Source organism: Saccopteryx bilineata, chromosome 2 (genome assembly GCF_036850765.1).
Source record: "Saccopteryx bilineata isolate mSacBil1 chromosome 2, mSacBil1_pri_phased_curated, whole genome shotgun sequence".
NCBI lineage: Eukaryota > Metazoa > Chordata > Mammalia > Chiroptera > Emballonuridae > Saccopteryx > Saccopteryx bilineata.
In genome coordinates, this window is record NC_089491.1 from 88,651,912 (window position 1) to 88,724,000 (window position 72,089).

The following is a 72,089-nucleotide window of genomic DNA, read 5'->3' on the forward strand; positions in this document are numbered from 1 at the left end:
TTTATTTTACTTAGGACAATGAGATTTCTTTTCCCAGTAAAGAAATAAGATAAAGTGATTTGACCTTTTCAATCTTAAACCAACCCTGAGGTCTTGAGTTCAACCTTTCTCCAAAAAGAAAAATGTCAGGGCTGAAATGCACCCAATTTCACCTAATTTTCTGTACCTTACTCTTCAAGAAGATGGATTAAGATGACTCACCTCACAAAATGGGCACAACTTACTTGAGAAAATAAGAAATACAAGCTTATTGTTTAAGTCACTGCACTATTCTGGGGCAGCTTTTGGTCCCTCTGTGCAATTCTGATTTTATAGCTTACCAGGGCCAATTGTGTAATTATACAGAGCACTCTTTCCATTGGCAAGATCATTGATCCTTAAGTGTACACTTTCTGGCATCCAATAAACTAGGACGATGAGCGAGCAGTGTTTTCTCTCCCTGAACAGTGAAAGGCTAATTAGTTGCATTTGCAGATTAATGACTTTCAACTAGAAAGGGCAAATGCAAAGGGATAAGCCACAGCCGCAATGACAGAATGCAAATAAAAGTATTTATAAGGGCAGGAAGAGGGGTAGGGGCCAGGGAGGACCATCGATTGATTTTACCCTCTGCACTGTGACACATTCCAATGAGGCAGGGCAGTCTGCCAGCAGACAGCCTTCAGCAAAGCTACTGCGTAAACAGAATCTGTTGATAGACACAAGAAAGGCCAGAAGGAGAGACAGAAAGAAATTCTCTACAGAAAGAGCAATGGGGATCAAGAAGCCTCTCCCTCTGCCCACCCAGCCAGCTTTTGCCTTCTCTTTGCCGGAGCAGCTTTCAATTTCAGCTCGCCCTCCTTCTGCTCCATCTCTCACCTCTGTCTTTACAAAGGTTGATTTGATAGCTTGCTAGGGAAACTTCCTAGCAAGAACACAAAAATAACATGTTTAAATGCTCTGTTTACTCCCACTTCTTGAAATAACATTATGCTTCTGAGGTCGTCTCATTACTTTTAATCCTATTTCTCACGTAAGAACAATGGTGCGTACTCTCCTATTCCTGTGGCTTTATTAGGTTCACATCAAAGGTCTTTCCTCCACTTGTAAAATAAAACGAAAAGCTGAAGCTGGGGTTTGCAGCCGGTATAGATCATCGGTTCCCAGATTTGGGGATTTCACTCTAAAAACCTTTTAAATAAAATTGGGGAGATGATGTAGGATTTGAAATTTTTTATAACCCCAAATAATTCACTGGAAAAAAATATTTATTATAAAATAAGAGCTGTTTTACTTTATTTATTTTTTGTTTTAAAACCATAAATAAAATGAGAAAATAAGGCAGAACTTTATTTTAAATACAGTTAACTTGATTTAAAAAAAAAACATACTACCATTTCATTATATTTCTCATTTCTCCACATATGGCTAAGATAAGCTTTGTGGCCAGAGTATAGAGCTCACTGGTGTTGAACCCTAGTTAATATAGGAGCCAGGACACTAGTGTGGGAAAGTAAATGTCACTTCTTTGTGCCAGCTTTCCTGATCCAAACCCCACCCCAGGCAAGGTTAAGACCCTTTTATAAATTTTCATTGCAATCTGTACTTTTCTTACATTTACACCTACCAAAACTATCATAAACATAGCTATGTTTGCTGGTTGTTCCACTCTTTGTCCATATGCTGTCTGTAAGATCTAATACAATGGTTACCTACAGTAGACACAGTAGTTTGTTTTTTTATTAGATGAATTAAAAATCTGATTCTAGTTTCTGCTCTGTCACTTACCAGCCAGGTGACCTTTGGTAAATCATTAGATCAAGCTGCTTCTTGTCTCATCAAGCTTGCTTTGGGGATCAAATCCAATGATGTATATATGTGAAAGAGCTATGTCAACTGTAAAACTCCATGTGGCTGCAATTGACCAAAAGGAGCAATGAATGATCAAGACTTTTCTCTTTCTTCAAGTTCTATTTCTCCACTTAAACAATTCTGTTCATTGGACTTTGTATAAGTCTTGTCAGTTAAATTTTTCCATCCAATAAAAATATAACACCAGTGTAGACCTCAAATTTCTAGAAGAGAGTAAAAAGAACACAAGTTTGGACATGATGTAGCCTGGTTTCCAGTTCCTGCTCTTCCACCAAATAGCCAGAGTATTCTCTTTGGTTCCCAGTTTCTTCATCAATAAAATGGAGAACATCAATCAAACTTCTAGTTCCACTGGAATGGTTTCATCAGGACGATGATAAAAGAAACAAGCACCGGCAGAAAAAAACTTAACTCCTTGACACTTAAACATTCTTAAGCATCTGCAGATAATTTAGCTATATAAATTTTTATTAAAGTAGAATATTAGCCCATTTATCAAAATATGTTTGTCTTTCTCATATGGATACCTTGAGCCATCTATCAAATCACTTTGCTTTGTTTTGTAATATTTCCTCCAAAATTAGTATTCTTCATAAAGACTTTTGTTCTTTAAACTAATCTATACATGAGAATAAAAACTCAATTCTTCAAATTTAATTCAACAGATATTGACTGAGTGTGGTAAAAGAAAAACTGCACCAGACCAATTAAGTAGGCAAGGAAGATTTTATTTAAAACTTGCAATAAGAGAGATTGAATTCAACTCCTCTTAAAAGGTGGAAGAATTTTTTAGCTAAGGTGAGTTCACGGAAAAGTACAGGAGGACTTTACTATGAAGAAATGGTCAGTATGATGAGGCTATCTGTGTTTGCTGTTGATATCAATGTCAGGCTCCTACCCTTTCATATAGACTGGGAGATAGGAGCTCTATCTTTCTTTACTTTTTTTTTTTTTTTTTTTTTTTTTAGGTGAGAGAAGGGGAGATAATGAGGCAGTCAGTCTCCTGCATGCGCTCCAACCAGAATCCACTAGGCAACCCATCTGGGGCTGATACTCAAATACTGAGCTATTTTTAGCATAGCTAAAAATATTCTAATGCAATATTTTTATTGAGGCTGACGCAAGCCATCTTCCATGACTGGGGCTATGCTCAAATCAATTGAGTCACTGGCTGCAGGAGGGGAAGAGATGGAGAAGCCATAGAGGCAGAGAGAGATGGGGGAGAAGCAGATGGTAGCTTCTCCTGTGTGCCCTGACTGGCAATCAAACCAGGGATATGTTGTTGAAACTGATGTTTCAAGTATCCACCTGGCTCCAGGTGGATATATATATATAGTTATTACAATATTATTGACTATATTCCCTATGTTGTAATCCACATCTCTGTGACGATTCTGTAACTACTAATTTGTACTTCTTAATCACTTCACCTTTTTCACCCAGCCCCCCAGTAACCCTTTTATAGGATTAATGCTGAACATGGCCCTTGCACACCTCCTGACAGACAGCTCAGGGCCCAGGGCCATCCACTCCTGAATATGTATCACATCCTTTCAAGGAAAAAACAGACCTAGCAGAAGGCTTCCATTCCCTGACTCCCAACACATCGGCTCCCTGCTCTTGACTTTGCGCCATTGTGTAACTGCTTTATAAGCCAGATGCCTAGAAGCCAGTGAACACCTTGCTGGCCTGACTAGTCACCATCGGGCTTCCCCTGAAACATGAGTAATAAAAGCTATGTCTGCTCCATCTGTTCCTCCTTGTGTTTTGTTTGTTTGTTTGTTTGTTTTGTTTTGTTTTGTTTTTTTCATAGTATCTACAAGACATGTGGATGTACCTGGTCTCAAACTCATACATTACACTTCCCCTCTGACAACTGTCAGTCTGTTCTCTTCTATGAGTCTGTCTCTATTTTGTTTATTTTGTTCTTTAGATTCCACATATAAGTGAAATCATGTGATATTTGTCTTTCTCTCTCTTATTTCACTTAGCATAATACCCTTTAAGTCCATCCTTGATATCACAGAAGGTAAGATTTAATTCTTTTTTCTGTCCAAGAGGTATTCCATTGTGTATCTGTATCACAGCTTTTCTATATACTCATCTGTAGATGGGCACTTGGGTTGCTACCATATCTTGACTATTGTAAATAATGTTGCAATGAACATACACATGCTTATAGTCTTTCAAATTAGTGTTTTGTGTTTTGTCATGTATAATCCCAGAAGTAAAATTTCTGAGTCAAAACACAAATCTATTTTTCATTTTCTGAGGAATTTCCACTATGTTTTACATAGTGCTTGTACCAGTCTGCATTCCCATCAACAGTGCACAAGGGTTGTCTTTTCTCCACATCTTCATCAACACTTGTTTCTTGATGATAGCCATGCTGACAGGTGTGAGTTAGTATCTCATTGTGATTTTCAATTGCATTTCTCTGATAATTAGTGCAGCTGGGCAATTTTTCATATATCTATGGGTCGTCCGTATGTCTTCCTTAGAGAAGTATCTATTCAGATCTTCTGCCACTTTTTAATCAGTTATTTGTTTTCCCAGTGTTAAGTTGTCTGAGTTATTTATAAATTTTGAATATTAACCCTTTATCAGATGTTTCTTGCCGAGTACCTTCTTCCATTCAGTAGGGATATTTTTGTTGTTGATGCTTTCCATAGCTGTCTAAAAATTTTTAGTTTTATGTAGTCCCATTTATTTTTTTATTTTGATTCCCTTGCCCAAGAAGACATATCAGAAAAAAAAAACATTTATAAAGGAAATGTTTGGTCAGAGAAATGGCAGAGTGAGGGACAATCCCAATCTCTCCCCATGAAATGTCAACAAATTCAACAACTAAACACAAAGAAAAAAAAAAAAACCTTAGGAGCACCTGAAGTTTGCACACACCAGACAAAGGTATAATTGGGTGAGAAAGTGGCTGAATATATAGACAGAGGACAGGGCATTTGCTTTCTGATCTTAGATAGTGGCACTTTTGTTTGGAGCTGGGTGACTCAAGTAGTGGGGGAAGGAGCTGAGGTAGGGGAGGCACCCAAACAAAAGAAAGAACACATCAGCTCTGCCTGAGATCCCGGATGCAGGGCATGCACATGGGCGATGGGATCCACCTAAAATTATCAGCACAGTGTGCTCCCGTGGGCTGGAGCCAGCATCTTTGTGCATTCCCAGCCTCACGATCACCAGCCATATGCTAGCAGCTCCATCTAGCATCACTAGCACGGTGAGTGAGCAGGCACACGCCCAGAAAGAAGTGCTTAGCCCGGGATTAACAACGTTGGGCACCTGCATGAGCATCAGTGTCTTTGGCATTCCTGGCTTCAACATCTCCAGTGCCAGGCACGCGCACGCAGACCAAGACCCTTAGCCTGAGACTGCCCACGCCGGGCACACAAACGGCAGCTGCAACCATCTGTGTGCATTGCTGAAGTCAAGGGAGCTGGACACACATGGGGCCTGTCGCAGGCTACCAAGCAACGCAAGTGGGAAAAGGCCATGGAGTTTAAAACCGCTGTGTGCTGAGGCATAGAAGATACACCTGCCAGCCCATAAAATTTTGCCTGTAACTGAAAGGAACTTGATCCTTAGTTAGTGCCTTGCCTTGCCTGCTCACATTGGCAGATCTGGGTGCCACTGCCTTGCCCAGAACTGTGCTTTGAGCAATGCTGGAGTGGGGACCTGACTATGCATAGATTCCCTTGCTGTGACGACAGTAGCTGAGGCAGACTCAAGAGCTAAGTCTCCAGGCTACTAGCTCTAGTGGGAGGGACGTGCAGAGAGGTGCCTGGAAAACTGAGACTGACATTGATAGAGCCAGACAATTGCAAAACCTTAACAAGCCCTGCCTGCCAACAGGACCGAGGCCCAACCTATGTCATTGCCACATAGATACACCAGCAGACCTCTGTCCAAGAGCCCCACAGAGACAAAACTTGTAGTACAGCACCACCTGCTAAAAACAGGAATAATCTACCTCTCAAAACCAGAAAAAATTACATTTTTAACACTTTGTCATTTTTACTTCTTTCCTTTTCCCTTTTTTTTTTTTTTTTTTTTTTTTACTATTTACCTTTTGAACTACTTTACCTATAGTTGTTACACTTTTCATTCCTTTTTTTGTGAGGGTTAATTTTCAGAAAACTTTACTTCTGTTTTTATTTGTTTTCTTTTTCTTTCTCTTTGTTTTGTATTTTGTTTTTTGTCCTTTCTTTATATTTATTCTCCCATCTTGTTTCTTCTCCTTTATCTTTTTTTCATCTCCTTTTTTAAATTTATTTTTTGCTCTCATACAATTGTCACTTATCATCAAATTATTATATTTTGGACTCATATTTTTCTTTGTGGCATTTTGCTTGTTTTTCACTTCATTTTTTCTTTCTTTTTTAATCTTTCCTCAGTTCCTGCTCCTTGTTCTTTGTAATTTTTGTTCCACTTATTATTATAGAATGTTAATTTTTTCATTGTATTTTTTCAACTTTTATTTTATTTTTTTAACCATCTATTAGTGTTATTAACAATACCACTCTCAAATGCCATTAAGAAAAAAGAAATCAAATGTCATGGATACAAAAGACAGAGACACAGCTCAGATAGATGATGAAAATTCTCTAGAAAAAAGTTCAATTATGTGGAAACCTTGGAGTTAAATGACAGGTAATTCAAAATTGAAGTCCTAAAAATACCCAGTGAAATATAAGAAAGCTCTAAAAGGCAATTTAGTAAGCTCAAAAAACAATTTAATGAACAAAAAGAATACTGCATCAAGGAAATTAAAACTATAAAAAGGAACCAAACAGAGATGAAAACCTGAATACATGAAGTGAAAAATGAGGTGACAAGCTTAGCTAATAGAACAGGCCAGATAGAAGAGAGAATTAGTGACATAGAAGACAGGCGACTAGAGATACTATAGAGAGAAGTGGAGAGAGACTCACCAATTGAAAAAAATGAGAAATCCCTACAAGAATTGTCTGACTATCAGAAAGAGCAATATAAGAATAATGGATATATCAGAAGGAGAAGAAAGCGAAAAAGGAATGCAGAACATATCCAAACAAATAATCAATGAGAATTTCCCAAGCCTGTGGAAAGAATAAAGAGCCTAGAATCCAAGAGGCAAACAGAACACTGAGTTACCTTAAGCCAAACAGACCTACTCCAAGGCACATCATAATGAAATTGTCACAAATCAATGACAAAGAAAAAATCCTCAAGGCAGCCAGGGAAAAGAAGACTATAACATATAAAGGAAGGGCCATTAGGTTATTATCAGATTTCTCAGCAGAAACTCTGCAGGCCAGAAGAGAGTGGATCTCAATATTTAAAGTACTAAAAGAAAGGAACTTCCAGCCAAGAATAATATATCCACAAAGCCTTCCTTCAAATATGAAGGGGAAATAAAAACATTCACAGATATAGAGAAGATGAGGAAATTTATCACCAGAAAACACCCACTTCAGGAAATACTAAAGTGGGTTATCTGACCAGGTACAAAGAACAAAACAAAACAAAATGACAAGTAAAAGTTGCAACAAGATCACAATAGAAACAAGAATAATCTGTGACAACAAAAACAAAAAAAAAGGGGGAGAAGACAAAAATTAGCAATAATAAAGAAGGATGGAGTGCAGAAGCATTCATGAGATAATGGACTGCAATGAGTATGATAAATATTCTTTTTAATTTTCAAATGGTAACCACCCCTGAAAATACCACTACTGAGCCCTGGCCAGTTGGCTCAGCAGTAGAGCGTCGGCCTGGAGTGCAGGGGACCCAGGTTCGATTCTGGGCCAGGGCACATAGGAGAAGTGCCCATTTGCTTCTCCACCCCCCCTCTCCTTTCTCTCTGTCTCTCTCTTCCCTTCCCGCAGCCAAGGCTCCATTGGAGCAAAGATGGCCCGGGCACAGGGGATGGCTCCTTGGCCTCTGCCCCAGGCGCTAGAGTGGCTCTGGCCGCCGCAGAGCGACGCCCCGGAGGAGCAGAGCATCACCCCCTGGTGGGCAGAGCGTCACCCCTGGAGGGTGTGCCAGGTGGATCCCAGTCGGGCGCATGCGGGAGTCTGTCTGACTGTCTCTCCCCATTTCCAGCTTTAGAAAAATACAAAAGAGAGTAATGGCAGAGTAGGAAGCGATACCGATAAATCTCCCCCAAAACTCAACAAGATCTTCAACTAGAAACAGAAAAACCTATACTTGGAGCCTCCAGATGCTTCGCAATACACCTGAAGGTATGGTCGAGTGAAAAATTGGCTAAATATATAACCAAACCCTGAAGGAAATAGGGAGTAAGAAATGTTCTGCCTTCCTCACTAACCTAAACAGGGCGGCTTTCTCTGGTAACTGTGAATATAGAAACTGAGGCGGGCAAAGGGGGTGAATACATTCAGGCCGCGGCACAAACGGCCGAACCAGGCTGTGGCACGGAGATCCTAGCGGAGGAAAAACTGATCCTGTGGCAAGCCGGGCAATACAAGCTAACACTCGCGCCAAACCCAAACAAAGAAAGACAAGTGGGGCAGCCATTTTACCCGTTCTACTGGTTGGTGCGCAGTTAGTGGGCGAGAGATTTCTTCCTAAGCTCCGGAAGTGGGTGTCCGTGTTACCCCACAGAGAGGCAGGGTCAGAGGCCTTTCTGTGGGCCGAAAACAGAATCTCTGGGCAGCCCCAGCGCGCTGGGAAAGCCGCGCACGGGAGGGAGCGAGAAGTAATTCCAATGGTGGAAATTTTCCGTGCTGGTGAGGGTTTCACTCAGAAAGAAACGCGGCCGGCCTCATATCCTGGTCTGTGCGCACAGATAGGTAGTGAGCGATTCCTCCGAGTGCCTCGACAGTGCGCGCCCGTGTTATCGCACAGAGGGGCAGAGTCAGGGGCCTTTGTGAGGGCAAAAGCGGAATCTCGGGCCACCCCAGCGCCTTGCAAAAGCTGCGCACGGGGACGGAGCGAGAGCGAATTCCAACGCTGCAACTTTTCCATGCGGTTGGGGGTTTCACTCAGAGCATGAGACTGCTGGCCGGATATCCTGGTCTGAGCGTGCAGATAGTGAATGACAGTTTCCTCCAAGTGCCCCGGAAGTGGGCGCCCGCCTGTGTTACCAGACAGAGTGGCAGAGCCAGAGGTCTTTGAGTGGGCGGAAAGCCCACCTGATTATGCTAGCAGCTCTGACTGACTGAGCCTTACCCAGAGCCCTGTGCTGAGTGGGAATAGAGTGGGGAGTTGCCAGCTCTTTGAACCTCTTACTATCCAGGCAGAGGCAGCAGCAACCCCATAGCTGGATTATCAGGCTACTAATTCAGGAAGAAAAGACTAGGAGAAAGGCTCCAGGAACACGGACTCTCTCACTGTCAGAGCCTATAAATGCTAATGAGCCTTGACTCCCAATGAGAATAAAGCACAATACATGACATTGCCATAGAGACTTATCAACTGCAAACCTCTACCTGAGCGTCCCAAAGGGGCAGAACCTGGGGTAGAGAGTCACCGACCAGGAAGAGGGAGAGAAAAGAAAAAGCAAGAAGATAACCTCTCAAAATCAAGAATAATCTGCTGACTTTATAACCTATCCCATTTTATTATATTTGTTCATTTGTTTCTCTTATCTTCATTCTTGATACTTTTTTTCCTCCTCCAATTTGGCCAATTAACTCTCTGCCGGTCTTACTCTCTCCTCTCCTTGAACTACACTACCCATAAGTGTTACATCTCCCATTATCTTTTTTCTCCTCTTCCTTTCTCTCTATGAGGGTTGCACTCCAAAACCCTTAACTCTCTCTCTCTCCTTTCTTTTTTCTTCTTTTAGTGGTTCCCTCTTTTTTTATCTCTCTCTCTTTCTTTTCTCCCACTATATTAGTTTCTTCCTTTCTCCCTTACATCTCCTCTCATTCAAACCTCAATAACAAACAAATTATCTTATCTGCGACTCAAACTTATGTTTGTGACATTTTGGGGGGTTTTTACTTCACCTTTTTAACTCACTAGCAGTGCTCCCATCCCTGGATCTCCATTTTATCTAGTTCTTGTTCCACTAAATACAATAGTATTTTTTTAATTTGTCCCCCCATTTTTCTGTTTTCCTCTTATTCCTCTCATCATAACTCTTAGACATACAACACCTAAAAGCAAATCATTTTATTCTTGACCCAAATTTTTTCCTTATTTGCTTTTTGTGGGTCCATACCCCCCCCTTTTTTTTTCCTTTTTTTTTTTTTTTTTTTTTTTTTTTGCCCCTTTATTACTTTTTCCCAATTCAGGACCTCCATCACAGGCATTGTTTGTTATAATTCACAGTTCACCACAAGATTTTCTCAAGAAAAAGGGGAGAGGAGAGGAAAAAAAAGGGGGGGGAATAATTTCCTTTTTTTAAAAAATTATTTTATTTTTCTTTATTTCATTATTAATTTTTTAAAAAAAAAACAACTCTTTTTGATTTTATATTTTTTTAACTTTTTATTCTTTATTAAATCTCATTAACACTATCAAAAAAACCACCCTCAGATGCCATTAAGGAAGAGAAAATCGAATATCATGGATACAAAAGAAAGAGAGGTAACACAGCTAGATGAGGAAAAATCTATGGAGAAAAAATTTAATATATTGGAAACCTTGGAGCTAAATGACAGAGAATTCAAGATAGAAATCCTAAAAATCCTCTGAGATATACAAGAAAACACAGAAAGGCAATTTAGGGAGCTCAGAAAACAACTCAATGAACACAAAGAATATATGTCCAAGGAAATTGAAACTATAAAAACAAATCAAACAGAGATGAAAAACTCAATTCACAAGCTGAAAAATGAAGTAACAAGCTTAGCTAATAGAACCGGTCAGATAGAAGAGAGGATTAGTGAAATAGAAGACAAGCAACTTGAGGCACAACAGAGAGAAGAAGAAAGAGACTCAAAAATTTAAAAAAATAAGATAGCCCTACAAGAATTATCTGACTCCATCAAAAAGAATAACATAAGAATAATAGGTATATCAGAGGGAGAAGAGAGAGAAAATGGAATGGAGAACATACTCAAACAAATAATAGATGAGAACTTCCCAAGCCTGTGGAAAGAACTAAAGCCTCAAATTCAAGAAGCAAACAGAACACCGAGTTCTCTTAACCCCAACAAACCTACTCCAAGGCATATCATAATGAAATTGACACAAACCAACAGCAAAGAAAAAATTCTCAAGGCAGCCAGGGAAAAGAAGAATACAACATATAAAGGAAGGCCCATTAGATTATCATCAGATTTCTCAGCAGAAACTCTACAAGCTAGAAGAGAGTGGACCCCAATATTTAAAGCCCTGAAAGAGAGAAACTTTCAGCCATGAATACTATACCCATCAAAGCTATCCTTCAAATATGAAGGAGAAATAAAAACATTCACAGATACAGAAAAGATGAGGGAATTTATCATCAGAAAACCCCCACTCCAGTAATTACTAAAGGGGGTTCTCCAATCAGATACAAAGAACAAAAAAAAAAAAAGCCACAAGTAAAAGCTCCAAGAAGAACACAATAAAACCAAATTTAAACTGTGACAACAAAAAGAAAGAGGGGGAGAAGATGGAGATTAACAGTAGCAAAGGACGATGGAGTGCAAAAGTACTCACAAAATAGTTCACTACAATGAACAGGGTAGGGACCCTTTTCATTACTCAAAGGTAAACACCATTGAAAAAACCACCACAGAAGCACATGAGATAAAAAAGATAACAACAGAGGAAAGATGTATGGAATACAACCAAATAAAAACAAAAGATAGAAAAATGAAAGAGAAGGATCAAACAAGACACAAAACTAACAGAAAGCAAGATATAAAATGGCAATAGGGAACTCACAAGTATCAATAATTACACTAAATGTAAACGGATTAAACTCACCAATAAAAAGGCACAGAGTAGCAGAATGGATTAAAAAAGAAAATCCAACTGTATGCTGCCTACAGGAAACTCATCTAAGTAACAAGGATAAAAACAAATTCAAAGTGAAAGGCTGGAAAACAATACTCCAAGCAAATAACATCCAAAAAAAAGCAGGTGTAGCAATACTCATATGGGATAATGCTGACTACAAGACAGGAAAAGTACTCAGAGATAAAAATGGCCATTTCATAATGGCTAAGGGGACACTGAATCAAGAAGACATAACAATTCTTAATATATATGCACCAAACCAAGGAGCACCAAAATATATAAGACAGCTACTTATTGATCTTAAAACAAAAACTGACAAAAATACAATCATACTTGGAGACCTCAATACACCGCTGATGGCTCTAGATCGGTCATACAAACAGAGAATCAACAAAGACATAGTGGCCTTAAACAAAACACTAGAGCACCTGGATATGATAGACATCTACAGGACATTTCATCCCAAAGTGACTGAGTATACATTTTTCTCCAGTGTACATGGATCATTCTCAAGAATTGACCATATGTTGGGCCACAAAAACAACATCAGCAAATTCAGAAAAATTGAAGTTGTACCAAGCATATTTTCTGATCATAAAGCCTTGAAACTAGAATTCAACTGCAAAAAAAAGGAAAAAAAATCCCACAAAAATGTGGAAACTAAACAACATACTTTTAAAAAATGAATGGGTCAAAGAAGAAATAAGTGCAGAGATCAAAAGATATATACAGACTAATGAAAATGACAATACGACATATCAGAATCTATGGGATGCAGCAAAAGAAGTGATAAGAGGGAAGTTCATATCACTTCAGGCATATATGAACAAACAAGAGAGAGCCCAAGTGAACCACTTAACTTCACACCTTAAGGAACTAGAAAAAGAAGAACAAAGACAACCCAAAAGCAGCCTAAGAAAGGAGATAATAAAAATCAGAGCAGAAATAAATGAATTAGAGAACAGAAAGACTATAGAAAAAATTAATAGAATAAGGAGCTGGTTCTTTGAAAAGATCAATAAAATTGACAAACCCTTGGCAAGACTTACCAAGGAAAAAAGAGAAAGAACTCATATAAACAAAATCCAAAATGAAAGAGGAGAAATCACCACGGACACCGTAGATATTTAGAATTATTGTAGAATACTATGAAAAACTTTATGCCACTAAATTCAACAACCTAGAAGAAATGGATAAATTTCTAGAAAAATACAACCTTCCTAGACTGAGTCAAGAAGCAGAAAGCCTAAACAGACCTATCAGTAGAGAAGAAATAGAAAAAACCATTAAAAACCTCCCCAAAAATAAAAGTCCAGGCCCTGACGGCTATACCAGCGAATTTTATCAAACATTCAAAGAAGACTTGGTTCCTATTCTACTCAAAGTCTTCCAAAAAATTGAAGAAGCAATACTTCCAAACACATTTTATGAGGCCAACATAACCCTCATACCAAAACCAGGCAAGGATGGCACAAAAAAAAGAAAACTACAGACCAATATCTCTAATGAATACAGATGCTAAAATACTAAACAAAATATTAGCAAATCGAATACAACAACATATTAAAAAAATAATACATCACGATCAAGTGGGATTCATCCCAGAATCTCAAGGATGGTTCAACATACATAAAACGGTTAACGTAATACACCATATCAACAAAACAAAGAACAAAAACCACATGATCTTATCAATAGACGCAGAAAAGGCTTTCGATAAAATACAACACAATTTTATGTTTAAGACTCTCAACAAAATGGGTATAGAAGGAAAATATCTCAACATGATAAAGGCCATATATGATAAACCATCAGCTAACATCATATTAAATGGCACTAAACTGAAGGCTTTCCCCCTTAAATCAGGAACAAGACAGGGTTGTCTACTCTCTCCACTCTTATTTAATGTGGTACTAGAGGTTCTCACTCAGCAATCAGACAAGACAAAGAAATAAAAGGCATCCATATCGGAAAAGAAGAAGTAAAGGTATCACTTTTTGCAGATGATATGATCCTATACATCGAAAACCCCAAAGAATCCACAAAAAGACTACCAGAAACAATAAGCCAATACAGTAAGGTCGCAGGATACAAAATTAACATACAGAAGTCAATAGCCTTTCTATATGCCAACAATGAAAAAATTCAGAACGAACTCAAAAGAATAATCCCCTTCACGATTGCAACAAAAAAAATAAAATACTTAGGAATAAACATAACAAAGAATGTAAAGGACTTATATAATGAAAACTATAAACCATTGTTAAGGGAAATTGAAAAAGATATAATGAGATGGAAGAACATACCTTGTTCTTGGCTAGGAAGAATAAATATAATCAAGATGGCTATATTACCCAAAGCAATATACAAATTTAATGCAATTCCCTTCAAACTTCCAATGACGTTTTTTAAAGAAATAGAGCAAAAAATCATCAGATTTATATGGAACTATAAAAAACCCCGAATAGCCAAAGCAATCCTAAAGAAAAAGAATGAAGCCTGACCTGTGGTGGCGCAGTGGGATAAAGCGTCGACCTGGAACACTGAGGTTGCCAGTTCGAAACCTTGGGCTTCCCCGGTCAAGGCACATATGGGAGTTGATGCTTCCTGCTCCTCCCTCCCCTTCTCTCTCTCTCTCTCCTCTCTCTCTAAAAATTAATAAATAAAATAAAATAAAATAAAAATTAAAAAAAAAAATTAAAAAAAAAAAAAAAAAAAAAAGAATGAAGCTGGGGGCATTACAATACCTGACTTCAAACTATATTATAGGGCCACGGCAATCAAAACAGCATGGTATTGGCATAAAAATAGACACTCAGACCAATGGAACAGAATAGAAAGTCCAGAAATAAAACCACATATATATAGTCAAATAATTTTTGATAAAGGGGCCAACAACACACAATGGAGAAAAGAAAGCCTCTTCAATAAATGGTGCTGGGAAAACTGGAAAGCCACATGCAAAAGAATGAAACTGGACTACAGTCTCTCCCCCTGTACAAAAATTAACTCAAAATGGATCAAAGATCTAAACATAAGACCTGAAACAATAAAGTACATAGAAGAAGACATAGGTACTCAACTCATGGACCTGGGTTTTAAAGAGCATTTTATGAATTTGACTCCAATGGCAAGAGAAGTGAAGGCAAAAATTAATGAATGGGACTACATCAGACTAAGAAGTTTTTGCTCAGCAAGAGAAACTGATAACAAAATAAACAGAAAGCCAACTAAATGGGAAATGATATTTTCAAACAACAGCTTAGATAAGGGCGTAATATCCAAAATATACAAAGAACTCATAAAACTCAACAACAAACAAACAAACAAACAATCCCATAAAAAAATGGGAAGAGGATATGAATAGACATTTCTCCCAGGAAGAAATACAAATGGCCAACAGATATATGAAAAGATGCTCATCTTCTTTAGCTATTAGAGAAATGCAAATCAAAACGGCAATGAGATACCACCTCACACCTGTTCGATTAGCTATTATTAGCAAGACAGGTAATAGCAAATGTTTGAGAGGCTGTGGAGAAAAAGGAACCCTCATACACTGTTGGCGGGAATGTAAAGTAGTACAACCATTATGGAAGAAAGTATGGTGGTTCCTCAAAAAACTTAAAATAGAACTACCTTATGACCCAGCAATCCCTCTACTGGGTATATACCCCAAAAACTCAGAAACATTGATACGTAAAGACACATGCAGCCCCATGTTTATTGCAGCATTGTTCACAGTGGCCAGTACATGGAAACAACCAAGAAGCCCGTCAATAGATGACTGGATAAAGAAGATGTGGCACATATACACTATGGAATACTACTCAGCCATAAGAAATGATGACATCGGAACATTTACAGCAAAATGGTGGGATCTTGATAACATGATACGAAGCGAAATAAGTAAATCAGAAAAAACCAGGAACTGCATTATTCCATACGTAGGTGGGACATAAAAGTGAAACTAAGAGACTTTGATAAGAGTGTGGTGGTTACAGGAGGGAGGGGGGAATGGGAGAGGGAAAGGGGGAGGGGGAGGGGCACAAAGAAAGCAAGATAGAAGGTGACAGAGGACAATCTGACTTTGGGTGATGGGTATGCAACATAATTGAACGACAAGATACCCTGGACTTGTTATCTTTGAATATATGTATCCTGATTTATTGATGTCACCCCATTAAAAAAATAAAATTATTTAAAAAAATAAAAAAAATAAAAATAAAAATACAAAAAAAAATACCACTACTGAAACAAATGGCTTAAGAAAAGAAGAAACAGAGGAAAGAAGTATGGAATACAACCAAAGAAAAATAAACGACAGAAAAACAAGAGAAAAACCGAACCAGACACACAGCTATTAGAAAGCATTATATAAAATGGCAATAGAAAACCCTCAAGTGTCAATAATTACATTAAACGTAAATGGATTGAACTCCCCAATAAAAGGACACTGAGTAAGCAGAGTGGATCAAAAAGAAAAATCTAACTGTATACTGCCTTCAAGAAATACACCTAAGCTACAAGGATAAAAAACATACTCAAAATAAAAGGTTGAAAAATGATTCTCCAAGCAAATAATATCCAAAGAAAAGCAGGTATACCCATACTCATATCAAAAATGCTAACTACAAGACAGCAAAAGTAATCAGAGACAAAGATGATCATTGCATAATGATAAAGGAGACATTGAATGAAGGAGACATAACACTTCTTAATATATATGCACCAAACAAAGGAGCACCAAAGTCTATAAGATATCTACTACCTGATCTAAAAATAAAAACTGATAAAAATGCGATCATACTTGGAGACCTCAATATACCACTGATGGCTCTAGATTGTTCATCAAAAGATTTAAGTCTTTGATCCATTTTGAATTAATTTTAGTACAAGGGGACAAACTGTAGTCGAGTTTCATTCTTTTGCATGTGACTTTCCAGTTTTCCCAGCACCATTTGTTGAAGAGGCCTTCTTTTCTCCATTGTGTGTTGTTGGCCACTTTATCAAAAATTATTTGACCATATATATGTAGTTTTATTTCTGGACTTTCAATTCTTTTCCATTAGTCTGAATGTCTATTTTTCTGCCAATACCATGCTGTTTTATTGTTGTTTTGTTTTTGTTTTTTGTACTTTTCTGAAGCTGGAAACGGGGAGAGACAGTCAGACAGACTCCCGCATGCACCCGACCGGGATCCACCCGGCACGCCCACCAGGGGCGACGCTCTGCCTACCAGGGGGCAACGCCCTGCCGTGACCAGAGCCACTCCAGCGCCTGGGGCAGAGGCCAAGGAGCCATCCCCAGCGCCCGGGCCATCCCCGCTCCAATGGGGCCTCGGCTGCAGGAGGGGAAGAGAGAGACAGAGAGGAAGGAGGGGGTGGGGGCGGAGAAGCAAATGGGCGCTTCTCCTATGTGCCCTGGCCGGGAATCAAACCCGGGTCCCCCACATGCCGGGCCGACACTCCACCGCTGAGCCAACCAGCCAGGGCCAATACCATGCTGTTTTGATTGTAGTGGCTCTATAATATAGTTTGAAGTCAGGTATTGTAATGCCCCCAGCTTTGCTCTTTTTCTTTCTTTCTTTTTTTATTCTGAATTCCCATCACCTAAAGTCCAATTGTCTTTCGTCACCTTCAAACTTGTTTTCTTTGCGCTCCTCCCCTCCCCTATCCCCCTCCCTCTCCTCTCCCTCACCTCATAACCCCCACACTCTTCTCCATGTCTCTGAGTCTCATTTTTATGTCCCACCAATGCATGGAATCATATAGTTCTTAGTTTTTTCTGATTTACTTATTTCTCTCAGTATAATGTTATCAAGGTTCATCCATGTTGTTGTAAATGATCCGATGTCATCATTTCTTATGGCTGAGTAGTATTCCATACTATATATGTACCAAAGCTTTTTATCCACTCATCTTCTGATGGATATTGGGCTGTTTCCAGATCTTCACTATTGTGAACAATGCTGCCATAAACATGGGGGTGCATTTCTTCTTTTCAAACAGTGCTATGGTGTTCTTGGGGTATATTCCTAAGAGTGGAATAGCTGGGTCACAAGGCAGTTCGATTTGTAATTTCTTGAGGAATCTCCATACTGTTTTCTATAGTGGCTGCACCAGTCTGCATTCCCACCAGCAGTGCAGGAGGGTTCCCTTTTCTACACATCCTTGCCAGCACTTATTCTGTGTTGTTTTGTTGATGAGCGCCATTCTGGCTGGTGTGAGGTAATATCTCATTGTGGTTTTAATTTGCATTTCTCTAATGATTAGTGATGTTGGAGCATTTTTTCATATGTCTAGTGGCCATCTGCATGTCCTCTTTGGAGAAGTGTCTATTCATTGCTTTTGCCTATTTTTAGATTGGATTGTTTGTCTTCCTGATATTAAGTTTTACAAGTTCTTTATAAATTTTGGTTATTAACCCCTTATCAGACACATTGTCAAATATGTTCTCCCATTTTGTAGTTTGTCTTTTTATTCTGTTCTTATTGTCTTTAGCTGTGCAGAAACTTTTTAGTTTGACATAGTCCCATTTATTTATCCTGTCTTTTATTTCACTTGCGTGTGGAAACAAATCGGCAAATATATTGCTGCAAGAAATGTCAGAGAGCTTGCTGCCTATGTTTTCTTCTAAGATGCTTATGGTCTGACAATTTACATTTAAGTCTTTTATCTATTTTGAGTTGATTTTTGTGAATGGTGTAAGATGGTGGTCTAGTTTCATTTTTTTGCAGGTAGCTTTCCAATTTTCCCAAAACCATTTGTTGAAGAGGCTGTCTTTACTCCAATGTATACTCGTGCCTCCTTTGTCAAATATCAGTTGTCTATAGAGCTATGGGTTTATTTCTGGGTTTTCAGTTCTGTTCCATTGACCTAAATGCTTGTTCTTATGCCAGTACCAGGCTATTTTGAGTACAATGACCTTGTAGTATAGCTTAATATCTGGAAGTGTGATACCTCCCACTCTATTTTTCCTTTTCAAGATTGCTGAGGTTATTCGTGTTCTCTTTTGGTTCCATATAAATTTTTGGAATATGTGTTCTATATCTTTGAAGTAAGTCATTGGTATTTTAATCGGTATTGCATTGAATTTATAAATTGCTTTGGGTAATATAGACATTTAAATGATGTTTATTCTTCCTAACCATGAGCATGGTATATGCTTCCACTTGTTTGTATCTTCTCTGATTTCTTTTATCAATGTTTTATAATATTCCAAGTACAAGTCTTTAATCTCCCTGGTTAAATTTATTCCTAGGTACTTTATTTTTTTTTGGTTACAATGGTAAAGAGGATTGATTCCTTTATTTCTCTTTCTGACAGTTCATTGTTAGTGTATAAAAATGCCTCTGATTTCTGAGTATTGATTTTATATCCTGCCACGTTGCTGAATTCATTTATCAGTCTTGTAGTTTTTTAATGCAACTTTAGGGTTTTCTATATACAATATCATATCATCTGCAAATAATAATAGTTTTACTTCTTTTTCAATTTGGAAGTCTTTTATTTCTTTTTCTTGTCTGATTGCTGTGGCTAGGACTTCCAGAACTATGTTGAATAAGAGTGGAGAAAGGGGGCAACCCTGCCTTGTTCTTAATCTTAAGGGGATTGCTTTTAATTTTTGCCCATTGAGTATGATGTTGGCTGTGGGTTCGTCATAGATGGCCTTTATCATGTTGAGGTATGTTCCCTGTATTCCCACTTTGCTGAGAGTTTTGACCATGAATGGATGCTGAATTTTATCAAATGCTTCTGCATCTATTGAAATTATCATATGGTTTTTCTCCTTCTTTTGTTTAAGTGATGAATCACATTGATTGATTTGCAAATATTGTACAAGCCTTGCCTCCCAAGAATAAATCCCACTTGATCATGATGTATGATTTTTTTCATATATTGCTGGATCCGGTTTGCTAATATTTTGTTGAGGATTTTTGCATATAAATTCATCAGGGATATTGGCCTATAATTTTCTTTCTTTGTGTTGTCTTTGCCTGCTTTTGGAATAAGAATTATGCTCACCTCATAAAAGGAGCTTGGAAGTCTTCCTTCCTCCTGAATTTTTTGAAATAGTTTGAGAAGGACAGGAGTTAGTTCTTCTTTGAATATTTGGTAGAATTCACTTGTGAAGCCATCAGGCCCAGCACTTTCCTTTTTTGGGAGCTTTTTGATAACTGTTTCAATCTCATTTGTTGTAATTGGTCTGTTTAGGTTTTCTGATTCTTCCAGATTAATTTTTGGAAGATTATGTTTCAAGGAATTTGTCCATTTCATCTAGGTTGTCTAGTTTTTTGGCATACACTTCTTCATAGTATTTTCTTACAATATTTTGTATTTCTGTTGTATCAGTTGTTATTTCTCCACCTCATTTCTAATTTTATTTACTTGAGTCCTCTCTCTTTTTTTCTCCGTGAGTTTTGTTAAAGGTTCATTGATCTTGTTTACCTTTTCAAAGAACCAGCTCCTAGTTTCATTGATCCTCTGTATTGTTTCTTTAGCCTCTATGTCATTTATTTCTGCTCTGATATTTATTATTTCTTTCCTCCTACTAGCTCTGGGCTTTACTTGCTGTACTTTTTCTAGTTCTTTTAGACGTAGGGTCAAGTTGTTTGTTTGAGCTTTTTCTAGCTTCTTGAGATATGCCTGTAATGCTATTAACTTCCCTCTCAAGACTGCTTTTGCTGTGTCCCATAAATTTTGAGTTGATGTATGCTCATTATCGTTCATTTCTAGGAATTTTTTATTTCTTCTTTGATTTCATTGTTTACCCATTCATTATTTAATAATGTGCTATTTAGTTTCCAAGTGTTTGAGTATTTTTCAGTTTTTCTGTTGTGGTTGATTTCTAGTTTTATGCCATTGTGATCAGAGAAAGTGCTAGATATAATTTCAATCTTCTTAAATTTGTTGAGACCACTTTTGTGCCCTAACATATGGTCTATTCTAGAGAATGTACCATGAGCACTTGAAAAGAATGTATATTCTCCTGCTTTAGGGTGAAAGGTTATGAAGATAGCTATTAAATCGAGTTGATCTAGTATGTCCTTTAAGTCTGCTGTCTCTTTGTTAATTTTCTTTTTTGAGGATTTATCTAGTGATGTTAGTGGGGTATTGAAATCCCCTATTATTATAGTTTTGCTGTTGATTTCTTCCTTTAAATCCATCAAAGTCTGCTTTATATATTTAGGTGCTTCCATATTAGGTGCATAGATATTTATAATGGTTATATCTTCCTATTCCATTGCTCCCTTGATCATTATGTAGTGATCTTCTTTATCTCTTACTATAGTCTTTGTTTTAAAGTCCATTTTGTCTGATATAAGTATTGCTACTTCAGCTTTTTTATCATTTCCATCTGTGTGAAATATTTTTTCCATCCATTTATCTTCAGTCTATATGCATCTTTTTTTAAAAGGTGTGTCTCTTGTAGACAGCATATGAATGGGTCCTGTTTTCTTATCCATGTAGCTCCCCTATGTCTTTTGATCAGATCATTTAATCCATTTCCATTTAAGGTTATTATTGATATGTAATTTTTTTCCAATAATTTTATTTTTTTTAATGGGGCGACATCAATCTCTTTTTTTCAATAATTTTATTTGATATGTAATTGTTTATTGCCATTTTATTCTTTAAAATTGTATTCCTCTTTAGCTATATTATTTTTCTCCTTTGATCTATTTATAACAGGCCCCTTAGCATTTCTTGCAGCCTTGGTTTGGATGTAGTGAATTCCTTGAGGGGTTTTTTTGTCTGGAAAACTTTTTATTTCTCTTTCAATTTTAAATGATAGCCTTGCTGGATAAAGTAGTCTTGGTTGTAGGCTCTTGTTCTGCATTACTTTGAATATTTCTTGCCATTCTCTTCTGGCCTCAAGTGTTTCTGTTGAGAAGTCAGAAGTCATCCTTATGGGGGCTTCTTTGTAGGTGATAGTCTCTTTTTCTCTAGCAGCTTTTAGTATTTTCTCTTTATCACTTAGCTTTGGTATTTTAATTATGATGTGTCTTGGTGTTGATTTCTTTGGGTTTCTCTTTAATGGAGTTCATTGTGCTTCCTGAACATGTGAGATGTTTTCCTGCCTCAATTGAGGGAAGTTTTGAGCTATGATATGCTTGAAAAAAGTCTCTATCCTTTGTTCTTTCTCTTCTTCTTCAGGAACCCCTATGATGCATATGTTCTTTCTCTTCATATTGTCACAGAGCTCTATTATAGCTTCCTCAGACTTTTTAAATCTCTTCTTTGTTCTGCTCTGCTTCTGTGCCTTTATTTATCATGTCCCCTAACTTGCTGATTCACTTCTCAGCTTCATCCATCCTGCTTTTAATTCCTTCCATTGTGTTCTTCATTTCTGATATTGTATTTGTCATTTCTGACTGATTCTTTTATTATTTCAATGTCTGTTTTTATATCTGCTATCTCTTTATTTAGGTGTTCGTAATGACCATCTATTGTTGATCTAATATCTTTGAGCATCCTAATAATTGTTATTTTAAATTCTGCATCTGGTAATTTGGTTATGTCTGACTCATGCAGGTCCTTTTCTGGGGATTTCTCTTGACTCATTTGTATTGCATTTCTCTGCCTTCTCATCTTCTCTGTGTAAAAGAAGGTCTTGGCCACTGAAGTCCACTGGGTCTGGCCTCTGTTCCCTAGGTGTGGTCTGTCTCTTCATTCTATTTCTTTAGAATTGCTTTAGCTATTTGGGGTTTTTTATAGTTCCATATAAATCTGATGATTTTTTGTTCCATTTCTTTAAAAATTGTCATTGGAATTTTGATGGAAATTGCATTAAATTTGTATATTGCTTTGGGTAATATGGCCATCTTGATTATATTTACTCTTCCTATCCAAGAGCAAGGAATATTCTTCCATCTCATTGTATCTTTTTCAATTTCCCTTAACAATGGTTTGTAGTTTTCATTATATAATTCCTTTACATTCTTTGTTATGTTTATTCCTAAGTATTTTATTTTTTTTGTTGCAATCATGAAGGGGATTTTTTTATTAGTTCGTTCTCAAATGTTTCATTGTTTGCATATAGAAAGGCTAAGGAATTTTTTATGTTAATTTTGTATCCTGTGACCTTACTGTATTGGCTTATTGTTTCTAGTAGTCTTTTTGTAGATTCTTTGGGGTTTTCGAAATATAGGATCATATCATCTGCAAAAAGTGATACTTTTACTTCTTCTTTTCTGATATGGATGCCTTTTATTTCTTTGTCTTGTGTGATTGCTCTGGCTAGAACATCTAGCACCACATTAAATAAGAGTGGAGAGAGTGGACAACCCTGTCTTATTCCTGATTTAAGGGGAAAAGCCTTCAGTTTTGTGATATTTAATATAATGTTAGCTGACGGTTTATCATATATGGCCTTTATCATGTTGAGATATTTTCCTTCTATACCCATTTTGTTGAGAGTCTTAAACATAAAATTGTGTTGTATTTTATCAAATGCCTTTTCAGCATCTATTGATAAGATCATGTGGTTTTTATTCTTTGTTTTGTTGACATGGTGTATTATGTTAACGGTTTTATGTATGTTGAACCATTGAAATTCAGGGATGAATCCCACTTGATCATGATGTATTATTTTTTTAATATGTTGTTGTATTCGATTTGCTAGTATTTTGTTTAGTATTTTAGCATCTGTATTCATTAGAGATATTGGTCTGTAGTTTTCCTTTTTGTGCTGTACCTGCCCGGTTTCGGTTTGAGGGTTATGTTGGCCTCATAAAATGTGTTTGGAAGTATATTGCTTCTTCTTCAATTTTTTGGAAGACTTTGAGTAGAATAGGAACCAAGTCTTCTTTGAATGTTTGATAGAATTCACTAGTATAACCGTCTGGGCCTGGACTTATATTTTTGGGGAGGTTTTTAATAGTTTTTTTTCTATTTCTTCCCTACTAATTGGTCTGTTTAGGCTTTCTGCTTCTTCTTGACTCAGTCTAGGAAGGTTGTATTGTTCTAGGAATTTATCCATTTCTTCTAGATTGTTAAATTTAGTGGCATAAAGTTTTTCATAGTATTCTACAACAATTCTTTGTATATCTATGATGTCTGTGGTGATTTCTCCTCTTTCATTTTGGATTTTGTTTATATGAGTTCTTTCTCCTTTTTCTTTGGTAAGTCTTGCCAAGGGTTTGTCAATTTTGTTGATCTTTTTAAAGAACCAGCACCTTGTTCTATTAATTTTTTCTAGTTTTTCTGTCCTCTATTTCATTTATTTCTCCTCTGATTTTTATTATCTCCTTTCTTCGGCTGGTTTTGGGTTGTCTTTGTTCTTCTTTTTCCAGTTCCTTAAGGTGTGAAGTAGAGTGCTTCACTTGGGCTCTCTCTTGTTTGTTCATATAGGTCTGAAGTGATATGAACTTCCCTCTTATCACTGCCTTTGCTGCATCCCATAGATTCTGATATGTCATATTGTCATTTTCATTTGTCTGTATATATCTTTTGATCTCTGCACTTATTTCTTCTTTGACCCATTCATTTTTTAAAAGTATGTTGTTTAGTGTCCACATTCTTATGGGGGTTTTTTCCTCCTTTTTGCAGTTGAATTCTAGTCTCAAGGCTTTATGATCAGAAAATATGCTTGGTACAACTTCAATTTTTCTGAATTTGCTGATGTTGTTTTTGTGGCCCAACATATGGTCAATTCTTGAGAATGATCCATGTACATTGGAGAAAAATGAATACTTTGTCACTTTGGGATAAAATGTCCTATAGATGTCTATCATATCCAGGTGCTCTAGTGTTTTGTTTAAGGCCACTATATCTTTGTTGATTCTATGTTTGGATGACTGATCTAGAGCCGTCAGTGGTGTATTGAGGTCTCCAAGTATGATTGTATTTTTGTCAGTTTTTGTTTTAAGGTCAATAAGTAGCTGTCTTATATATTTTGGTGCTCCTTGGTTTGGTTCATATATATTAAGAATTGTTATGTCTTCTTGATTCAGAGTCCCCTTAAACATTATGAAATGACCATTTTTGTGTTTGAGTACTTTTGCTGTCTTGTAGTCAGCATTATCAGATATGAGTATTGCTATGCCTGCTTTTTTTTGGATGTTATTTGCTTGGAGTATTGTTTTCCAGCCTTACACCTTGAATTTGTTTTTATCCTTGTTGCTTAGATGAGTTTCTTGTAGGCAGCATACAGTTGGATTTTTTTTTTAATCCATTCTGCTACTCTGTGCCTTCTTATTGGTGAGTTTAATCCATTTACATTTAGTGTAATTATTGACACTTGTGAGTTCCCTATTGCCATTTTATACAATGCTTTCTGTTAGTTTTGTGTCTTGTTTGATTCTTTTCTTTCGTTTTTCTATCTTTTGTATTTCTTTGGTTATATTCCATACATCTTTCCTCTGTTGCTATCTTTTTTAAATTATGTGCTTCTGTGGTGGTTTTCTCAATGATGGTTACCCTTAAGTAATGCAAAGGGTTCCTACCCTGTTCAGTGTAGTGCACTATCTTGTGAGTACTTTTGCACTCCATCATTTTTTGCTACTGTTAATCTCTGTCCTCTCCCCTTTTCTTTGTTGTTGTTGCCACAGTATAAATTTGGTTTTATTGTGTTCTTGGTGGAGCTTTTACTTGTGGTTTTGTTTTCTTTTGTTCTGTGTATCTGGTTGGGAAACCCCCTTTAGTAATTCCTGGAGTGGGGGTTTTCTGATGATAAATTCCCTCATCTTTTCTGTATCTGTGAATGTTTTTATTTCTCCTTCATATTTGAAGGATAGATTTTTTTTATAAATTTTTATTAATGTTAATGGTGTGACATCAATAAATCAGGGTACATATATTCAAAGAAAACATGTCCAGATTATCTTGACATTCACTTATGTTGCATACCCATCACCCACAGTCAGATTGTCCTCCATCGCCTTTTATCTCATTTTCTTTGTGCCCCTCACCCTCACCCTCTCCTCCTTCCCTTCTGTGCCAGCCCTCCCCCCCACCCCTGGTAACCACCACACTCTTGTCCATGTCTTTTAGTCTCATTTTTATGTCCCACCAATGTATGGAATCATGTAATTCTTGGTTTTTTCTGATTTACTAATTTCACTACGTATAATGTTATTGAGATCCCACCATTTTGTTGTAAATGATGTGATGTCATCATTTCTTATGGCTGAGTAGTATTCCATAGTGTATATGTGCTATATCTTCTTTATGAAGGATAGCTTTGATGGGTATAGTATTCATGACTGAAAGTTCCTCTCTTTCAGGACTTTAAATATTGGGCTCCACTCTCTTCTAACTTGTAGAGTTTCTGTTGAGAAATCTGATGATAATCTAATGGGCCTTCCTTTATATGTTGTATTCTTCTTTTCCCTGGTTGCCTTGAGAATTTTTTCTTTGTCTTTGGTTTGTGCCAATTTCATTATGATGTGTCTTGGAGTAGGTATGTTGGGGTTAAGAAAACTTGGAGTTCTGTTTGCTTCTTGATATTGAGGCTTCAGTTCTTTCCACAGGCTTGGGAAATTCTCATCTATTATTTGTTTGAATATGCTCTTCATTCCATTTTCTCTCTCTTCTCCCTCTGATATACCTATTATTCTTATGTTATTCTTTTTGATAGCATCAGACAATTCCTGTAGGGCTTTCTCATTTTTTAAAATTTTTGAGTATCTTTCTTCTTCTCTCTGTTGTACCTCAAGTTGCTTGTCTTCTATTTCACTAATCCTACCTTCTATCTTGCTTGTTCTATTAGGTAAGTTTGTTACCTTGTTTTTCAGCTCGTGAATTGAGTTTTTCATCTCTGTTTGATTTATTTTTATAGTTTCAATTTCCTTGGTAATATATTATTTGTGTTCATTGAGTTGTTTTCTGAGCTCCTTATATTGCCTTTTTGTGTTTTCTTGTATATCTCTGAGTATTTTTAGAATTTCTATTTTAAATTCTCTGTCATTTAGCTCCAAGGTTTCTAATATATTAAATTCATAGATTTTTCCTCATCTATCTGCTGCTACCTCTCTGTCTTTTGTATCCATGATATTCAATTTCCTTTTCCTTAATGGAATCTGAGGGTGGTTTTGTTGATAGTATTAATGAGAATTAATAATGAATTAAAAATTTAAAAATAAAAATAAAAAAGAATAAAGAAAATTATTATACCCCCCCCTTTTTTTTCCTCTCCTCTTCTCTCCCCTCCTTCTTGAGAAAATCTTGTGGTGAACTGTGAATTATATTGTGCTAAATAGAACAAAAACTACCTCTAATGGAGGGCCTGAGTTGGGGAGAAGTAATAAAGAGGCAAAAAACAGGGTATGGACCCACAAAATGCAAAAAAGGAAAAAATTTGGGTCAAGAATAAAATGATTTGCTTTTAGGTGATGGTTGACTAAGAGATATGATGAGAAGAATAAGAGGAAAACAAGAAAAAGGGGAAAAAATTAAAAAATTACTATTGTATTTAGTGGAGCAAGAACTAGATAAAATGGAGAGCCAGGGTTGGGAGCACTGCTAGTGAGTTTAAAAAGCAAAGTAAAAAAACCCCAAGCACCACAAAGAAAAACTTGAGTCCCAGATAAAATAATTTGTTCGAGATTGAGGACTGAATGAGAGGAAAAGTAAAGGAGAAAAGAAAAAACTAATATAGAGGGAGAAAAAAAAATAAAGAGGAAAACACAAAAATAAGAAAAAAGAAGAAAAGGAGAGAGAGAGAGAGAGAGTTAAGGGTTTTGGAGTGCAACCCTCATAGAGAGAAAGGAAGAGAAAGAAAAGATAATGGGAAATGTAACACTTATGGGTAGTGTAGTTCAAGCAGAGGAAAGAGTAAGACTGGCAGAGGATTAAACGACCAAATTGGAAGAGAAAGAAAATAATCAAGACAGGAAGATAAGAGAAACAAATGAACAAATATAATAAAATGGGATAGGTTATAAAGTCTGTGGATTATACTTGATTTTGAGAGGTTATCTTCTTGCTTTTTGTTTTCTCTCCCTCTTCCTGGTCGTGACTCTGTACCTTGGGTTCTGCTCCTGTGGCACGCTTAGGTAGAGGTTTACAGTTGCTAAGTCTCTATGGCGATGTCATATATTAGGCTTCAGTCTCATTGGCAGTCGAGGCTCATTAGTATTTTCAGGCTCCACCAATTAAAGAGTCCATGTTCCCAGAGCCTCTCTCCTAGTTTTTCCTTCCTGAATTAGTAGCTTGATGATCCAGCTATGGGGTTGCTGCTGCCTCTGCCTGGAGAGTAAGAGGCTCAAAGATCTGGCAAATCCCCACACTATTCCCAATCAGTGCAGGGCTTTGGGTAAGGCTCAATCAGTCAGAGCCACTAGCATAATCAGGCGGGGCTTCAGCTGACACAAAGACCTCTGACTCTACCCCTCTGTCTGGGAACACAGGTGCCCACTCCTGGGGGAATCTCTCACCCACTATCTGTGCTCGCCAACCCAGATATCCGGCCAGCCGCCTCTCACTCTCGGTGAGACGCCCCACCCACACGGAAAAGTACAAGCGTAGGGAATTTCGCTCCCACTCACTCCCCATGTGCTGCTTTTTTGGGAGCAGGGGCGACCTCAAGACTCCGGTTTTGGCCCACAGAAAGGCCTCTGACTCTGCCCCTCTGTCCGGTAACACGGACACCCACTCCCGGGGGAACCTCTTGCCCACTCTCTGTGCTGGCAGACCAGGATATCAGACCAGCAGCCTCTCACTCCGAGTGAGGTGCCCTACCCACATGGAAAAGTTCCAGCATAAGAAGTTTTGCTCCCGCTCCCTCCCTGTGTGCTGCTTTTGGGGGTGCAATGGCTACCCTGAGATTCAGGTTTCAGCCCACACAAAGGCCTCTTACTCTGCCCTTCTGTCTGGTAACACAGGCGCCCACTCCCAGGGCTCTAGGAGAAATCTCTCACCCACTATCTGCGTGTGCCGACCAGGAAATCGGGGTGGATGGCTGTCCCAAGTGCCTTTCTTTGTCTGGGTTTGGCGCGAGCGTTATCTTGTGTTGACTGGGTTGCCACAAGCACAGTTTTTCCTTGGTTTGGATGTCCATGCCACAGCCTGGTTCAAGCATTTGTGCCGCAGTCTGGTTCTATTCACACCCTATGCCTGCCTTAGTTCCTATACTCTCAGTTCCCAGTGAAAGCAGCCCTTATTTAGGTTAGTGAGGAAGGCAGAGTGTTTCTTCCTCCTTATTTCCTTCGGGGATGATTATATATTTAGTCAATTTTTCACTCGATCATACCTTTGCGTTTAGTGTGGGACTTTTGGAGGCTCCAAGGATAGATTTTTCTGTCTCTGGTTGAAGATCTTGTTGAATTTTGGGGGAGATTTATTGGTATCACTCCTTATGGCGCCATTTCTCTGACATCACTCAGAAGTCTATTACTTTTTTATGCCAACTGAAACTTCAGAAAATGAACTAAAAAAAAATAATTCCTTTTACAGTTGCAACAACAACAAAAAAATACCTAGGAATAAACATAACAAAGAATGTAAAGGACCTATATAATGAAAACTACAAACCATTGTTAGAGGAAATCAAAAAAGACAGAAAGAAATGGAAAAATATTTCTTGTTCTTGGATAGGAAGAATAAATATAGTTAAAATGATCATATTACCCAAAGCAATATGAAAATTTAATGCAATTCCAATGTCATTTTTTAAAGAAATGGAACAAAAAATCATCAGGTTCATATGGAGCCATATCAAACCCAAAATAGCCAAAGTAATCCTAAGAAAAAAATAAAGTGCCTGACCAGGTGGTGGCGCAGTGGCTAGAGTGTCGGACTGGGATGCAGAGGACCCGGGTTCGAGACCCCAAGGTCGCCAGCTTAAGTGCGGGCTCATCTGGTTTGAGAAAAAGCCCACCAACTTGAACCCAAGGTCGCTGGCTCCAGCAAGGGTTACTCATCTGCTGAAGGCCCGCGGTCAAGGCACATATGAGAAAGCAATCAATGAACAACTAAGGTGTTGCAACGCGCAATGAAAAACTAATGATTGATGCTTCTCATTTCTCTCCATTCCTGTCTGTCTGTCCCTGTCTATCCCTCTCTCTGACTCACTCTCTGTCTCTGTAAAAAAATAAAAAAAATAAAGCTGGGGCATTACAATACCTGACTTCAAATTATACTACAGAGCCATGAATATCAAAACAGCATTACATTGCAGAAAAATGGACACTCAGACCAATGAACAGAATAGAGAGCCCAGAAATAAAAACCACATATGTATGGTCAAATCATCTTTGATAAAGGAGCCAAAAACACACAATGAAGAAAAAGAAACCTCTTCAATAAATGGTGCTGTGAAAACTGGAAAGCCACGTGCAAAAGAATAAAACTTGACTATGCTTTGTCTCCTTGTACAAAAGTGAATTCTAAATGGATCAAAGACCTAAATATAAAATCTGAAACAATAATATACATAAAAGAAAACATAGGTACTAAACTCATGGTCCTTGGCCATAGAAAACATTTTATGAATTTGACTCCAAAGGCAAGGGAAGCAAAGGCAAAGATAAATGAATGAGACTATATCAGACTAAGCTTTTGCTCAGCAAAAAAACCTGACAACAAAACAGACAGCCAACTAAATGAGAGATATTTTTGAACAACAGCTCAGATAAGGGACTAATATCCAAAATATAAAAAGAACTCACAAAACTCAACAACAAACAAGCAAACAATCCAATAAAAATTGGGAAGAGGACATGAACAGACATTTATCCCAAGAAGAAATACAAATCGCTGATATATGAAAAGATGCTCATCTTCACTAGCTATTAGAGAAATGCAAATCAAAACTACAATGAGATACCACCTCACACCTGTTAGATTAGCTATTATCAACAAGATTAGTAATAACAAGTGTTGGAGATGCTGTGGAGAAAAAGGAACCCTCATTCACTGTTGGTGGGAAAGTAGTACAATCATTATGAAAGAAAGTATAATGGTTCCTCAAAAAATTAAGAATAGAACTACCATATGACCCAGAAATCCCTCTACTGGCTATATTCCCCCAAAATTGAAAATCACTGGTACGTAAAGACACATGCAACCCCATGTTCATTGCAGCATTGTTCATGGTGGCCAAGACATGGAAACAACCAAAAGCCCTTCAATAGATGATTGGATAAAGAAGATGTGGTACATATATACAATGGAATACTACTCAACCATAGGAAATGATGACATAGAATCATTTACAACAATATGGATGGACCTTGGTCACATTATAATGAGTGAAATAAGTAAATCAGAAAAAAAAAACTGTACGATTCCATACATAGGTGGGACACAAAATTGAGACTCATGGACATAGATAAGAGTGCAGTGGTTACCAGGGGGAGGGGAAGGGAGGAGAGGGAGGAGTGGTATAAGGGGAGGGGCTTAAAGAAAACCAAATGAAGGGTGACAGAGGACTATTTGACTTTGGGTGATGAGTATACAACATAATCGAATGTCAAAATTATCTGGAGATGTTTTCTCTAAATCTATGTGCTCTGGTTGACCAATGTCACCATGTTAAAGTTGTCTAAATAAAACTATATATATACATATATATCATATATAAAGACATGTTCAAGATTGTACGGCATATCTTCCCTTCTAGGAGTTTATAGTTTCAAATCTCACATGTAAGTTTTAAACATAAGCTCACATGGACCTCCACCTCTCATCCCACACCCACCTTTCCTAACTTCTCACCCTTGGGCTCTGCCTCCAGGGGTTCCAGGTCCTCCAGCCTAGTTGGTTGACCATGGACATGGTGCTACATGTTGGAGTTGGAAATTGTGCTTAGGCAACCTAAGTGGCTCAAGGGGAAGAGTCCTTCTCCAGCCATCCCTGGGCCTAGATTCCCAAAACCCTCTGGAGGCCACCCTCACTTTAAGCCTGCTCTTGCCCTTGGTAGTGTGGCACACCTGCTTCTCACTAATTGAGATGGGATAGGAGTCTCCATGCACCATCTGGTCCCAGATGTCCTGGGTTGAGCTCTGCAATGACAGTGAACAGCAGCTAATCCAGAGGCCTCATGCCCTGCTTGGCCCCAGTCACTGCTATTTCTGCCCACTGGACCTTCTGCTCCTATACCAGTCCCAGCTCAGTGGCGACACCAGCCTCCACTTGGGGAAATGAGATTTACCTCAGGGCTCAGGATAAATCTCTGTCAGAGGGCACCTCCGCCCTCCACGTCCCACATCCATCCAGCCAGTCTTGACCTGGGGTATGAACCTGGTCAGCACACCAGGTTTCTTTCACACTTGGTGACTGGTGAAAATTGGGGAATTATTTTGGAAACTAATAAGGCAGAAATTACCCTGAGCATAAGCAGATTAACCACTCCATACATCAGGGTGGTTAACTCTTTCATAGAGCAGCACAAAATTTCTAGAAAACCAGTCTATGGGTTGTTAATTGAAAAACAGTGGGTAGGGGACCCAGACTGTGAATAGTCCAAGAAGTGCAGAGTTTCCCCAAAAAGATAAACCCAAGGAGGCCTAACCTCAGACACATCATCAGTAAAATGCCAGAAGTTAAAGGAAAAAAAAGACTCTTAACAGCAGCAAGAGAAAGACAGTTACCTACAAGGGAGCTCCGAAAAGGCTGTCAGCTCATTTATCAATAGAAACTTTGTAGGCTAGACGGAATTGGCATAAGTTACTCAAAGTGATGAAAATCAAGGACCTACAACCAAGACTACTCTACCTAGCAAGGCTATTATTTAAACTAGAAGTAGAAATAAACAGCTTCCCAGACAGAAGAAACTAAAGGACTTCATTACCACCAAGCTAGTATTACAACAAACATAAAAGGGGCTTTATAAGAAGAAAATAAATAAAGAGGATTATACTTATAAAGAAAAAATGGCAATAGCTATATGTCTATAAATAGTTACTTTAAATAAAAATGGATTAAGGGCTCTAATAAAAAGACAATGGATAGACAAATTAAAACAAAAAGAAGACCGCATATCCACAGTCTACAAGAGACCAATCTCAGAGTAACAGGCACACACAGACTGAAAGTAAAGGGATGACATATTATTTCACACAGATGGAAACAAACAAACAAAAAAGCTGAAATAGCAATACTTATGTCAGACAAAACAGACTTTAAAACAAAGGTTATAATAAGAGACAAAGAACAACATTACATCATGCTAAAGCCATCAATGCAATGAAAGGATGTAATCCTTGTACACATCTCTGCACCCAACACAGGACCCTCTAATATACAAAGCAAATCTTTATGGACATAAACGGGAGAGATCAATAATAATACAGTTATAGAAAAAGATTTTAATACACCAATGAATAGATCTTCCAGACCAAAAAAAATCAACAAGGAAACATTGGCCTTAAATAACACACTTGACCAGATAGATTTAATTGACATTTTCAGAGCATTTTACCCCAAAGCATCAGAATAGACATTCTTTTCAAGTGCACATGGAGCATTTTCTAGGATAGGCCACCTGTTAGGACATAAAACAAGTCTCAAATTCGAGAAGATTTAAATCATATCAAGTATCTTCTCTGACCACTATGGTATGACAACAGAATTAAAAGAAAAAAACTAAAAGGCACACAAACTCATGGAGGCTAAAAAACATGTTATTAAACAAAAAATAAGTCTCAAATTAGAGAAGATTTAAATCGTATCAAGTATCTTCTCTGACCACAATGGTATGAAAGCAAAAATCAATTAAAAGAAAAAACTAAGGCCCTGGCCAGTTGGCTCAGCGGTAGAGCATCGGCCTAGCGTGCGGAGGACCCGGGTTTGATTCCCGGCCAGGGCACACAGGAGAAGCGCCCATTTGCTTCTCCACCCCTCCGCCGCGCTTTCCTCTCTGTCTCTCTCTTCCCCTCCCGCAGCCAAGGCTCCACTGGAGCAAACATGGCCCGGGCGCTGGGGATGGCTCCTTGGCCTCTGCCCCAGGCGCTAGAGTAGCTCTGGTCGCAACATGGCGCCGCCCAGGATGGGCAGAGCATCGCCCCCTGGTGGGCGGAGCGTCGCCCCATGGTGGGCGTGCAGGGTGGATCCCGGTCGGGCGCATGCGGGAGTCTGTCTGACTGTCTCTTCCTGTTTCCAGCTTCAGAAAAAAAAATGAAAAAAAAATAAAGAAAAGAAAAGAAAAAACTAAGAGGCACATGAACTCATGGAAGCTAAATAACATGTTACTAAACAATGACTGGGTCAATAATAAGATTTTTAAAATCTAAAGTTCTCTTGAGGCTGTGCTCTCCCTCTTTGTAATATGCCCATGCCTTTCTTCCCTCTCAGGTGTGCATCTCCAAAACTCTAAGTGTCCCCACAAAACTTGCAACCAGGGAAAAGTGGGCAGTGGTAGCTCATCCTGGACTAACCCCCTAAATTTATCTCCCAGATCCCTTTCTCTATGACTGTCCAGTAAGCCAAATCATCCCTACCTAAGTTCATTTCTTTCCTATAACATTACTAGAGAGCCAAAGTAGTTTCACCTAGATTCTCTCCTGTTGCTTCTTCTATCCTAAGCCCTTTCTTATTTCACTGTCCCCAGCTTTAAAAAAATGTGCCCTCAAAATTCTGGTCTTGTGTTATGAAATCATTCCTGCACAAAGCTCAGAACCCACACACCACCAGTCAGCTTGAGCCCTGCTCTAGGCCCAGTTCCTATCTGATAACAATGATTGTAGTAACCCTCAAGTGGGGAAGGGCTAGTGACTAGGTTGGCACTCCAAGAGGGCTTTCAGGGACTGGTAAAGTTCTGATTCTTGATCTGGGTGATGGGCCATAATGGGGATGTGTTCAGCTTGAGAAAATTGACACCTAAATTATGTGCTATATATGTTATCTTCAATAAAAAGTTATAAAATAAACAAACAAAAATAACAAACACTTCTAAGAAAGAAAAAAGGTACTTTGAGAAAAATGAAAATAAACATACAACCTAATATTGATAGGACACAGCAAAACAGTCTTAAGAGGTAAATCCATAGCAATACAGGCCTACTCAAAAAGCAAGAAAAATCTCAGATAAATAATCTAAACATCGAGCTAAAAAACCAGAAAAAGAACAACAAACAAAGCCCAAAAGAAGAAGAGGAAAGAAAATAATAAAGATCAGAGCAGAAATAAAAAAAATAGTCTAAAAAACAACAAAAGATTCAATTAAACTAAAAGCTGGTCCTTTGAAAACACAAACAAGATTGAGAAACCAACCAGATTCACCAAGAAACAAAAAAAAGAGGATTCAAATAAATAAAGTCAGAAATGAAAGAGAAGTAACAACTGACACCACAGAAATACAAATGATTATAAGAAAATACTACAAACAATTATATGCCAACAAATTGAACAATCTGGAAGAAATGGATACACCATTAGAGACATTTAATCTTCCAAAACTGAATCAAGAAGAAATGGAACATCTGGACAGACCAGACTGATTACAGCTAGTGATATTGAAGCAATAATAAAAAAAACTCCCAGCAAACAGAGGTCCTGGATTGAATTGCTTCACAGGTGAATTTTACCAAACATTCAGAGAACTAACACCTATTCTCAAACGATTCTGAAAGGGAAGACTCTCAAGCTCATTGTGTGAGGGCAGCATTATTCTAAACCAGAAAAAGACACCACAAAGAAAGCAAATTATAGGCCAAAATCCCTGATGAACATAGATGCTAAAATTCTCAACAAAATATTAGTAAACCAGATCCAGCAATTCATTAAAAAGATCATATACTACAATCAAGTGTGATTTATATCGGGGATGCAAGGTTGGTACAATATCCTCAGATCAATAACTGTGATATATCACATAAACAAAATGAAGAATAAAACCCAAAAGATCATATTAATAGATGCAGAAAAAGAATTTGACAAAATCAGCACCCATTTATGATAAAGACTCTCATCAAAGTGGGAATAGAGGGAATATACCTCAACATAATAAAAGCCATATATGACAAACCCACAGTTAACATTATATTCAATGCAGAAAAAGTAAAAACATTTCCCTTAAGATCAAGAACAAGACAGGAATGTTCACTTTCGCCACTCGTATTAAACATTGTACTGGAAATCCTAGCCACACAATCACACAAACAGAAGAAAAAAAGGCATCCAAATTGGAAAGGAAGAAGAAAAATTGTCATTCTATTTTTCTTGATGATTATATTTTAGAGAGACAACTCTCAGGTCTTTGAGAAAGACATTTCTAAGTTGTAGAAAATTTAGATCTCAGTGGCAAAAAAAGGAATTTACAATTGCAACTTTTCTAAAGTAAATGCTCTAAGAAAAGAAAGGTCAAGGGGCTATAACCAGGAAGAAGCCTGTCTAAAGTTTAGTCAAGCTGAAGGAACTGCTAAGGCTGTCTTGGTCAGTGCTCTTGGGGTTAAATAAGATATTCATAAGACAGACAAGGTTTACTGCCTTCATGACTTAGAGACTTTGTGGGGGATGGGAAGAAGGTTCTTTATGACTCACACCTAAAATATTCATTATAGAAATTTGAGTACCTGCTCTTTGATACAGATAATGAAACTATATGGTCATTCATCTGCATGGTCCAAATTCCAATTTTTTTTTTTTTACAGAGACAGAGAGAAAGTCAGAGTGAGAGATAGACAGGGACAGACAGACTTAGGAACAGAGAGATGAAAAGCATCAATCATTAGTTTTTCGTTGCGCACTGCGACACCTTAGTTGTTCATTGATTGCTTTTTCATATGTGCCTTGACAACGGGCCTTCAGCAGACCGAGTAACCCCTTGTTTGAACCAGCGACCTTGGGTCCAAGCTGGTGAGCTCTGCTCAAAGCAGATGAGCCCCCGCTCAAGCTGGCGACCTCGGGGGTCTCGAACCTGGGTCCTCTGCATCCCAGTCCGACGCTCCATCCACTGCGCCACTGCCTGGTCAGGCCCAGATTCCAAATTTTGTGAGCCTAATAGCTCCATGCTATACTTGGCCAATAAGGTCATTCATCTCACTGACATTGTGATTTTTTTTCATGATTGTCTCTAACTGACAGTTTGATGATAAGATTGGAGACAGGATCTCAGGCTTGGGTTTAACCAAATTTTTAGTAAATAATGATACTTGATTTTCCTCTACAAATACAGTTTTAAACCTTGTATCTGTTTTCAGTGGTATATTCAGTGGTAACCTGAGGTATCTGTCTTTTCCATTCTATGCAAATCTCTCCATGCCTATTAGTAATCTTTATCTTTTGACAAATTTATGAGTAGCATACTATTTTGTGTGGCTTGCTTTGGTGTTTTTATTTCTGCCATTTGCAAATCCAGTTCTTCCTGGTCTCGAAAATCTTCGGGTCCTCATCTCTTACCAGAGCACTCTCAGTTGCCCTTTAAATGTTCCCTGTCTACCTTTCATTACATTTAATCACGTGATAAATTTAAAGAATGAGTCCAGATAAAGAAGGCTCGTTAACTTTAATGGATCACTTTTTATATCTAGGTGAAAGGCCTTAAACCCTTGTAAATTACACCGGGATGTATAAACTACAACAAACATGATGACAAATACTGATTTCCTAGTAAATTCCTTCAACACACTACATCCCCATGATAAATTGGTGGTACTCTTTTCTGTTATTATTTACACAAATGACTGACATTGTCTAATACTTGGGCAATATACTTAAACCCATGACAGATATCACAGAGTAGGGTAGAACCATATATTTCTTTTATTTGACTTCTACTAAAAAAAAAATCTGACTACAATATTTATACATATAGTCATATGTGCATATAAAATTAAAAACGCACTTTGTACCCTGTTTAAAAAAAGAAAAGCCGACCAATTTGAGATGGATTCAGAGTTTCCCACATAACTGCTTAAATTACTGAGGTTGTGTGGTTCTATTTCACAAATTATACCTCTGTGGTAAAATTCCTCTTGATGAAAGCTCCATAGATCAATCAGCTACAGCTGTAACACCCTTCATCCTGCTGGTAGACTTTTCTAATTTTCTGCCACCAGTGAGTTATTGCTTGGCAAGTGTTTAAACATTATACATTGGGAAGTTTAAATAAAGAAATTATTTACAAAGGAATATAAAAGAAGTATATTATCAATTACATAGTTCCCTGAACACTTAATCATGCAGCCAAGTGGAAACCCCTTCAGGAAACCTGTCCTCTACCATTGCGCCATAATGAAGGTCGCCTCCAGAAATATCCGTTTAATCTCTGCAGCTACGTTTCGAGCACTTCATCTCACTTCGCAGAGCACTCCACCACTTCTTGTCATCCAAACAAAACTCAGGTAAATGATGGAAAGCTTAGCTTAGACCCTTTAAATATTTACTGGCTAGTCTACTCCTAGTAACACTCCTGTAGTGTTAGATTCAATTTCATCCTCCAGTGGTTGGCAGACAATTCGGACAGGCTTGCTGAGAAGTGGAGGATCTTTCCTTGCTTTACCTTTGAGAAGAAGCCATTCCCTTTTCTTAAGCAAATTAGTTGAAGAATTTTCTCCGCTAGTCCAGCGTATCAACAAATCAGTCAACCCTGCTGCATTGACAGCTCTCTTAACCCAGCTCTGGAAGCTAATGGGGCAAATCTCAGAGGAGGCTTCCTCTGTGGAACAAGGGTCCCCTGTGCCCCTCCAGGCCCTGATGGCTGTGAATCCTAGTCACACAGGGTTCCCTCATTTTTCAAAGGGAAGTTGGTGCAATTTGCCAGACAGAAAACCAACTTGATTAAATTGTCATTTTCTTTCACAACAGGGACCTGTCTGCATGAAAAGTAGACATGGTCCTTAACCATACCTTTAGGCTGCCTTTGAAAAGAGCACCATTTCCAAGGGCAGGTAGGTCAGAGACGGAGCGCTCAGACTGCAGGTACTAGCAGAACCTCTACCCTGCTGCTAGTTATCTGAGTTTTTATTGAAAGTCAGAAAGAGTTTAAAAGTCCCCTTGGAGTACAATTCTCATTCTTAAAAAAATAAGTGCATATCAAAAATATAAAAGTAAAAATAAAATCCAATTTGTAATTTAAATACTTTATATATGTGTGTACATATATTTTATATATTTATATGTACATATGAGTATATGTTTGCATTTGTCTATACAAAGAAAAATCCTGAATAGACCTACTTTTAACTATTATCAGTTGTCATTTTGAGGAATGAGAATCAGGGAAGAAGAAAGGAATTTTATGCCTGACCAAGTGGTGGTGCAATGGATAGAGCATCGGCCTGAGGCACTGAGAACCCAGGTTCAAAACCTCAAGGTCTTCAGCTTGAGCACGGGCTCACTAGCTTGAGCATGGGATCATGGACATGACCCCATAGTCGCTTACTTGAGCTTCAAGGTCTCTGACTTAAAGCCCAAGGTTGCTGGCTTGAACAAAGGATCACTGGCTCTGCTGTATTCCCTACTCCATTCAAGGCACATATGAGAAAGCAATCAATGAACTAAGGTGTCACAACAATGAGCTGATGCTTATCATCTCTCTGCCTTCCTATCTATCTGTCACTATCTGTCACTGTCTGTTTTTCTCTCTTTCGCACAATAAAATAAAAAGAAAGGAGTTTTGCCATGATTTTTTGTATCATTGAAATTTACAACAAGCCTATATAGCCATTATAATTTTTAAATGTTAATAAAGAAGTAATCTCCTGTTTGTTGAATTTGTTATCCCACTGGTGAACTCAAGCATTAGGGTTCAATGTTAGACTGAAAATGGGAAAGACAATGCCCAGTCTCCCTACTTAAAGACAGCAGATAATTTGACAGAAGGGGCTAGGAACAGATATAGACATTAACAGGAGTCTCCCCATGGGATTGTTGAGATCTCATTATGAATCTTTTTCTGAATGTTCTGATATCATTACAACTCCAGCTCTGCACACTTATGACTCATGAATTAAACACATTTAGAGCTTGGTCTTATCCCTCCTTTTTCAAAGCATCTTTTTTCAAACACAGCCTATGCTTTACCTGGTATTGGCCTATTTGGGGCTTTGTGAACATTTTAAATAGTGTTTTGTTGGGCTTTTTAAAAAGGTATTTATGAATAAGAAAAGCAGATTAAATCCCCCAGTTCCAATTCTGCCTCCAACATGCAACCCTTCTAGACATCAGAAAGACTTGCCACTGTCTTTCTGAAAGCAGTGGAAGGCTTGTCGTTCCATAATTACTCTCTTGTGCAGATTGGCACAATATCAGAGCTAACACAACAGAGAACATAAAGGACCAGGTTATGACATCTCTACTGCTGTATATTGAAATAATAAACTTTGGCAAACACAGAGGACAGCAAATTCAATTTGACAGTCCTCTCAACGCAGACTGAGAACAACAGAGGGAAGCTGACTAAATAGAATTAAGATCTATTTTATTTGATTATTACATCACTGGATGAGGCAACATGTAATGCAATTCCCCCCAAATCGTTAATTCCATGTTCACGAAATAATGGTATAAATCAAATTATCATCATAGTCTACATTCAAAATCACTGATTTTTAAGCTGGCAGGGAAATTTTCATTTCCTTTAGATTCAAAAATTATTTCTTTAGAAAAACATTCAGTTGAAAGTCTAATACGTAAAACAGATATATGAGAGTGTGCTCTCTTCCATACAAGAGGGAGGGCCATAGCTGTGTCCACGGGCATCACTCCCCAACCCCTCTGCAGGAGTCTCTGGGGAATTCCTAGGTCTCTGTTATGGAATATGTTTTAGAAAATGATGGATCTAGGCCACTGCATTTATTTTTAAGATGCAGATGTTAACTCTTAAAATTTCCAGTTAAAGATAGAATTGGGGAAGGGGGAAGAATGAGAAACCACATCCAGACAAAGATGTCTATGGAGAAATCAATAGTAAGTTCATCTTTTAAAGGGATTAAGTGATAAGAGTGAAATTTTATTGACCATTTGCTACATGTCAGAAATAGTGTTAAATGCTTTATGAGCAATCATTAACATATTTGATTTTTACAGAATCCCCATGAGGTAGATCCTTTTTAAATAGTCATTAAACAGATAAACAGGCTTAGGCTTAGAAAAGTTAGATGAGTGGACTAAATTCACACAGCTTAGAAGAGGCAGAGTTAATTCACACGCAAGTGATCTGGCTTCAGTGGCTATGTGCTGACCACTGTGCTCTTCTAACTGTTCTGTCCATCTCCCTTGCCAGCACCACTTACAATTTACCCCATTGCTTTACCCATAAAATGGTAGAAAGATGACATTTCATTGGTTTTCCCATTCTCTGTGGACATAACTGTGCACATTTCCTACTGGAACTAATACCCTACTCAATACATATGTAGGGCTTGCCAAGGTTACAGTTTCTATTCTAATCAATCCAGCCAACAAACAGAATACTCCTGTTAAGAATAAACTCTTCAAATTCATACAGTGGCCAAGTGAGACAGGATTGCAGACACTCTGAAAGACAAGAATAATGTTCAAAGTGAGCTTGACAAGGATACACACCTTGTAAGAGCAGAAAGAAAACAGGCTGGATCAAACTGGGGTGTTTGGGGACAAAATCAGACATGGATAAATACAGGATGGGAAGAGATGACCAAGGATCAAGTTGCAAATAATCTTGGCAAGAGTCAGAGTGGATAAATTGAGTGTGAGTCTGCAATGAAACACTGTCATCAAGAAAGAAAAGAATCATGGAATAACTGTGTGACCTGTAAGGACTTCAAAATAAGCCTTCCAATGTTCCATTCATCAACTTGCACCTTAACTGTGTTTTGCATCCAGAACTGGCTATTATATATACATTTCAAATAGTGGAAAGAAAATAGATAAAGACCAAAATGGTACAAAAGAGTTGACTAAAAGAAGGAAATAATCTCTGGAGAAAGATGACAAGATTCATGGTTATTTAACCTAGATGAGATAGTACTGAGGAGAAAATAAAAAGCAGCAAGCATATGGGGGTGTCAACTGTATAAAATATCCCTGTAAGAGAACACTGGCCACTTGTTCTCCATTTACACAAAAGAATTCACTCACTGGTTCATTCAGAAAACATTTATCTAGTACCTACTGTTTCCTGGGATACAAATGTGGAAAACATGTCTAATTTGTGTCCTGAAAGAAATGCACAGTCTAGTAAATTAATAACTGACATTTCTATAACGTGATGGGAACAATAATAGAGGCAGATAAGAATGCAGGGACACAAAGGAGGGAGTGGTAGAACACTCCCTCCTTGGGAGTGTGGAGTGGCTGGAGGAAGGTGGGGTCCTGAAGGAAGAGGGGAGATTTTTCAGAAATTCAAGGAGAGGAAAGAATACTCCAGGCAGAAGGAATGGATGTGCAAAGGCATGAATAGGGGAAACCATGGAGCACATTCAGGAAAGTGCAATTATTACACCAAAGCCAGAGATTGGAGTCTAAGAAGAAAAACAGGAAATAAGAGGTATACCAGCAACACAGGCTGGGACTAGATAATGGAGATACTTTTATGTGAGCTAAGAAGCTGGGTTTAGATCTAGCTAGTATTTTTTTGCAAAGTCAAAATATTTATACAGGGGGTCCTCGGGTTAGGACAGTCTCGACATATGATATTTCAAGTTTACAATGCTTACTTCCATAAAAACTTTAAAAAATTGAGAAGTGTTTCAGCTTACATCATTAGCATCGTACTTACAGACTTTGTGGGCAAACTAGTTTGGATGTGCAGAGCAAAAGAATACACAGAAACAGAGCCTATGAGTGAGAGAGTTGGCATTCTCCAGCATGCTTACCTATGCCATTTTGTATTATTAAAAGCACAAGTGTTCCATTTGTGTTAGGCTAGGGTGTGTTTCAACTTACAACAAAATTCAGGTTACGTCACTCTTGTAGGTACAGAACTGTGTCATAACCCAAGGACCCCTGTATATGCATTGGAATGGGGTCCCTGCTTGCTATCCTCCACTCCAAACAACTGTCCCGCACTGGGACATTCAGACCTCCTCAGCAACAAAGAGTAATACCTCCAATCTCCTTTCCTGTTCCACACCAGTGTCCATTTTACTGTCATTATAGCTGTTAGAAATGTTCAATATCACCTCTGCTAACATTGTGGGGTATTATGCATTGATAAGGGGAAATCTCTGAAGCATTTTGAGTAAAGATGTCACATGATCAGAATGATTTAGTTTTGTTTGTTTTGTTTTGTTTTTTAAGACTCTTGATTGTTAAAGTCACAAAAAAAGAATGAAGCTTCTCTCTATGGGGATATCTAAGACATACAATGTTCTCTATCTGGTAGATGAGATCCTTTCAATGCTGCTTGTCCCACGGATGACTGGTAGAAATGACCAAAGGGTTTTCACTTCACTTCTGAGACTTATTCCATTGTCAAAGACAGTGGAAACCCTGCTGGTCAGTCTTCTTCTCACATCCCTGGGGCAAGTGAGGAAAGTGGAAGAGATGGCCGGGGACTGGCCTCTTTGAGTAACAACTGTATCTCAAATACTATCTCGTAAGCTATGAAGGCATAAGCATGGTTTTGTGTTGAAATTCCTTTCACACTGGTGTGGCATGAAAACCTGTGGCCACAGGTAACCCCTGGCAGTGGCCTCTCCCTGCAGAGATCTTCACACTGTTGCCCTCTCTTCACCAGAGACAGTTGCAGGGCTAAAGCATGGTGCCAACTTAACATTTCAGGAGTCACCAAGGGAAAGGAGAGAACATCAAGGTCACCCAGAAAAACAGGTAACTAGCTACAGGGGAGAATCCACATTTTACCTCTGAATCTCACCACTTAAGCTGTATCTTTCCAAATGCACTATATGTCACCTAAATTCAAACATTTCCAAATGAAATTGTAAAATGTAAAAACTCAGCTTTCTCTGGTAAAACAAATTTGCATTTCTTGGTGAACCTTATGAGTTCTGAATTCTCTTTGCTCATTTTTTCTCATCTTTCAATTACCTGCTGATCTACTACTGTGAAAGCATTTTCTCCTCATTTACTGAGGATATCACTTTTTTTCTTCTTTTTTCCCCTCCTAATGCTCACCTAATTAACAGTCAAGTAGCTTTTTATACAAAATCTCCACGCTTTAACATTTTTTTTCTGATTAGAAGTTTAAAGGAAAACCTACTGAGTTTCAAATGTGTTTTTCTCCAAGAATTTTTTCTGCTCAACAATCAGGCCATCCGACCTTTTTAGAGTGGCAGCCTCTAAAACTCCCAAAGACTGAGAGACCTGTGCTTCCTGAGATGATCATAGAAAGTTCCAGGGATGAGGTGCTTTAAGGCCATGCTGTGGCCATCGGACCTTGATCACAGGTAACACACTGGAACCATCTTTAGCAAAGGCTCTATTCATTTCATCTTTTTATTGTGTTGCCCATAAGACAGAAAACAAGAAGCCATGTTTGCACACTTTTATTCATTCAACAATCATGTATTGAGGACCGACTCGATGCTAGACACTGAACTAAGTGCTTGAATATTATGGTGAGCAGATGTGCCCTCCACCTATCAGAGTCTGCAGTATATAGCCACAATTCTTAACCTTGGTTACACATTAGAATCATCCAGGGAGCTTTTAGAACTCCCACTGAGCAGCCAATTCCAGACCAATTAAGTAAAAATTTCCTGGAGTAAGGCCCATATATACATATTTTTTAAAGGGAACCAAGTCATTCCAAAGGGCAGCCAAGGTTAAGAACTAGATATCAATCAAATAACAATGCAAATAGATGTAAATGATAACATTAATAAAGACAATAGAGAATTAGTCACACTATGACAAGACCTCAATGTCATTTATATATATGCAACCACAATTTGCCAAGTACCTTCCATTTGTTTGAAGCTATAAAGCAACAAAACAATGGGTTATAGAAACATTGGCCATTTGACCATCCCTCATGTGAACAAGTCAGAATTGAGCACGGCGCACTAGTTAATGTCTTATCATTCCCACCTGCTCCAGTGAATGAACCCACATGGCTCACAAGAGGCAGGCATGTTAACCATAGGGTAAAAGCCAACTGAGAGCCTGACCCTACTAAACGCTAACAGGAAAGATGAACAGTGCCATATGATTAAAGTTCAGTGGTTAGGAGACCAACAGGAGTAAAGGAGGTGGTAAAATAACTTGGACTGGCAATAGATGTCCAGGAGGAGGACACAGGACACCTGATTCACTAGGTCTGTTTGCAGACTTGGAAAGGAAAATAAATTCTCTAAGGCTCTAAGCAGGATTGTCTCGGATTTGCTAAGGGATATGTGTAGAATCCTTATATAATGAGCTTCTTTAAATAAAGAAACAGCATTCTGGCTTTACAAAAGCTTCTTGATACTGAGAGTTTATTAAAAATAGGAGAGGTGGGGATTCTGCCCACCACTGCTGCCCAGATGAGCCTCTTAGATTTGAATGCCTTCTTGCTCCTACTTGCTTAAAGCACTGACCCTCAAGAGGATCCAATTTTTTTCTTGTTTTGTTTTGTGATTTTTGCATTGTATCAGATATAACTATACCTAGAAAATTTTTATTTGTTTGTTATAGTTTTCTGTCCATTTATTGATCTTTAGTCTGTCCATAAGTTGTAAACCTGACTTAATACAGGTCACTACAGTGATCATCTAATTGTCATGAGCAGATAATGTTCAATATTAAGGATTAATGAGAGATAATGTCAGAGTAATGGCAGTGTGAAAAATACCTTTGCATACTTCTTAAAAATGACTGGGTCAAAGAAGAAATAAAAGCAGAGTTCAAAAGATATATACAGACAAACTAGAATAACAATACATATCAAAACTTCTGGGAGATAGCAAAAGCAGTAATAAGAAAGAAGTTTATAGCATTATAGTTTTATATTAAGAAACAAGAGATAACCCAGGTAAAAAAAAAGCTAACATTATATCTGAAAGTATTAGAAAAAGAAAAACAAAGGCAATCCAAAGTCCACAGAAGGGAGGAAATAGTAAAAATTAGAGCACAACTAAATGAAATAGAGAAAAAAAACTATAGAAAAGATTAATAAAACAAAATGCTGTTTCTTTGAAAAGATCAATAAAATTGACAAACCCCTGGCAAGACTCAATAAGGAAAAAAGAGAAATGATTCATATCAACAAAATCCAAAAGGGAAGAGGAGAAAATACCACAAAAAGCATAGATATACAAAGAATCATACTAGAACACTATGAAAGATTATATGCCACCAAATTTAACAATGTAGAAGAAATGCATTAAGTTCCTAGAATAATAGTCTTCCTAGACTGAATCACAAAGAAGTGGAAAACCTAAATAGACCCATAAGCAGGAAAAAAAATAGAAACAACTATCAAAAATCTCTCCAAAAATAAAAGTCCAGGACCAGATGGCTACACTACTGAATTTTACCACACATTCAAAGAAGACTTGGTACCTAACTTCCCAAAGTCTTCCAAAAAACAGAAGAAGAAGCAATATTCCCTAACACATTTTATGAGGCCAATGTATAGAAGAAAAATACCTGAACATAATAAAGGCCATATATGAAAAACTATCAGCTAATATTATAATAAATGGTGAAAAACTGAAAGCTTTTCCTCTAAAACCAGGAACAAGACAAGGATTCCCGCTCTCTCCACTCTTACTCAACATATCACTGAAAGTCTTAACCAGAACAATCAGGCAAGAGAAAGAAATAAAAGGCATCCATATTGACCTTTACATTCTTTGTTATGTTTATTCCTAAGTATTTTATTTTTTTTGTTGCAATCGTGAAGGGGATTATTCTTTTGAGTTCATTCTCAATTGTTTAATTGTTGGCATATAGAAAGGCTATTGACTTCTGTATGTTAATTTTGTATCCTGTGACCTTACTGTATTGGCTTATTGTTTCTAGTAGTCTTTTTGTGGATTCTTTGGGGTTTTCGATGTATAGGATCATATCATCTGCAAAAAGTGATACCTTTACTTCTTCTTTTCTGATATGGATGCCTTTTCTTTCTTTGTCTTGTCTGATTGCTCTGGCTAGAACCTCTAGTACCACATTAAATAACAGTGGAGAGAGTGGACAACCCTGTCTTGTTCCTGATTTAAGGGGAAAAGCCTTCAGTTTTGTGCCATTTAATATGATGTTAGCTGATGGTTTATCATATATGGCCTTTATCATGTTGAGATATTTTCCTTCTATACACATTTTGTTGAGAGTCTTAAACATAAAATTGTGTTGTATTTTATCAAAAGCCTTTTCTGCGTCTATTGATAAGATCATGTGGTTTTTGTTCTTTGTTTTGTTGATATGGTGTATTATGTTAACCGTTTTACGTATATTGAACCATCCTTGAGATTCTGGGATGAATCCCACTTGATCGTGATGTATTATTTTTTTAATATGTTGTTGTATTCGATTTGCTAGTATTTTGTTTAGTATTTTAGCATCTGTATTCATTAGAGATATTGGTCTGTAGTTTTCTTTTTTTTGTGCCATCCTTGCCTGGTTTTGGTATGAGGGTTATGTTGGCCTCATAAAATGTGTTTGGAAGTATTGCTTCTTCTTCAATTTTTTGGAAGACTTTGAGTAGAATAGGAACCAAGTCTTCTTTGAATGTTTGATAAAATTTGCTGGTATAGCCGTCACGGCCTGGACTTTTATTTTTGGGGAGGTTTTTTGTTTGTTTGTTTTTTGTTTTGTTTTATATATATATATAAATAAATTTTTATTTTAATGGGGTGACATCAATAAATCAGGGTACATACATTCAAAGAAAACATTTCCATGTTATCTTGTCATTTAGTTATGTTGCATACCCATCACCCAAAGAGAGATCGTCCTCTGCCACCCTCCATCCAGTTCTCTCTGTACCCCTCCCCCTCCCCTCTCCCTCTCCCTCCTTCCCTCCCCCCACCCTCCATAGCCACCACACTCCTGTTCATGCCTCTCAGTCTCGCTTTTATGTCCCACTAATGTATGGAATCCTGCAGTTCCTGTTTTTTTCTGATTCGCTTATTTCACTCCGCACAATGCTACCAAGACTCCACCATTCCGCTATAAGTGATCCAATGTCACCATTTCTCCTATCTGAATAATATACCATGGTGTATATGTGCCCCATCTTCTTCATCTAGTCCTCTATTTTTTTTACAGTGATTAAAAGCCTTTAAGCAAACTCTTGGCCAATACAGCAAGAATCCATAAATGAGTAGTATCCTTAACATGTTCCCCAATCCAAGTTGGCCCCATCACCATGCCAAATCCCTGAAAAATGCAACCCAACCACAGTTCAGTCTGTTAGGAGCTGTCACAGGGAGCAGGAGTCCAGGAAAGTTCCCCACAGGAAAAGTCCGTATGGCACTGGAATTGTTGTCACCATTCTATACTTTGCAGCTCATGTCCAAGTCCCAATGACCGCTGCTTCTAGCTGGTAATGATTCAGGTAGACTGGAAAAAGCCATTTGCAGCATGCGTGGATATGGAGCTTCTGTTCTCCTCTGCCTGGAGAGTTGAGACCAGGTTGCTTTTCCCTGGAGCTCTGTAACTGTGGCCTGGTAAAGAGAACCTTGGGATACACTAAGCTGGGTGGCAAAGGTAAATTCATAATACAAGTTGGCAAAAGGAGGAAAGAGAGCTCTAAATTAAGAGTAGGTCCCAGCCTGAAATATGAGTGGGGCATTGAGGTAGGAGGAATAAAGGAAACACTATATATTAAGCAAAGCAGCAGAAAATAGGACTATCAACACCCACAACAGAGATTTTTGAGGGAAGAATAAAGAACCTGACTATTCAGGCAAAACATAGTTAAGTGGCCCTTGTGCAAATGAGATCAGTTTACCTGCTTCTTGGAAGAAATACCCTAGGCTCATCCACAGTGTCGTAGATGGGGTTGACGGCCCTGGGCACCTTCAGCCTTCAGTGGCAAACCCCAGCATTCTGGGCAAGGTTAGGTCATAGGTGGCTGGAGCAGGCCTGGAAGAGACTGAACCCTCCCTTAGAGGAGCGAGGGGGAAGCCCACCTTCCAGTGTCCCTGTTTCCTCACAGCAGAGGTGTGTAAGCCTGGCAGGCTTTAGCTCAATGACCTTCCTTTCCACTATTGAAGCAGGACCCAGATGGCATCCTATGAGACCCCTTTGGGGTGCTGGAGCCTTTAAGGGTGTATCCTAAAAGCTGGTAGTTCCCCCTGATCTCTATTGGGCTTTTTTCTGCCTCTAGGTATCTTAAAAGCCATTCTCAGAAGATCTCGCTGAGGGGTTTGAGGATCCCCATCCGCCTATATAAATCTTTTCCATATATCTGGAGCTATTTGGAAAAAAGACAGAACAGTGTTATTAGCTAGATCTAATAAAGAAGGTAGATTTGGTGTCTCCTGTTCATCAGCTTTCAAAAGAAATGTAAATTTTTTTTTTTTAAGTAAAAAGCATGATATGGTAGACCCGTCGGAGTCATTGGCCTGGTGTGCAGGATTCCCGGGTTCGATTCCCGGCCAGAGCACCCAGGAGAAGCGCCCATCTACCTCTCCACCCCTCCCCCTCTCCCCCCTCCCGGTCCCTCTCCTCCCGCCCACAGCCAAGGCTCCACCGGAGCAAATCCACCCTGGGCACTAAGGATGGCCCCATGGCCTCCGCCCTAGTTGCTAGAATGACTCCGGTTGTAACAGAGCAACATCCCAGATGGGCAGAGCATTCCCCCCAGTAGGCATGCCAGGTGGATCCCAGTCAGGCGCATGCAGGAGTCTGTCTGCTTGCCTCCCCATCCCCATCCTCAGAAATATACAAAAAATAAATAAATAAAAGAAAAAATACAAAAAAAAATACAAAAAAAAGGGGGGGGGGCATTTCCTTGTGCTAAAGCACCAGGAAGCATGGAGTGAGCTTGAGTATGTCCTATGAAACATGGAGCTCTATGTTTACATATAAGTCTTTGAAGAAGGAGGAACTGCTGAAATAGTTTGTCAGCATTTGTCCCTAAGACAGCAGTCTTTATAGTGGGAACACCATACGTAAATATTTGCTGTCTGTCTATAGATTAAGGGGGGAATATGGCCAATGCTGAAAAGCCATGATCTTTGTGCCCCTCCCCTCCCCCAACCCCCTCCCTCTCCTCCCCCCACCCTGTAACCCCAACACTGTTGTTCATGTCTCTGAGTCTCATCTTTATGTCCCACCTATGTGTGGAAACATATAGTTCTTAGTTTTTTCTGATTTACTTCTTTCACTCAGTATAATGTTATCAAGGCCCATACATGTTGTTGTAAAAGATCCTATGTCATCATTTCTTATGGCTGAGTAGTATTCCATAGTATATATATACCAAAGCTTTTTAATCCACTCATCCTCTGATGGACACTTGGGCTGTTTCCAAATCTTTGCTATTGTGAACAATGCTGCCATAAACATGGGGGTGCATTTCTTCTTTTCAAACAGTGCTATGGTGTTCTTGGGGTATATTCCTAACAGTGGTATAGCTGGGTCAAAAGGCAGTTCGATTTTTAATTTCTTGAGGTATCTCCATACTGTTTTCCACAGTGGCTGCACCAGTCTGCATTCCCACCAGCAGTGCAGGAGGGTTACCTTTTCTCCACATCCTCGCCAGCACTTATTCTGTGTTGATTTATTGATGAGCGCCATTCTGACTGGTGTGAGGTGATATCTCATTGTGGTTTAATTTGCATTTCTCTAATCATTAATGATGTTGAACATTTTTTCATATGCCTATTGGCCATCTGTGTGTCCTCTTTGGAGAAATGTCTATTCATTTCTTTTGCCCATTTTTGGATTGGATTGTTTGTCTTCCTGGTATTAAGTTTTACAAGTTCTTTATAAATTTTGGTTATTAACCCCTTATCAGACGCTATGTCAAATATATTTTCCCATTGTGTAGTTTGTCTTTTTATTCTGTTCTTATTGTCTTTAGCTGTGCAGAATCTTTTTAGTTTGATAAAGTCCCATTTGTTTATCCTGTCTTTTATTTCACTTGCCTGTGGAGACAAATCAGCAAATATATTGCTGCGAGAGATGTCATAGAGCTTACTGCCTATGTTTTCTTCTAAAATGCTTATGGTTTCATGGCTTACATTCAAGTCTTTTATCTATTTTGAGTTTATTTTTGTCAGTGGTGTAAGTTGGTGGTCTAGTTTCATTTTTTTGCAGGTAGCTGTCCAGTTTTCCCAACACCATTTGTTGAAGAGGCTGTCTTTATTCCATTGTATTGTCTTACCTCCTTTGTCAAATATCAGTTGTCCATAGAGCTGTGGGTTTATTTCTGAGTTCTCTGTTCTGTTCCATTGATCTATGTGCCTGTTCTTATGCCAGTACCATGCTGTTTTGAGTACAATGGCCTTATAATATAACTTGATATCTGGAAGTGTGATACCTCCCGCTTTTTTCTTCCTTTTCAGGATTGCTGAGGCTATTCGTGTTCTTTTTTGGTTCCATATAAATTTTTGGAATATGTGTTCTATGTCTTTGAAGTAAGTCATTGGTATTTTCATTGGTATTGCATTGAATTTATAAATTGCTTTGGGCAATATAGACATTTTAATGATGTTTATTCTTCCTAACCATGAGCACGGTATATGCCTCCACTTATTCGTATCTTCCCTGATTTCTTTTATCAATGTTTTATAATTTTCTGAGTACAAGTCTTTAATCTCCTTGGTTAGATTTATTCCTAGGTACTTTATTTTTTTGGTTGCAATGGTAAAGGGGATTGATTCCCTGATTTCTCTTTCTGACAGTTCATTATTAGTGTATAAAAATGCCTCTGATTTCTGAGTATTGATTTTATATCCTGCCACCTTGCCAAATTCTTTTATCAAGTCTAATAGTTTTTTGACTGAAACTTTAGGGTTTTCTATGTACAATATCATGTCATCTGCAAATAATGATAGTTTTACTTCTTCTTTTCCAATTTGGATGCCTTTTATTTCTTTTTCTTGTCTGATTGCTGTGGCGAGGACTTCCAGAACTATGTTGAATAAGAGTGGTGAAAGGGGGCAACCCTGCCTTGTTCCTGATCTTAAGGGGATAGCTTTTAATTTTTGCCCATTGAGTATGATGTTGGCTGTGGGTTTGTCATAGATGGCCTTTATCATGTTGAGGTATGTTCCCTGTATTCCCACTTTGCTGAGAGTTTTGATCATGAATGGGTGCTGGATTTTATCAAATGCTTTTTCTGCATCTATTGAAATTATCATGTGGTTTTTCTCCTTTCTTTTGTTTATGTGATGAATCACATTGATTGATTTGCGAATATTGTACCAGCCTTGCCTCCCAAGAATAAATCCTACTTGATCATGATGTATGATTTTTTCCATATATTGCTGGATCCGGTTTGCTAATATTTTATTGAGGATTTTTGCATCTAAGTTCATCAGGGATATTGGCCTATAATTTTCTTTTTTTGTGTTGTCTTTGCCTGGTTTTGGAATAAGAATTATGCTCGCCTCATAAAAGGAGTTTGGAAGTCTTCCTTCCTCTTGAATTTTTTGAAATAGCTTGAGAAGGATAGGAGTTAGTTCTTCTTTGAATATTTGGTAGAATTCACTTGTGAAGCCATCAGGCCCAGGACTTTTCTTTTTTGGGAGTTTTTTGATAGCTGTTTCAATCTCATTTGTTGTAATTGGTCTGTTTAGGTTTTCTGATTTTTCCAGATTGATTTTTGGAAGATTATATGGTTCAAGGAATTTGTCCATTTCATCTAGGTTGTCTAGTTTTTTGGCGTACAGTTCTTCATAGTATTTTCTTACAATATTTTGTATTTCTGTTGTGTCAGTTGTTATTTCTCCACTCTCGTTTCTAATTTTATTTATTTGAGTCCTCTATCTTTTTTTCTTGGTGAGTCTTGTTAAAGGTTCATCGATCTTGTTTACCTTTTCAAAGAACCAGCTCCTGGTTTCATTGATCCTCTGTATTGTTTCTTTAGCCTCTATGTCACTTATTTCTGCTCTGATCTTTATTATTTCCTTCCTTCTACTAGCTCTGGGCTTTACTTGCTGTTCTTTTTCTAGTTCTTTTAGATGCAGGGTTAAGTTGTTAATTTGAGCTTTTTCTAGCTTCTTGATGTATGCCTGTAATGCTATAAACTTCCCTCTCAAGACTGCTTTTGCTGTGTCCCATAAATTTTGAGTTGATGTATGCTCATTATCGTTTGTTTCTAGGAATTTTTTAATTTCTTCTTTGATCTCAATGTTAACCCATTCATTGTTTCATAACTTGCTATTTAGTTTCCAAGTGTTTGAATGTTTTTCAATTTTTCTATTGTGGTTGATTTCTAGTTTAATGCCATTGTGATCAGAGAAAGTGTTCGATATGATTTCAATCTTCTTAAATTTGTTGAGCCCTCTTTTGTGCCCTAACATGTGGTCTATTCTAGAGAATGTCCCATGAGCGCTTGAAAAGAATGTATATTCTGCTCTTCTAGGGTGAAAGGTTCTGAAGATATCTATTAAATCGAGTTCATCTAATATGTCCTTTATGTCTGCTGTTTCTTTGTTAATTTTCTTTCTTGAGGACCTATCTAATGATGTTAATGGGGTATTGAAATCTCCTACTATTATAGTATTGCTGTTGATCTCGCCCTTTAAGTCTATCACAGTCTGCTTTATATATTTAGGTGCTCCTATATTAGGTGCGTAGATATTTATAATGGTTATATCTTCCTTTTGGATTGCTCCCTTTATCATTATGTAGTGACCTTCTTTATCTCTAACTATGGTCTTTGTTCTAAAGTCCATTTTGTCTGATATAAGTATTGCTACCCCAGCTTTTTTTTCATTTCCATTTGCGTGAAATATTTTTTTCCATCCTTTTATCTTCAGTCTGTTTGCATCTTTTGATTTAAGGTGTGTCTCTTGTAGACAGCATATGTATGGGTCCTGTTTTCTTATCCACGCAGCTACCCTATGTCTCTTGATCTGATCATTTAATCCATTAACATTTAAGGTTATTACTGATATGTAATTGTTTATTGCCATTTTTTTTTCTTTAAAACTGTTTTTCTCTTTTGCTATATTCTTTTTTTCCTTTGATCTGTTTACAACAGGTCCCTTAGCATTTCTTGCAGCCTTGGTTTGGTTGTAGTGAAATCCTTTAGTTTTTTTTTGTCTGTAAAGCTTTTTATTTCTCCTTCAATTTTAAATGATAGCCTTGCTGGATAAAGTAGTCTTGGTTGTAGGTTCTTCTTCTGCATTACTTTGAATATTTCTTGCCATTCCCTTCTGGCCTCAAGTGTTTCTGTTGAGAAGTCAGAAGTCATCCTTATGGGGGCTCCTTTGTAGGTGATTGTCTTTTTTTCTCTAGCAGCTTTTAATATTTTCTCTTTATCATTTAGCTTTGGTAATTTAATTATGATGTGTCTTGGTGTTGGTTTCTTTGGATTTCTCCTTAATGGAGTTCTCTGTGCTTCCTGAACACGTGAAATATTTTCCTCCCTTAATTGGGGGAAGTTTTTCGCTATAATATGTTTGAACAAAGTCTCTATCCCTTGTTCTTTCTCTTCTTCTTCAGGAACCCCTATGATGCGGATGTTATTTCTCTTCATGTTGTCACAGAGCTCTCTTAGAGTTTCCTCAGACTTTTTGAGTCTCTTTTCTTTTTTCTGCTCGCTTCCATGCCTTTATTTATTGTGTCCTCTAACTCACTGATTCGATTCTCTGCTTCATCCATCCTGCTTTTAATTGCTTCCATTGTATTCTTTATTTCAGATATTGTATTTGTCATTTCTGTCTGATTCTTTTTTATTATTTCAATGTTCTTTTATTTATTTGTTATCTCTTTATTTAGGTTTTCGTAATGGCCATCTATGGTGGTTCTAATATCTTTTAGTATCCTAACAATCGTTATTTTAAACTCTGCATCTGGTAATTTGGTTATATCTGATTCACTTAGGTCCTTTTCTGGGGATTTCTCTTGGTTTATTTGTGTTGTATTTCTCTACCTCCGCATTTTCTCTTCACGAGAGTGGCTGTGATCACGTGCTCGGGTGCACAAGGGTTGGTGGCCTTGGCCTTTGCCCTGCCCCCGTGTGTGATGTTATGCTCGGTCCTGAGGGCACTGGCGAGCACCTTTGCTCAGCTGCGGGTCTCCGCCTGTTTCCGAGCTTTCGCCCTGCCTTTGCAAAATGATCCCACTCAAGGAACAGCTGCTAGCCTTGGCTCTACCACCAGGAAAGGCTGCGTGCCCAAGCTCAGCTTCGTAGCGGAACTCCGCCTCTTCTGGGCTTTTGGCTCCACCCTCGCGGGAGGAGCCTGCTACCAAGTCAGACCGCAAGCCTGGGTTGCACAGGCCTGGCAGGGATGTGCTCCTCTGCCCTTGCTCCGGGGCTGGTTTCTACCCTTTCTGGGTTTCCCGCCCTTCTCCCAGAGGCTGGATTACAGGCTGCCGGCAGCTGAGCTTAGCCGCTTTTGCACGCCCCCTTCTCCCTAGCCGGGCAAGATTGAGCTCACACCTGAGCCCACAGGTGGCCAGCCGGCTTCCGCCCCTGTCAGCAGAACTGCGCTTTTGTCTCCCGCTGCCGCCCGCTCTCCAGTGCACCCTCAGCCGTGTGGGTGGGGGCGTTGTAGCTCGGACCCTAAGACTCACTACCGTAGACCCGAAAGCTCCCCCCTTCTATGCGACTCTGCTCTGAATGCCGCAGGGGAGCTTGTTTGGCTGCTCTCCTGCTTCCCTTTGCTGGTATTGCTGTTTCCGGGGGGAAATATTCACTTCAGCTTTGGGGAGTGACTCGTCCCAGGGGTTAGAGTGGCTATCTCCCAAAAATGTTTCTCCCTATGCCTCCTAGATTGCACTCTCTTCCTGTTATTGTGGTTTTCTCCTCTCTCCTCCCGTCCCCAGGAGCCCCAGGTGAGTGTTTGTGAGAGAGATGTTCTGCGTGGTCCCTTTAAGAAGGATCCTGGGTCTGAGAAATCAGACTATCTCACAAACAGTATCCTGACTTGTTTCCAGCTAAATACTGTCCTTATGCTTCTTCTGGGCTCTGGGGCTGCAGGCTGGGGCTTTGTTCCTGGGGCTCAGGGCCCTTTCCCCTCTGCTAAACTCACTTCCCGCCACGCGAGTCTCTCCCTGCTGCCATTCGCTCCGAGAAGCTGGGCAGCCCTCTCCGCGTTTCCGCTTTTCCTACCAGTCTCTGGGTGGCTTCTTCAGCATTCCTGGGTTGAAGAGTCCTTTTAGTTTAGTCCAAAGTTGGTTTTTCTAGTTGATAGTTCATAAAATTAGTTTGTAATCCACATTGGTTCTGGGAGGTAGATGCTGGTACGTTCGCCTACTCCAGCGCCATCTTGTCTCTCTCTTTGGGGAGGTTTTTAATGGTTTTTTCTATTTCTTCTCTACTAATAGGTCTGTTTAGGCTTTCTGCTTCTTCTTGACTCAGTCTAGGAAGGTTGTATTGTTCTAGGAATTTATTCATTTCTTCTAGATTGTTGAATTTAGTAGCATAAAGTTTTTCATAGTATTCTACAATAATTATTTGTATATCTACGGTGTCCGTGGTGATTTCTCCTCTTTAATTTTGGATTTTGTTTATATGAATTCTTTCTCTTTTTTCCTTGGTAAGTCTTGCCAAGGGTTTGTCAATTTTATTGATCTTTTCAAAGAACCAGCTCTTTGTTCTATTAATTTTTTCTATAGTTTTACTGTTCTCTGTTTCATTTATTTCTGCTCTGATTTTTATTATCTCCTTTCTTTGGCTAGTTATGGGTTGTTGTTTTTTTTCTTCTTTTTCTAGTTCCTTAAGGTGTGAAGTTAAGTGGTTCACTTGGGCTGTCTCTTGTTTGTTCATATATGCCTGAAGTGATATGAACTTCCCTCTTATCACTGCTTTTGCTGCATCCCATAGATTCTGATATGTCGTATTGTCATTTTCATTAGTCTGTATATATCTTTAGATCTCTGCACTTATTTCTTCTTTGACCCATTCATTTTTTAAAAGTATGTTGTTTAGTTTCCACATTTTTGTGGGATTTTTTTCCTCCTTTTTGCAGTTGAATTCTAGTTTCAAGGCTTTATGATCAGAAAATATACTTGGTACAACTTCGATTTTTCTGAATTTGCTGATGTTGTTTTTGTGGCCCAACATATGGTCAATTCTTGAGAATGATCCATGTACACTAGAGAAAAATGTATACTCAGTCACTTTGAAATGAAATGTCCTGTAGATGTCTATCATATCCAGGTGCTCTAGTGTTTTGTTTAAGGCCACTATATCTTTGTTGATTCTCTGTTTGGATGACCGATCTAGAGCCATCAGCGGTGTATTGAGGTCTCCAAGTATGATTGTATTTTTGTCAGTTTTTGTTTTAAGGTCAATAAGTAGCTGTCTTATATATTTTGGTGCTCCTTGGTTTGGTTCATATATATTAAGAATTGTTATGTCTTCTTGATTCAGTGTCCCCTTAGCCATTATGAAATGGCCATTTTTGTCTCTGAGTACTTTTGTTGTCTTGTAGTCAGCATTATCAGATATGAGTATTGCTACGCCTGCTTTTTTTTGGATGTTATTTGCTTGGAGTATTGTTTTCCAGCCTTTCACTTTGAGTTTGTTTTTATCCTTGTTACTTAGATGAGTTTCCTGTAGGCAGCATACAGTTGGATTTTCTTTTTTAATCCATTCTGCTACTCTGTGTCTTTTTATTGGTGAATTTAATCCATTTACATTTAGTGTAATTATTGACACTTGTGAGTTCCCTATTGCCATTTTATAGATTGCTTTCTGTTAGTTTTGTGTCTTGTTTGATCCTTCTCTTTCGTTTTTTTATCTTTTGTTTTTATTTGGTTGTATTCCATACATCTTTCCACTGTTGCTATCTTTTTTATCGCATGTGCTTCTGTGGTGGTTTTTTCAATGGTGGTTACCTTTAGGTAATGAAAAGGGTTCCTACCCTGTTCATTGTAGCGCACTATTTTGTGAGTACTTTTGCACTCCATTGTCCTTTGCTACTGTTAATCTCCATCCTTTCTCCCCTTTCTTTTTGTTGTTATCACAGTTTAAATTTGGTTTTATTGTGTTCTTCTTGGAGCTTTTACTTGTGGCTTTGTTTTTTTTTTCTCCTTTGTATCTGATTGGAGAACCCCCTTTAGTAATTCCTGGAGTGGGGGTTTTCTGATGATAAATTCCCTCATCTTTTCTGTATCTGTGAATGTTTTTATTTCTCCTTCATATTTGAAAGATAGCTTTGATGGGTATAGTATTCATGGCTGAAAGTTCCTCTCTTTCAGGACTTTAAATATTGCGGTCCACTCTCTTCTAGCTTGTAGAGTTTCTGCTGAGAAATCTGATGATAATCTAATGGGCCTTCTTTTATATGTTGTATTCTTCTTTTCCCTGGCTGCCTTGAGAATTTTTTCTTTGCTGTTGGTTTGTGTCAATTTCATTATGATATGCCTTGGAGTAGGTTTGTTGGGGTTAAGAAAACTTGGTGTTCTGTTTGCTTCTTGAATTTGATGCTTCAGTTCTTTCCACAGGTTTGGGAAGTTCTCATCTATTATTTGTTTGAGTATGTTCTCCATTCCATTTTCTCTCTCTTCTCCCTCTGATATACCTATTATTCTTATGTTATTCTTTCTGATGGAGTCAGATAATTCTTGTAGGGCTATCTCATTTTTTTTTAATTTTTGAGTCTCTTTCTTCCTCTCTCTGTTGTGCCTCAAGTTGCTTGTCTTCTATTTCACTAATCCTCTCTTCTATCTGGCCTGTTCTATTAACCAAGCTTGTTACCTCGTTTTTCAGCTCGTGAATTGAGTTTTTCATCTCTGTTTGATTTGTTTTTATAGTTTCAATTTCCTTGGACATATATTCTTTGTGTTCATTGAGTTGTTTTCTGAGCTCTCTAAATTGCCTTTCTGTGTTTTCTTGTATATCTCTGAGTATTTTTAGGATTTCTATCTTGAATTCTCTGTCATTTAACTCCAAGGTTTCCAATATATTAAATTTTTTCTCCATAGATTTTTCCTCTTCTATCTGTGTTACCTCTCTTTCTTTTGTATCCATGATATTCGATTTTCTCTTCCTTAATGGCATCTGAGGGTGGTTTTGTTGATAGTATTAATGATATTTAATAAAAAATAAAAAGTTAAAGAAAATAAAAAATTGAAAAAAGTTGTTTTTTTAAAAAAAAATTAATAATGAAATAAAGAAAAATAAAATAAAATAAAAATTAAAAAAAGGAAATTATTCCCCCCCTCCTTTTTTTCTCTCCTCTCCTCTCCCCTCTTTCTTGAGAAAATCTTGTGGTGAACTGTGAATTATATTGTATTTAATAGAACAAACAATGCCTGTAATGGAGGGCCTGAATTGGGGAAAAGTAATAAAGGGGCAAGAAAAAATAAATAAATAAAAGGGGTGGGGGTATGGACCCACAAAAAGCAAATAATGAAAAAATTTGGATCAAGAATAAAATGATTTGCATTTAGGTGTTGGTTGACTAAGAGTTATGATGAGAGGAGTAAGAGGGAAACAGGAAAATGGGGGGACAAATTAAAAAATTACTATTGTATTTAGTAGAACAAGAGCTTGATAAAATGGAGAGCCAGGGATGGGAGCACTGCTAGTGAGTTAAAAAGGTGAAGTAAAAACCCCCCAAAATGCCACAAATATAAGTTTGAGTCCCAGATAAAATAATTTGTTTGTTATTGAGGTTTGAATGAGAGGAGATGTAAAGGAAAAAGGAAGAAACTAATATAGAGGGAGAAAAGAAGAGAGAGAGAGAGAAAAAAGAGGGAACCACTAAAAGAAGAAAAAAGAAAAAAGAGGAGAGAGAGAGAGAGAGAGAGAGAGAAAGAAAGAGTTAAGGGTTTTGGAGTGCAACCCTCATAGAGGGAAAGGAAGAGGAAAGAAAAGATAATGGGAGATGTAACACTTATGGGTAGTGTAGTTCAAGGAGAGGAGAGAGTAAGACCGGTAGGGAGTTAAATGACCAAATTGGAGGAGGAAAAAAAAAAGAAAAAGAAATCAAGGATGAAGATAAGAGAAACAAACGAACAAATATAATAAAATGGGATAGGTTATAAAGTCTGCAGATTATTCTGATTTTGAGAGGTTATCTTCTTGCTTTTTCTTTTCTCTCTCTCTTCCTGGTCAGCGACTCTGTACCCTGGGTTCTGCCCCTTTGGCACGCTCAGGTAGAGGTTTGCAGTTGATAAGTCTCTATGGCGATGTCATGTATTGTGCTTCAGTCTCGTTGGCAGTCGAGGCTCATTAGTGTTTATAGGCTCCGACAGTGAGAGAGTCCGTGTTCCAGGAGCCTCTCTCCTAGTCTTTCCTTCCTCAACCAGCAGCCTGAGAATCCAGCTATGGGGTTGCTGCTGCCTCTGCCTGGATAGTAAGAGGCTCAAAGAGTGAGCAACTCCCCACTCTTATTTCCACTCAGCACAGGGCTCTGGGTAAGGCTCAGTCAGTCAGAGCTGCTAGCATAATCAGCCGGGGCTTTCGCCTACTCAAAGACCTCTGGCTCTGTCACTCTGTCCGGTAACACGGGCGGGTCTGCGCGCGCAGACCAGGATGTTAGATGGGAAGTCTCGCCCTCTGAATGAAACCCCCCGCCCGCACTGAAGAGTTCCAATGTTGGAATTGGCTCTCGCTCGTCCCCATGTGCCGCTCTTTCAAGGCGCTGGGGCAGCCCGTGACTCCGCCCTCGGCCCACACAAAGGCCCCTGACTCTGCCCCTCCGTGGGACAACACGGGCTCCCACTCCGGAGGTGCTGGGAGGAGTCTCCTTCCCACTCTCCATGCGCGCAGACTAGGATGTGAGGCCAGAGTCTCGCCCTCTGAGTGAAACCTCCCCGCCTGCACTGAAAAGTTCCAGTGTTGGAATTAGCTCTCGCTTCCTCCCCGTGTGCGGCTCTCCCTGGGTGCTGGGGCAGCCCGGAGGCTTTTGGCCCACACAAAGGCCTCTGACTCTGCCTCTCTGTGGAGTAACACGGGCGCACCCTCCGGGGGCTTTGGAAGGAATCTCTCGCCCACTATGCGCCTACCAGGGGATCAGGTAAAATGGCTGCCCCGCTTGTCTTTCTTTGTCTGGGTTTGGCACGAGTGTTAGCTGTATTGCCCAGGTTGTCACAGGAACAGTTTTTCCTTGGCTTGGATCTCTATGCCACAGCCTGGTTCGGCCGTTTGTGCCGCGGCCTGGATCTATTCACCCCCTTTGCCTGCCTTAGTTTCTATATTCTCAGTTTCCAGTGAAAATCGCCCTGTTTAGGTTAGTGAGGAAGGTGGAGTATTTCTTACTCCCTATTTCCTTCAGGGTTTGGTTATATATTTAGCCAATTTTTCGCTCGATCATACCTTTGGGTGTATTGCGAAACATCTGGAGGCTCCTAGGATAGGTTTTTCTGTTTCTGGTTGAAGATCTTGTTGAGGTTTGGGGGAGATTTATCGGTATCGCTTGCTACTCCGCCATTACTCTGGCATCCATATTGAAAAGGAAGAAGTAAAGGTATTAATTTTAGCAGATGACATGATTCTATATGTAGAAAACCCCCAAAGACTCCACCAAATAACTACTAGAAGCGATGAACAAATAAGTCATGGGATGCAAAATCAATATAAAAAAGTCTACTATTTCCTATATGCCAACAATGAAACTTCAGAAAATTAACTGAAAAAAGCAATTCCTTTTACAACAGCAGCAACAACAAAAGAAATAAAATAAACTACTTAGGAATAAACTTAACAAAGGATGTGAAGGACCTATATACTGAAAACTACTTTTATTGAAAGAAATTGAAAAAGACACAATGAAATGAAATAATATTTCATTGTTCATGGATTGGAAGAATCAACATAGTAAAAATGGCCATATCACCCAAAGCAATACACAAATTTAATGCAATCCTCATTAAAATCCTAATGTTATTTTTTAAAGAAATAGAACAAAAAGTCACCAAATTTGTATGGAACCATAAAGCAACCCCAAACAGCCAAAGTAATACTGAGAAAACACAATGAAGCTGGAGCTATGACACTACCTGACTTCAAATTATACTATAGAGTTACAATAATCAAAATAGCACAGTATTGATAGAAAAATAGACATACAAACCAATGGACCAGAATTGAGAGCCCAGAAATAAAACCACATATAAATGTACAAATCATCTTTGACAAAGGAACCAAAAACACACAATGGAGAAAAGAAAGACTCTTCAATAAATGGTGTTGGAAAAATTGGAAAACCACATACAAAAGAATGAAACTTGACTACAGTTTGTGTTCATGCATAAAAATTAATTCAAAATGGATCAAAGACCTAAATATAAGATCTGAAACAATAAATCACATAGAAGAAAACCTGCATACTAAACTTATGGACCATAGAAAACATTTTATGAATTTTACCCAAAATGCAAGAAAAGACAAAAATAAATGAATGGGACTATATTTAACTGAAAAGATTCTGCACAGCAAAGGAAACCGACAGCAAAACAAAAAGGCATCCAACCTAATGGGAGTTGATATTCACAAACAACAACTCTGATAAAGTGTTAATATCCAAAATATATTAAGAACAGTCTGACCTGTGGTGGCACAGTAGATAAAGCATCGACCTGGAATGCTGAGGTCACCGGTTCGAAACTCTAGGCTTGTCTAGTCAAGGCACATATGGGAGTTGATGCTTCCTGCTCCTCTCCCCTTTCTCTCTCTCTCTGTCTCTCTCTCTCTTGCCCTCTTTCTCTTCTTTCTCTCTAAAAATTAATAAATAAAATCTTTTAAAAAATAAAATAAACCTACTGCAAACATTTATATATATACACACACACACACACACACACACACACACACACACACACACACACATACACAGTGTGTTCGTAAAATCGTGGTGTACTTTTGACCGGTCACAGGAAAGCAACAAAAGACGATAGAAATGTGAAATCTGTACCAAATAAAAGGAAAACCCTCCCAGTTTCTGTAGGATGATGTGGCAGCATGTGCCCATGCACAGATGATGACGTAACACTGTATATACAGCGGAGCAGCCCACGGCTATGCCAGTCGAGATGTGGTCAGTACAGAGGAAAGTTCAGTGTGTTCTGTGGCTTGCTAAATTCAAATCCGTGACCAAAGTGCAACATGAATATCGGCATGTTTTTAACGAATCGCCACCACATAGGAATAACATTACTCGGTGGGATAAGCAGTTGAAGGAAACCTGCAGTTTGGTGGAGAAACCCCCTTCTGGTAGGCCATCAGTCAGTGACGAGTCTGTAGAGGCTATATGGGATAGCTACCTAAGGAACCCTAAAAGATCTGTGCGTGCATGTGCTCGACAATTACACCTAAGCAAGACTACAGTTCATAAGGTGTTAAAGAAACGTCTCTTGTTTTACGGGGTACAAATTGCAGCTGTTGCACGCTCTCAAACCAGCGGATAGACCCACACGATGTGCGTTTGCTACAGATATGCTTCATGAGATCAACAATGATGCAAGATTTTTGCAGAAGATTGTGTTTAGCAATGAGGCGACCTTCCATATCTGTGGATATGTTCATCGCCATAACGTCCAAATATGGGCTGCTGAACATCCTCATGCCTACATTGAGTACGAACGTAACACCCCTAAAGTGAACATGTGGTGTGGCCTGTGCATGATAAGTTGATAGGCCCATTTTTTTTCGCGGAGCAGTCTGTGACGGCAAAGTCCTATCTTGACATGCTGGAATTGTATGCAGTGCCACAATTTCCAGAAGGTGTCATCTTTCAACAGGACGGCGCTTCTCCACACTACACCACTATTGTTCTTGAGTTTCTGGATAGAACATTCCCCCGGCAGTGGATAAGCAGGGGTTCTGTCAAGCCATGGCCACCAGAATCCCCAGATCTGATGCCCTTAGACTTTTACTTTTGGGGTTATGTGAAGCAACATGTGTACATTGAACATATCGATGATATTAATCACTTAAAACAGAGAATCACAGACGTTATTCACTCTGTTACACCAGACATCCTTACCTGTGTGTGGCAAGAACTTGACTATTGTTTGGATGTGTGTAGGGCAACAAATGGAGCCCATATCAAACTGCACTGAATAGGTATGAAACTGGGAGAGTTTTCCTTTTATTTGGTGCAGATTTCACACTTCTCTCGTCTTTTGTTGCTTTCCTGTGACAGGACAAAAGTGCACCATGACTTTACGGACACACTGTGTGTGTGTGAGTGTGTGTGTGTGTGTATAAAGTACTGACAAAACACAACAACAAACAAACAATCCAATTGAAAAACAGGGAGAGTGCCTGTCCAGGTGGTGGCTCAGTAGATAGTCAACCTGGGATGCTGAGGACCCAGGTTCAAAACGCTAACGTCCCCAGCATGAGTACAGGCTCACCATGCTTGAGGGCAGGCTCACTAGCCCCCCTCACATGACCCCATGGTCACTAGCTTGAGCTCAGAGGTTGCTGGCTTGAGCATGGGGTGACTAGTTCATCAGGAGCCCTCCAGTCCAGGCACATCTGAGAAAGAAATCAATGAACAACTAAGGTGCCACAACCATGAGCTGTGACTTGACCAGGTAATGGTGCAGTGGATAAAGCATCAGCAAGGGATGCTGAGGACCCAGGTTCAAAACCCTGAGGTCACTGGCTTGAGCATGGGATTATGGGCTTGACTCCATGGCCGCTGGCTTGAGTCCAAGGTTACTGGCTTGAGCTCATGGATGCTAACTTTTGATCAAGGGGTCTCTGGTTTGGTTGGAGCCCCCCAGTAAAGCACATATGAGAAAGCAATCAATGAACAATGAAGGTGCCACAACTGAGTTAATGAGTCTCATCTCGTCCTTGTTGTTTGTTCCTGTTTGTCTATCTGTCTCTCTCTCTCTCTCTCACACACACACACACACACACACATACACACACACACACAAAGAAAAAAAGATATACAAATGGCCAACAGATATATGAAAAGATACTCATCTTTGCCAGCTACTAGAAAAATGCAAATAAAAACTATAATGAGATACCACCTTACACTTGTTAGATTGGCTGCTACTAACAAGACAGGCAATAAGTGTTGGAGAGGCTATGGAGGAGAAAAAGGAACCCTTATTCACTGCTAGTGGGAATGTAAATTGTATAGTCATTATGGAAGAAAGTATAGTGGTTTCTAAAAAAGTTAACAATAGAGCTACCATATGACCCAGCAATTTCTCTACTGGGTATCTACCCAAAAAACTTGGTAACATTGTTACGTGAAGACACCTGCACCCTTATGTTAATCACAGCATTATTCACAGTGGCCAAGACAGGGAAACTACCAAAGTGTCCCTCAATATAAGATTGGATAAAGAAGATGTGGTACATATCTACAATGGAATACTACTCAGCCATAAGAAATGGTAACATATTGCTATTTATGACAGCATGAATGGACCTTAGGAACATTATACTAAGTGAAATAAGTACATCAGAAAAAGCTAAGAACTATTTTATTTCACACATAGGTGGGATATAAAAATAAGACTCATAGATATAAATAAAAGTGAATGGTTATCAGGGAATGTGTTGTAGGGGAGGGAGGTGGGGAGAGAGGAGTAAATAGGGACAAAGATATGGTGACAGGAAATTATTTGACTTTGGATGATGGGCACACAACAGAATCAAAAAGTTCAAATGCTATAGAAATATTTACCTAAAACCTAGGTACTCTTATTGATCAATGTCACCCCATTAAATTTTCTAAAGAAAATATTTACACATCCTAACATCTAAAAAAATGATGCATGAATATATACATATCTTTAATGAGAAATTATTTTTAAAAAGCTGTCATCGATTTTTAGAATTTGACAATTTTTACAATTTTACTCATTGACAATATCACATTCTTTTAAAAACATGCACTCAAAACACTTTAAGAAGCTAATAGGCTGAGAATTTAACATGCTTTTTAAGTCCCCAAGTAGAGAAAGACTGTGTTTGATTAAAAGGGCAGAAGCTTAAATATTACTAAGTTCAGAAGTTTTGGATTTAATTGAAATTTAGCACAAAATCCACACTGTGAACTTACCAGCTTTATTCTCATGCTGCATCATTTGTCTGTTCCATGCATGGAACAGACTCTAAATCTGATTTTCTAACTGGCATAAAATGAAACCCAGAGCTTTGCATGATCACACCACTAAGTAAGATTCACTGTTCACACAAATATTTTCCAAATATAAAATTTAATAAATAAATGTGGAAAGTGGGAGAAAGGTAAATAAGTTAAACCTGTTAGGTTAGTACCCAAAGTTCATGCTGCAAGTTTTTATACTAAAGGTAGAACCTTTGGCACAGAGCTTCCCAGGAATTAGCCATGTTTATACAGTGATATTAGGTCATTTTCTCAGGCTATTGAAGCCCTATCTATATTCTGCCAAAGAGCTTGAAGAATTCTCCTGTGGTAGCACTTACAATGTCCCTATTATCATACATTCAATGCTCAGTTCTGTCATCTTTAAGAATTAAGCCATCCTGGCCCTGGCCATTTGGCTTAGTTGATGGAGCATTGGTCCCACATACTGTGTCCCTGGTTTGATCCCTGGTCAAGGCACACATGAGAAGCAACCATCTGCCTTTCTTCCCCTCTCTCTCCCCCTTCTCTTTCTCTTTTCCTCTGACAGCTAGCGGCTCAGTTGGTCCAAGTATCAGCCCCAGGTGCTGAGGATAGCTCGGTTGATTTGAACATCGGTCCTAGACAGGGGTTGCTGAGGGAGACCCAAGTCAGGGTGCATGGGGGAATCTGTCTTTCTATCTCCCCTCCTCTCACTTAAAAAAAAGCCATGCCAATGCTATCCATTATAATATGTATTCAGCTAAACTCTGAGCCAGCTTATATCTTCCAAAATAGAATTATATGTGGTATCATTAAAATTTATCCCAAATACCAGCAATTCCCTAATCTTTATTTTATAACAGGGTTCCATTCTAATAATTTTAGGATTGTCACTGTAAGTATTTCTTCCTCAAGCCATCTTTTGTAAAGCAATATGTGACCATTATATATAAATTTGATTTTAAAACACAAGGCCTGGCCCGACCTGTGGTGGTGCAGTGGATAAAGTGTCAAACTGGAATGCTGAGGTTGCCAGTTCAAAATCCTGCACTTGCCCATTCAAGGCACATATGGGAGTTGATGCTTCCTGCTCCTCCCCCTTCTCTCTAAAAAATGAATAAAGACTTAAAAAAAAAAAGAATTAAATTCCATTTTTTAAAAATAAATAAATAAATAAAACACAAGGCCTGGTTAGGATTACACAAAGGATTATATATCCAAAGTAGAAATAAATTATAATAAACATCATTTTAATAGGACAAACTAGAGCTATTAAATTAAATACATAAAAGTTGAAGCTGCAAAAATATTACATGTAAAATTTTTCTGTCTTTCTTTCCACTTTGTTCTGAGGACATGATTTTCATTACTTAGTCATGTGTGGCTATCACCTAAATTTAAATCTAAAAGTTTTTCTTCCTTTGCATGTATAACAACTTTATTCAAAATACAAAATAAAAATTGCTAAAGTCATTTTTTCAAAGGACAAGGAGCTCAGCAGTCAGCCCCATCCAGCACATACAACCCTTGAAAACTGGTCACATACAACCTGTGATGAGGTGCCTGTGAAACAAATATGCCTTTGGCTTGCAAGATAACAAACCAAGACAAATCAAAACCTTATAGTGGGCTTACTTAAGGAAGCACTACAATTCTGGCTTAACGTACAGTCATAAAATTCAAACTAAAATTAAAACAAAAACATGTGCATTACAACAGAGTTGGGGTTTTTTGTTTGTTTTTATTTATTTTAGAAAGAGAGGAAGGGAGAGAGACAAACCGACAGCAACATCAATTCGTTTCTCTATGTGCCCTGACTGGGGATCGAACCAACAACCTCTGCATATCGAGACAGTACACTAACCAAACTTGCTATCTAGATAGGGCAAGACAGAATTTTTAATTAAATTAATTTTTAAGAGAAATAAAAACAAAAGGACAGAGTTGGCCTTTTGTGAAAGTTTGGAGTCAAATATTTCAAGCCTATTTATTTAAAGATATATCTCAAAAGTCTTGGAACAAAAAGAATCAAAGAACTCCAGTCAGCATTTCTCAAGCAGAAGTACACATCACAGACATGATCACCCTCATCTTTCAGGATCACTGGGAATCCTCTCTACCTCAAAGTAAATTCTGCTTTACCAAATCCTAGGAGGGTCTTACACAGCAGCAGCAACCTGCCCTAATGTGATTTTTCACTGAGACAAGTGCTTAGAAAGATGCTCTAACTCTGACCCGCAGGAAGGAAAGTCATTGAGTAAAAAAAGGGAAGCATAAAACTTCTTTTAGAGCAGAGTCAGGGTCTAGATATTTGAAAGTCTTTAGATAGTAATCAACATATATTACACACTCGGAACACTGGTCTTTTGAGAAATAGTAGCTTCTAAAAAGGGAAATAAATATGCTTAGAATTTTGTATATGAAAGCAAGAGTGAACAAAGTGTCCGAAGAAGGATCATTTCTGCAGGGCATGCATTTTGTCCAATATGTTAGCTATCTTCTGTTTGCCTCTCCAGGTTCGTTATTCACCCTCCCTTTTTTAGCCTTCTCTGAGACCTGGAAGACTAACCCACATGGTCTGCATCAATGGGCACCCTTGAGCTCTGGTTTCCTGTTGAGTTAGATCAATGGAAATTAAGGTTAGGAGATAGGAAGTTGCGGGGAGGATATGAAATAAAGTGAAAAGGAACCAAATCAGAAAGAGAAATTTAAGATGATGATGAGAGCCTCAGGGAGACAATAAAGGCAAGGATGAGAAACCCAGATGGTGGGCTTAGTCTCCTGGGGAGACAAAGTGTAGGCAGGCAGAACTGCTTGGTGGTGTTGCACAGGGGGTAGGGCTTTTACATGTGGATTGGTGTTCCTAAATCTGATGGTTATAGTCTCAAAAAGATTTCATTGAGGCATCTCTGTCTTAAATGTAAGGTCTCTGCCAGCCTGTGAGAGTTGCTTTACACAAGCCCCATGACTTGTTAGAGGCTACAGTTAAGAGAAGTGTTTCTCTTTCTCTATTTCCAGGCACAAAGAGAGAGACAGAATAAACAGTTTATGCATCCCTTGCAATGCTGCACTCCAAGTATTTCATTCTCATACAACCTATTTAGAGAAGAGATGAAGGAATTGGTAAGTCATTATGTCCAGAAATATTGAAATGTTTTAACACTACTAGAGTTATAAACCTGTACTGTACTACTTGATTTCTTCCATTCATCCAAACCCATTCTTGTTATTCAAAAGCACTCACCAAATTCTACTTCATAAAGAAAAACATCTAGTGCAAAGGATTATTATGTATTCTCAACATAATACCCCAAACTTGATGGATAAGCAATTGTGTTCCCCATGGATGTGCATATGAAGTCTAGCAAATAAGAACATAAAAATTATGACAGGAAGAAAACAAACCAAAAGCTAAAATTATCAGTGGAACTGATTAGCATATGTATAAGAGACACTTAAACCAATGGGGGAAGCTTTCTTTAGAATGTAAGTTCTCAGAGCGGTGATTCTTAATCATTTTTGGAATTGTGACATCTTATCATTTATTTGCCTTTATGATCATCGCCAACCTCCTCCCAAAAGTATATTTTTACATATGAGTGAATAATTTTATTCTCAAACTTCTGCTGTTATTTTTACTGTCTTTGAGAATCATCCCAGATAACAGCTGATGCACTTATCAGTGCTTAAGAATCCAGAGGGTTCTTCTTTGTCTTTTTTCTTTCCAATGATTAATATTTAAAAATAGCCACTGATCATGGCCAAGAGTGAGGACAGAAGGACGAAAGCTCAAGTGAGAGCTATTACTACTAGAAACCTTTAAAATCTGGATAGAACATTTTGAAACAGACCTAGAAGAAGAGGTGACAAATGTTGACATGCATTTTCCACATACACATATACTTGTATACCATTCCATTTTGGCAAATGTTATTAAAACAAAATCAGTGATTCATCTCACTGAAAATTCCATTGTACTAAGCCATTTTCATAGAACTCATTATTTGCATGAATGTGAAAAAGGCAGCCAGATATAGAAACTTTGGTTTTATTATTTATTTTAAGGTAAGGTTCAGTTCTTCCTATAAAATTTTACTAGAAGCTCTGGAGAAACATGAGGATGATGTCAGAGTGTTGGTAACATGAGAAATACCCTTGATCTCTCACCTTAAAATTTCAACAAATTGAAGAGCTATAACTCAGAGATGGAACCTCAGCTGGGCTTCCAGGGTTGCCTAAAAGATTCACAAATTGAATAGACTAAAGAGAGAAAGGGTTGAGAAGCGGGAATGGAATATAAGACACACTCATGGTCAGCTCTAGAGAGGAGAGAAACTAGAAGTGACTAGTCTTCTTCTGCTGGGAGGATTAGAGAAGTTGAAAGGAATTTGTAGAGATACTGCACCAAAGCAGCAGAGTGTAGGGCCACTGTCAGTGTCCCACGGTCTGCCCGAAACCCATACTCAGCACAGAAACACAAAAATACAATATAAAGTGTGGCCCCCAGCCTCCCAGATTCCACCTCCCTCCCTTTTGGAGTAAGGAGAGTGGCAGAGACATATCATACAGCTAGCTCTGCAGAGCCACCCTTTCTCCTAAAGAATAGAGGTGCTCTGTGTCTGGTCCTCTGGTCACGTGGGAAACACAGAGGAGCACCTAGAGGCCTGAGATCTCCATTGCTAAAGCTGTAAATCTTACAGCACACCCCACCCATTATCACGATTGCAGCCTTGCCTCCATCATCACAACAGCAACACCTCAGTGGTCAGCCCAGGAATTTCACAAAACTAAAACTTGTAATACAGCACCACCTACTGGAAAAAATAGAAATACCTCTTTTCCTTGGGTATTTGGGAGGGATTTTTTCTTTTAATTTTTTTCTTTTTTGTTATTTTGTTTTTTATTATTGTTTTTATGGTTTTTGCTCTTGTTTTTGTTTTTATTTTATTTTTAATTTTTATTTTATTTGTATTTGTATTTTTAAATTTATTTTCTATATCTTTTTGGGTTTTTTATTTGATGATGTATTGTCACTTATGACAACATGGATGGACTTTCAGAACATTTATATGAAGTGAAATAAGTAAATTAGAAAAAGCTAAGAACTATATTATTTCACATATAGGTGAGATATAAAAATGAGATTCATGGATGTAGATAAAAGTGAAGTAGTTACGTGGGGGAGAGGGTAGGAGAAGAGAATGAAGAGGGACAAATGGCCCTTGCTGGTTGGCTCAGTGGTAGAGCATTAGCCTGCATGTGGATGTTCTGGGTTCAATTCCCAGTCAGGATACACAAGAGAAGTGACCATTTACTTTTCCACTCCCTCCCTTGCCTTTATCTTACTCTTTCTTTTCCCCTCCCATAGCCATGGCTTGATTGGTTCAAGTGCATCGCCCAGACACTGAGGATGACTCCATGAAGCTTCCTCCTCAGGCACTAAAAAATAGCTTGACTGAGAACAGGGTCTTAGATGGGCAGAGTATCGGCCCCGACAGGGATCATCAGGTGGATACCAGTTGGGGCACATGTGGGAGTATATCTCTCTATCTCCCCTCTTCTCACTTGGAAAAGAAGAATAAACAAAATAAAATTTAAAAAGAGGGACAAATATATGGTAATGGCAAATGATTTGACTTTGGGTAATGGGCACACAACACAATCAACAGTACAAGTGTTATAGAGATGTTCACCTGAAACATGTACACACTTATTGGTCAATGTCATCCCATTAAATTTAATTTCTAAATTAAAAAAAAAAAAAGAAGCTCTGTAGGGAAAGAAATGCAAGACAATGCAGAATAACTCAGTTCATCTGGGGAAAGTGGGTAATGTTAAACAGGGTTCTTAAAATTAGAGTTAGAAGGGACCTTTTCTCTGCATAGGAATAAGTCATCCATAAATGTAACTCAAGACTACATACTACACTGTATTTTTTCCAACAAATTTTAACTTCTCAGTAACCTTCATATCCCTTTTGCTAGGTGTGTACTACCAGATATTAACTGCTGTTACCTAACAAAGGTGCTGAAAGAAAAATTTCAAGTTCCAGTTCATGAAAAATGAAAACACATAGTGCCCTGATGGTCTCTATCCATGCTTTCCAGTAATTCTTTTTTCTCAGTAAGAAACTGATAGGTCTCCAAGGACCCAAGCCTAACTTTATCAGGGAAGTGAGGTCTCAAGGAGATGGTGTCAGTGCATAACACTGAAGAAGCCAACTGTGAGATTTACCCAGGAGATAGAGAATGAACACAAGAGGCTTGTCTACACACCACACCGCAATTAGCACATCACAAGCCAAAGATTGAGAAATACTTAATCTACCTATATTGCCAAAACAAGAGATCTGTTTGGCTCATGTAAGGGGGAAAACTCATGGGGGACAAAAGGCCTTTTAATCTGCCTGGTTGTTTGCACAAATTGACTACCCAAT